The following is a 72,089-nucleotide window of genomic DNA, read 5'->3' as shown; positions in this document are numbered from 1 at the left end:
TACGCTTCTGCACATGGAATAAAAAGCGATGAAATGCCATTCACTGATGCCATTAGTGCACTGCGCCAATTATCATAGCATGGAAAGGCGGTTGACAGCAAAGCGTAAACATTTAGCACGACAATGGAGTAGCGCGCCAAAGTTCATCACTTGTAACGTCATAAAGATCACGCTTGAATTCCAAAATCGAACGTTTGAAATATTAATAAAAAAATAATTGTCGAGAAAACAAAAGTTTTTTCCTGGTTCCACGTTATTTCTTTTGCTTATTCTATCAATTTCAGTGACTAAAAGTAGTACTTTTGACTGAAAAAAACAGTCCCATTGAGAAATTGGAGTGGTCGTCAAATTCTTGGCTTGATTAATTTTATTTTGGATACCATGTTGCTTTGTGCTAACCCTATGCAAATAGATACTTCCTTACTCTTTGTTTAGGTATGCAAAGGAAAAATATTTTTTGCGCTGGCATTGGAAACAAAAGAATTGACGCCAATGGATAAAAATCGTCAATAATACAATTTTCGAAATATTCCCGTATGAAATGAAGCATCAAAACTCAGTTTATACAAAAAACTTCTATATGAACAATATTACTTATAAAACGTCTACTATTACTGAGTAAGTAGCTTCTTCGTCATTAGAAATATAAATTTCTAAGTATCAAATGAACGAACTCTACTTGTGGCAACATACAACTGTCCATTCGAAAATACTCGAAGTCGCAATAATAGTATAATTTTAAAAAAGGTCATCTTTGAGATTTGTTATGTTGGCGGTGCATAACTGATGTCACACTTTTCAACACTTTCGACCCTCTCCCCTCTTTGTCAAAGTTTCACAGTTCACCATACCCCTCTTCCTTTTGTCACATGTCACGCTGTTTTTCATAAACGTTCCTATTAAAAAAAGGCTTGTTGCCACATTTTCCTCATTATATGTCCCTCTTGTCATTTCTTTCCTCTCCCTAGTCACAAACTTTTACTATTTCGTGAACCCCATCTTAAAGCGGGACTTCATTCGTGGACTGCCTCTGTTTTGTGGTAACAGTATGGAAATATATATTTCCCTACTCTTTGTTTACGTATGCAAAGAAAACTTTCTCGAACTGCAAAAAGGGTCAAAAATTTGACGCCAATAGATGAAGAGCTCTCTCCCTTGTCACAAACTGTTACTACTTCGTGAACCCAACCTTAAAGCGAGACTTCATCCGTGGACAGCCCCTGTTTTGTGGTAACCATATGAAAATATATATTTCCCTACTCTTTGTTTAAGTATGCAAAGAAAAAACATTTCTCGCGCTATAACTGGTGACAAAAATTTGACGCCAATAAATGAAGAGCGCCAATTTCCCAATTATCAAAATCTTCCAGAATGAAATAATGCTGCAAAACTCAGATTATACGTAAAATTTCTTCATGAACAACATTTCTTCTAAGAAGTTTAATATTATTGAGTAAGTTGCCTTGACCTCTTCCATTAGAAATATAAAATTTCAAACAGACAAATGAACGAATGGTACTTGCTACATTAAAAATTGTCCATTCAAAAACACTGGACATCGTAATATTTGTGCAATTTTATTTAAAAAAAATCGTTTTTGTGATATGTTTACGGTTTAGGAAATAACTGACTAATGCTCTTTTCAAAATTTGTGACGCCTCTCCCCTTTGTCATTAAGTTTCACACTTCACCATGCTCCCTGTTCCCTTTGCCACATATCACACTGTTTTTCATAAACGTTCTGATCAAAAATATAGCTCGATGTCCCATTCTCCCCGTTGTACGTTCCTCTTGTTGTTCATTTCCTCCGCCTTGTCACGAACACTTACACTTTAATGAACCTCACCTTAAAGAGGGACTTTATTCGTCGTCAGCTTCTTGCAAATACACAATTCTGTAGTCTTTTTTTAACGAATGAAAAAGAAAAATATTTCTCGCGCTGGCATTTTGGTGCCAAAAATTTTACACCAATGGATAAAGTTCGCCAATTTCACAATTATGGAAGTCTTCCTGAATGAAATGATACCGTAAAACTCCTTTAATACGTAAAACTTCTGTATGAACAATATTCTTTGTAAAAGTAGGCATGACCTTTGCCATTAAATAAAAAATTTCCAAAAGTCAAATGAGTGAACTGTACTCGCGGCAACATATAATTGTCCATGCGAAAGCACTGGACGTCGTAATAATACGCCAATTTTATCAAAAGTTTCACCTTGAGATTTGTTGCTGGCGATAGCAAATGCAGGTATTATTGTGAGAAGAAGATAATTTTATCGAAACAGGAAACCCTCCCTCACTCCGTAAAATGATTTCTTTTAATATTAAAATCACGAAAACATAATCAAAATAAAAATATTTTTAATGCCCATAGTTACCCAAAAAGCCTCAATAATAATAAAAAAAAGCAAGTATTTCATTTCTTTATGCTCAAGCGAGGAATGGCAACACCCCAATATTATCCAGCAATTTCTTCACGCAAACTAAGTCGCCTGAAAAATCAAATAAAAATGAATTTTCGCTAACTTATAATTGCTTCTAGATCCTTTTCTAGTCATCTTAGCGGGTTTTCGTTTTTTTGCCGTAAACGGGGGGTAAACGTTTTTAGAAGTAGTTTTCACGAGCTTTCCAACCATACCAAGCTCAAAGCACTAAAATACATTTTTCATGTAGAAAAAGCGGTTTAAAAATTAATTAAAACTTAATGTTTCACGCTTCCAACAATGAATTTCAACAATATAAAAGAGATAAAATTAAAATTTTTGAGTTTCGCTAACTAAAAAACGCTTATAACTTTTTTTCTAGTGGATTTAGGTTATTGGACCTTGGGCGTCCTGACAATTTTTTCGTTAGGAGTATTTTTTAAGGACCTTTTCAACCATATCAAATTCGAAAAAATTGGACCATCTGTTCGCGCAGAAAGAGCCATTTAGGACGAAAATGTGTTTTTTATTAATATCTCCGTTAATTAGCGTTCGATTTCAAAAATTTTTATTGATGACACTAAAACTCGGCAATAGCTACTGAACAAAAAAAGAATGAAGGAAATCGGTTCACAAACAGAGGAGGAATCGGTACCGAAAGAAAACAGCTTGCCTATTAATATATAAAGATATCAAAATAATACAGTGGCTCCCAAAAGTGTTCGTAAACTTTGAAATTTTTTAGTAAAACCGAAATAACGCGAAACTGAATTCGAATATGAAGTCCAATATTTTTTTACATCATTCCTATGTCATTCTAAATAAAACCCTGCAGTTTTTTCAAAATATTAATGGATCTTCTTTTTGAAATGGGTCAAAAAATGAAGAGACAAAGAAATACCGCGCCACAAAAGTCATCGTACACTCAAATATTTTCGAATAAATTCATGATTAAAATTATCATATACCGTTTATTTAATATTTTTGCATTGAGTTTACCCTTAAAAGTCATTTGGCTTTAATTTTTTCTTTATTTATTCCTTAATATTGTGCTAATTACTTTAAAATGGCTGGTATTCGTAAAAAACAACAAACACCATTCGAAATTTGATTCTTTTCCTCACGGTAGCGGTAAATTGGTTTAAAATGTCTCAAAATTAGATAATTTACACCATCCCATAGTAAAGTGCTAGATAAAATGCTTTAAAGAAAAGAATCGGACCGAAAACAAGGTAAAAAAAATGTAAACTGGCAAAGTTTACAAAGTGTGATCGGAGATTTAAAGTTAAAAAAATTATGAAAAATACAGATTTGAGTGCTGTAAATGTTTCTGCAGAGTTAAATGAAAAATTTTACATTTAATTTTCACCTAAAATTGTTCACCAAATTCTTTGATTAGCTGGATTAAATAGGACCTATTCCCGCAGAAATTTTCTTGGTCGTGCGAAAAACAGAAAGCTTACGCTTTTCATCGCAAAATCAATGATAAATACCCAGGTAGCATCAACTCATCGGATTTTGCTCGGCCGATCATCGACTCCTCCTAAACTCATCGCGTAATGCACGCTGATATCGTTGCGATCAGAATCCGAGAACGGTTTTCGATGAGCTGTTTTTTATCGGAAAACTATATCCTTACGATCAAATTTCCCGATGAAAATTTGCCGAGCTGCATTTCATCGGAAAAAGAGATCGTAACGATCAAATTTTCCGATGAAAATTTGCCTAGCGGCATTTCATCGGAAAAAGAGATCGTAACGATCAAATTTTCCGATGAAAGTTTGCCTAGCTACATTTCATCGGAAAAAGAGATCGTAACGATCAATTTTTCCGATGAAAATTTGCCGAGCGAAATTTCATCGGAAAAAGAGATCGTAACGATCAAATTTTCCGATGAAAATTTGCCGAGCGAAATTTCATCCGAAAAAGAGATCGTAACGATCAAATTTTCCGATGAAAATTTGCTGAGCTACCTTTCATCGGAAAAAGAGATCTTAATGATCAAATTTTCCGATGAAAATTTGCCGAGCTACATTTCATCGGAAAAAGAGATCGTAACGATCAAATTTTCCGATGAAAATTTGCCGAGTTACATTTCATCTTAAAAAAAGTACGTCGTTTAAATTTTCCGATAAAAGTTTTCCCAATCTAAAATTTTTGGAAATCTCCCAACTGTTAAAATAGGATAAGTTTTATTATTCGAATATCCGACTATTGATCAAACGTAAGGCTATACGGATCAACATTCAGGGTTGAGAATCGGAGGAAAAATGACTGAGACTTTGACTCCGAATCCGACTCCTGGATTTTGGAAGGGTTTACTCCGATTTGCTGCAAAATCAATTTAACTTTAACTCCACGATTCCAACCCCGATTACCTCACTGGCATTGCGAGCAAAATGAGACTCCGACTCTTGAATGATTTCTCTCTATCTCCAAAACAATTCCATTCTGTTCAATTTGACTCCCAAAATTACCGACTCCGACTCGGTTTGCGAGCAAAATGATCGACTCCGACTCTTCACTAGCTCTGGCGCCACAAGTATATTCACTGAATAAAATTCTCACTTTCCGTTCAGAAATCTGTCATGGCCTTACCCCCCGATAGATGGCGCCACAAATGATTTTCCATTTAATACATTATTTTCCTCCTCGGAGCGAGCATTGCTTGTCTAGTGGTTAGCGTATGAATATCGTATTCCAGGGGTCTAGGGTTCGATTCCCGGCTAAAGCAACTTAGATTGAGCTCATGAATCACGTTCATCAAAAGTTGTTAAATTAGATGTTAACTAAACAAGTTATTAAAAGAAATTAACGTATATTAAATAATTGCTCCAAATGACGTCATCCGAAAATACCCCTTCTGAAAGTTTTAAAGATGGCGGAAGTGTCACGTGATCATCCAAGATGGCGGACCCATCTTCCCACTGTTAATTTTTTTTCCTCCTGCTTGTCCCTATATCGCGGTTGTTATTACTTCTCATCGTATTTTCATCCTAAATTTATCGCCTCGGAACAGCACTGCTCGTATATTGGTCCAAATCTCATCGTATTTTCATCCAAAATTCATCGCCTCGGAACAGCACTGCTCGTATATTGCTCCAAATCTCATCGTATTTTCATCCAAAATTCATCGCCTCGGAAAAACACTGCTCGTATATTGCTCCAAATCTCATCGGTATAGGGAGCAAAATTCATCGGATACCGATGATCGGATTCTACTATTGCCGATGAGACATATTGGAGCAATTTCCGATGAAAACTCATCGGAATCCGATCATCGGCCGATCATCGACCGATCAAAGTTTGATCGGATTTCGATGAACAGCCGATGATCGGCCGATGAGTTGATGCTACTCGGGTACGCTCAAAAAGTTTTGGAACAACGTCTTACTTATAGATGAAAATAAATTCAACATTTTTGGTTAAATTGTTGTATAATTGTAAGTAGAAGAAAAAAATTTGGAACGTAATCTTAAGAACTTAGTTGGATCAGTTAATCAGGACGGTGGAGGTGTTCTAGTGTGAGGGTGCATATCAGCATCAGGACTTGGTAGTTTGGAATTTTTTGAGGAAATAATGAATCATGCCGTTCCTTCAAATATTTTAAAAACCAATTTTGAACTCTTAGCCAAAAATTTGGTTATCGGAAACAACTTTGTTTTTTTATCAAGATAACGATAAGAAGCACACGGCTTTCAACGTTTGCGTCTAGTGACTCGAAAATTGTCCTAAAGTTTAGAAAATACCCCCTCAATTCCAAATTTGAACTTAATGCAACATATTTAGAGATATCTGGTGGCTAGATTACGAAAATACGGCTTTGAAACGAAAATAGAGCTAGAAACAGTAAGACACAAAGTGTGGTTGAACACTTACTCAGAAATTACGCCGAAAAAAGAAAGAAAAAAGAATGAAATTTATTCCCAGGCGTTTAAAAGGTGTTGTTGATACTGCATGATACTCTACTAAATAATAACTTAATAAAAAATTAGATTATTCAATAACATATAGACATTTTTCAAAGTGTACGAAGACTTTTGTGAGATAAAATTTCCGGCACTTTTTGGTTTTCTATTTTTAAAAAATTAAGTTTTAGCATTTTTTAAAAACTTTTCATGTACTTTTGTTAAAAACTGATCATAGATCTTATAGTTAAATACTTATTCCGAAATATTAATTCTAAATGATGGATAGGGGCCAATTTCGTTGGAGGTCGTAGGTGTACGAACACTTTTGGGAGACACTGTACATATTGTCTTGTTTTTGAGGCTACAAGAAAAAATAATTCACCTTTTACAGCTATGTAACTTACCGAGGTTTTTTCAGCGTTTAAAAAATACGCATTTCGAAAGTGTAAGGTGCAGTATTTTAATAAATTCACATAACAATATTTACATGATTAATGCTACTTGTTACAGTTTGCGTTTTTTTTTTCTATATATAGACTATCATAAAAAACATATCTCCAAAGTAATTCCTTTATTGAAGAACTAGTTTTATACGTAAATGGTGTTTTGAGAATTTTTGTAAAACATTACAGCAAAACACTTTCGAAATGTGTAACATTGCTTTTTAAGAGTGCAAAAAAGCTGTTAATAAGTTACATAGGTGATACAGACAAATTTATTCTTCTTTTATTCTCAAAAGATATAACATAAGAACCTATTCTTAATTATTTGATAAATAATTTCTATAAATAATATTATTAATGTTGTTGTTGTTGTTACAATAATAATAGCAACAGCAACATGATTAAAATACTGAAAATACTAATAATAATGAAAATGTACAATGATTATAATCAGTAAAAAGTAATAAATTGGGAAAGTTAAAAATCATGATTATACTTTGTGATACTCTGATTTGAAGAGAAAATCTTCTCTGCGGCATTTATCATGTGTGAATAATATCTACAATGATTGGTAATTAATTTCAGGAACGTAAACATTGCTTTATCTGAAAGCAAACTTTCCTTTTGTAATAACAATAGGAGAACCCACTGCTACTGATCCACACGCAGGTTGCAAGTTTTCACAATAATGCACCCCGAAGCAACCCAAGAACTTACAAACTACATCGATTGATAGAGCATATATTTCTTTGCTGCACGAAAGTGATTGATCGAACTTAAGAGATCTTGTAAGTTGCTAGCGAAACAATTAATAAACAACATTTTAGAAGGTTCATCGTTTCCGATTGACAGTTCTTCATTCTGATGAATAACATTCGTGTATTTCTGGGTCCAATCGTGAACCCTTGACATTCTTTGAATTGAAGAACAATAGCTGACAAGATAAATGAATAAATATTTCTATTCAAGCTAAACACGCGTAATTTGTAACCTTAGTAAAAAAAAATAGTGCTTCACAAACGAGTTATATATTCTACTTAGTAAAAAAATGACACCAAAGATTAAAACATATGATAGTACAGGCAATTTTCAAAAAATGATACTGATTTTGTAATATTTTATTGCAAGTCAAAAATTATTTTTATTATAAAATTATAAAGTTCCTGTTATTAACATTTTAAACATTAAGTGAGATCTTCGAATACTCTGCGAACTATTGTTTTAGTTAATATTAAGCTTATATGTATTTAAAAATTTTCTACAATCAGTCAAGTACATGCGAGGCAAAGTAGATGGGGCAAAGTGAAATAGTTTATATTGTTTTTTGCTCATTCATTTACTAAATCACTTTCGTATTCATTTATTAATTCATTCATTTACATTCCTTCATTTATAAAGTCACTGTTTCTTTCATTCATTCATTTATTTTCTTATACACTTGCTCTTTTTCTTGTTCATTTATTTTTCATCATATATTAATTAATTAACTAATTTAATTTTCAGTTTCTTGTTTCAGTACCTTTTCATTTACTTATTAAACCTTTTATTTACTGATTCATTTGATCAAATATGTTTTCTATAATTGAATAGAAAATATTTCATTAGAAAAATATTTTATTTTTCACTTTGCCCCATAGGAAAAAAGGGACAATTTCCCACTTTTTTTGAAGGCTCAAATTTACTGCCAAAAATAAAAAATACTGTTTAAATGTAAGTTTTATTATAAAAAAGAATTTTGTATCTTTATATACTGTAGTTTTAAAAATGAATTTCCAATTTGTTCATTTTGAAAGAGCTCAGTCAGATTTTAAGCGTTGAAATACAGCACCAATGATATTAATAGTCTCCACAAAGTTTCTGAAAAAGTCTAATTGAATATAAAGGCCTAGCAGAGCAAAAAGCCATTTGCTTTCTTTTTTTTTTTTACTTTGAATTTGTTTTACCATCGCAGTCCCGTTAACGGAGCAGCCCACAGCATTGTGTAAAGCCTAAGCAATTTATTGAGCAATCACGATTGCTTATTGTTCTCATTTGACTGTTTTTGAGGTCCTTTGATTTTTCCCACCGCCACCCTCCGCACCATCACCGTCGACGGGCTCCTCACGATGCTGCTCCTATAGCGAAAGCCGTCTCCAGGTTGCATCCATGTCCTACACACACGCGCATACCATACACAGCTACACACACGCACGCACGCACACACAAACACACATACACATACATACAGACACCTACACATACACACACAAAAACATACACACACACATACACACAACTACCCACACACTTATGCGAGCACACAGACACAAACACATATACACATAATCCGTACACACAAACACACACGCCTACATACACACACTCGTGATTGCGAAAAGCATAATTTGAATTCAAGATGTCAAAATTCCAATTAATTAATTATTTTTTTTATAATTTTATCTCATCTTAGGCCAGAAATAATTGTCCCGTGGTATGTGCTGTACTAAAGTTTTATTTGTTATCTATATCTATACTAATATTATAAAGAGAGGGCGGATTTTTGTGTGTTTATATGTTCGAGGTAATCTCCGGAACCACTGCACCTATTTGAAAAATTCCTTCACTATATGAAAGGTGCTTTCTTACTGAGTAACATAGGCTATACTTTGAAAAAAAAATCTGAAAAATAGTTCTTTTTTTATTCCAACTTAGGCCCAAATTTCCCATAAATTGCCTATTATTGGCTATTAAAGGGGAGAAAAATTACTTTTTTAGTTTACATTTTTTATGTATCGTTGAAAAGGGTAGAATTTTCCGCGTTCTAAACAATTTGCTTCAATGCTATAACTTAATTACGGCGGGAGTAACTTGCGTTTTTTGATCGAACTTTTTTAGGCTTAGCTGAAATTTAGGCACTACTTTCTTCATTAAATCAATCAATAAAAATTGATGGAATTGTCCCACAGTTTTCCTTTTGACACCATTGGAAAAGGTGACATTTTTTACTCCAGATCTCTCTCGATCTGTGGTCGAAAAAATTAGCTTCTATCTTCAAAGGAAAAAAGTTACAAGCGTTTGTAAATCAATTTCAAAATATGTCATTTTGATTCAAGTTGTCAAACATTTTATTTTCGCGTTTCTACGGTTACGCTTTTTGAATCCATTGTTTGTTTCCTCATTTTGCATTTAATTTCTCAAACTTATTATATTTCATGTTCCATGGTTACGCTAATAAAATCCATCTTTCGCATTTTAATTTCTTAAAAGTACAGTGAAACCTGTGTAAGTTGACCACTGGCGGTGCAGTACTTTGGCGGTCAACTTAGACAGGTGGTCAACTTATAAAGGGCGGTATTTTTTTTTTTTTTCCTTTTTTTGTCATTTCTTGCACCATGTATTCATTTTTTTGAGGAGTTCACCCTTACTCTTTCTGTTCAACTCCACTTTCATTGTTTAACATTACTGAAAGTGAAACAATAATTAAAAATACTGTTCAAATACTTTTGTTATTTTCCCCTTGTTTTTAACTATATTAGACACTGTAGTTTTAGAAATTCCATTATTTTCTGACTTTCTCCATTTTCAATTATTTTTAATATTTCATACTTTTTATTAATCTCAAGTTCCACTAACTTTCTTTTTGAAGCTTTTTTATATAAAACTTATAGCACAAAAAGCAACAAGCTCGACTCTCACAGTTCATAAAGGCAAAATTAAAATGTCTTATCTCTTAATCCCTTGCGCCAGAAGCATGTAACTTTACTCATTACCAGGCCCAGATCTGCTTACCCGCAGTGTAAGGAGCCCGCGTCCTTAAAGGAGCTAACGGCCCTAGAAATTGAAGAAAAATAGAAAAAAAAACGTAGCACTAAGGCTTATTCGCTTTATAAATAGACACTGCTGGCCACTAGGGAGGAGCCCTACATATTTTGTTGCAGGGGACCCGAAATGTCCGGGCCTGCTCTTTTTAGCAGAATTCCTGTGTTGCCATAACATATTGCAACTGAGAGAAAAGACTGAACTTTTCTACTGACACCTATTTTCATTGAACAGAGTACAAAAAGCTATCTCGAATAGAACAACAAATGAAAAACAAGTTTGGAGAATAAAGAGTAGAATAAGCCTTATGCTGCTGTTTAGTTAGTAAAATGCTAGTCTGTCATCAAAGCATTAAAAACATTCTTTGAAAGCTATCAAAAAATATATATATTATTTTATTATTATTATAAATAAATAAATAATAATATAAAATAATATGCTGAAGAAAGTTTGAAAAAATAAACCAAGTGGTCAACTTACAAAGGGTTTTTTACAATATTCCTAACCAAATTTGGCGTACATTAGTGGTCAAGATAGAGAGGTGGTCAAGTTACAGAGGTTTTCCTTCATTATATGAGATAGGGCTAATTCCGTTCCTGACAAAAGCGGTCAACATAGACAGGTGGTCAACTTACAAGGGTAGTCAACTTTACAGGTTTTACTGTATTTTAATATCTGTCGTCATTGTTTGGAAGGATAATTTTGCATGGTGTTTTTTTTTTCTTTTATTTAAGCCTGATTGTTGAATATATGTCACTTGACACAATTTTTTATTCTCAAGGTAGACCGGGCCAAGCCGGGCACCGCAGCTGTTAATATATAAAGATTTGAAAGCTACTGTTAATGTGATTTTATACCTTTTCGTTTGTTAGGCGAAACATTTATTATTGCCAATGAAAAAACATCCGCTTCACTCTCAAAAGGGCTGGGTCCCGGTAACGTGGTGGCTTGGCGCGTTAGGCGCTGAGCAGTTCAGTCTAGGATTATTCCCGAGTAGCATCAACTCATCGGCCGTTCATCGAAATCCGATCAAACTTTGATCGGCCGATGATCGGTCGATGATCGGATTCCGATGAGTTTTCATCGGAAATTGCTATAATATGTCTCATCGGCAATAGTAGAATCCGATCATCGGAATTCGATGAATTTTGCTCCCTATACCGATGAGATTTGGAGCAATATACGAGCAGTGCTGTTCCGAGGCGATGAATTTTTGATGAAAATACGATGAGATTTGGAGCAATATACGAGCAGTGGTGTTCCGAGGCGATGAATTTTGGATGAAAATACGATGAGATTTGGAGCAATATACGAGCAGTGCTGTTCCGAGGCGATGAATTTAGGATGAAAATATGATGAGAAGTAGTAACAACTGCGATATAGGGAGAAGCAGGAGAAAAAAAAAAATAACAGTGGGAAGGGGGGTTCGCCATCTTGGATGATCACGTGACCCTTCCGCCATCTTGAAAACTTTCAAGAGGGGTAATTTTGGATGATGTCATTTAGGACAATTATTTTATATATTTTATTTTTTTTAATAACTTGTTTATTTAATTTCTAATTTAACAACTTTTGATGAACGTGATTCATGAGCTCAAACGAAGTCGCTTTAGCCGGGAATCGAACCCTAGACCTCTAGAATACGAGATTCATATGCTAACCACTAGACAAGTAATGCTCTTTCCTAAGAGGAAAATAATGTATTAAATGGAAAATCATTTGTGGCGCCATCTATCGGGTGGCAAGGCCATGACAGATTTCTGAACGAAAAAGTGAGAACTTTATTCAGTGAATATACTTGTGGCGCCAGCTAGTGAAGAGTCGGAGTCGATCATTTTGCCCGCAAACCGAGTCGGAGTCGGTAATTTTGGGAGTCAAATTGAACGGAGTGGAATTGTTTTGGAGATAGAGAGAAATCATTCAAGAGTCGGAGTCTCATTTTGTTCGCAATTCCAGTGAGGTAATCGGGGTTGGAATCGTGGAGTTTAAGTTGAATTGATTTTGCAGCAAATCGGAGAAAACCCTTTCAAAATCCAGGAGTCGGATTCGGAGTCAAAGTCTCAGTCATTTTTCCTCCGATTTTCAACCCTGAATGTTGATCCGTATAGCCTTACGTTTGATCAATGACACTATCAATTGTCGGATATTCGAATGATAAAATTTATCCTATTTTAACAGTTGGGAGATTTCCAAAAATTTTAGATTGGGAAAATTTTTATCGGAAAATTTAAACAACCTACTTTTTTAAGATGAAATGTAACTCGGCAAATTTTCATCGGAAAATTTGATCGTTACGATCTCTTTTTCCAATAAAATGTAGCTCGGCAAATTTTCATCGGAAAATTTGATCGTTAAGATCTCTTTTTCCGATGAAATGTAGCTCATCAAATTTTCATCGGAAAATTTGATCGTTACGATCTCTTTTTCCGATAAAATGCAGCTCGGCAAATTTTCATCGGAAAATTTGATCGTTACGATTTCGTTTTTCGATGAAATGTAGCTCAGCAAATTTTCATCGGAAAATTTGATCGTTACGATCTCTTTTTCCGATGAAATGCAGCTCGGCAAATTTTCATCGGAAAATTTGATCGTTACGATCTCTTTTTCCGATGAAATGCAGCTCGGCAAATTTTCATCGGAAAATTTGATCGTTACAATCTCTTTTTCCGATGAAATGCAGCTCGGCAAATTTTCATCGGAAAATTTGCTCGTTACGATATCTTTTTCAGATGAAATGTAGCTCAGCAAATTTTCATCGGAAAATTTGATCGTAAGGATATAGTTTTCCGATAAAAAACAGCTCATCGAAAACCGTTCTCGGATTCTGATCGCAACGATATCAGTGTGCATTACGCGATGAGTTTAGGAGGAGTCGATGATCGACCGAGCAAAATCCGATGAGTTGATGCTACCTGGGTTGTTTTAAGGCAACCGTTAATGTAATTCATTGTTTTGGCGATTTGTTTTGAAAGAAAAGAAACTTGATTTGTTTTTATCCGAGTGAAATGTACGACATTTTCATTTTTTTTTTCTGACGACGATTTTTGAATGTTCCACGGGATGTTTTTTTTTTTTTTTTTGTTAGACGGTTCGATTATGATAGCGTGGTTGCTGGGCAAGTTTTGCGATAAACAATAGAGTTGCCGAATTATTTTTACATATGAAAAATATTATTTGATGTTTTTTCTTTTTTGTTTATTTGGCGAAATATTTTAAATTGCAGTAAAAACCGCTTCACTCGCTAAATAGAGTTTTAAAGCAACTGTAAATCTAATTTAATGATTTGACGAAAAGTTTTAAATTCCCAAGAAACTTAAATAGTTTTTTTTTTTTTTTTTTTTTTTTGAAAAGGTGTGTACGCATTTTATACAAAGAAAAATGATCATTTCACATTAGAGGGGGAGGTGGAGTTAATTTTTTTTTCAACGGAGTTCCATTAAATTTTTAGCACGGGCATCGCTGTGAGGGTACTGCTAGTATCTAATAAAACTTTCTAATTTTCCATATCTTTATTATTGTTTGAATGAATAAGCTTGTGGTAATCTTTGTTTATTTCGATGCGAAAGTGATTTTGCCTTGATGCAACTTACTTGCTGTAAGGAGAATATACACAAAAATCATGAACCTAAATACACTGTCACAAATCATTCCAATATCGTATTACTAAATAATACTAAAAGCTAAACTGCCTTAAAAAAAACCTCAGCAAGGGAGTAAAATATCAACAAACGAGCAAAAAACGACTTTACCATCAAACATACATGCGTTAATATTTCTTAGGTGTTGTATACCTCTTTCTTGTGTTACTGATCATTGAAGCAGTTTCAATGGTTTGAGTTACAACCAAAGAACACCAGTACGCATCAAAAACATGACAAGCAAGCTCGTTTTTAATTTGGTTAGTGATTTTTAATAATCTCACTAACTAATGTCGTCGTTTGAATAACTAACGAACTAAGTCGATAGATAGTCTAATGCATAATTACTATTGCATTTTTTATGATAATAAATAAACATGCACTGTAAAACTAGAAGGTTTTCATAAACATGCACTAAGAATACTTATTTTACTTCTAAATACCTACTTTAAAGCTCTTAGCTAAACATTTAGCAAATAAATAAATAACCAAGAATTTCTTTAACGGAAAGGTAAAAATATGTTAAATATAACAACAATACAGTATATATAGATATTTACATTGAAAGAAGTATAAACGTATACTTTTTTTGTAAATCAAAAGAAATGTTGAAATAAGTTCCCACTAAGCTTTTCAAAAAAGTTTCCAACGATGCTCCTTTCCTAAGAAGAAAACAAAATTCGAAAAAAAAAAAAAATCATACACTCTGTTTCCCGAAACAAATAACAATGTTCTTTATGCACTCGGTAAAATCAGCAACTGTTTTTAGAAGAATATTGACACATATCTCCAGAGAAACCATAAGAGCGGAAGTTAAAGCAAATGCCACTTTCGAAACATCCAGTTCAGAAAGTTAAGGGTTAAAAAAAAGTTCTATTTGTTTCTTTGTTTGAAAAACAAGTTCTTTTCCAAATCTCTTTTCGAGAATTCTACAAGAGAAAAACCTTTTTTTTTTCAATGCTCTTAGTATATTATTATATATTATGGCCATAAATAACTACAGTTATGCAGTGGATTACGTGTATGAGTAAAAATTCATTTCGGTTCAAATAAAAATATACGACTTGGAGCAGTTTAAATGGAATATTACCAATCGGTTTACATGAGTTGAAACTTAGTAAGTTGAACGGCTTATTGATGCTATGTCTTCATATTATGTTTTTGGGATTTCTTTATCGCAATATTTTGTGATATCTCGAAGAACAACAGATACTCTCATAACAGATTGCCGTTTTATTGATACAAATTTTAAAAAATTAAAGTTATAGGAGAATTTGTATCCTTGTGTTTTTTTTTTTTAACTTGAAAACAAGGGATTTATTGAAATTAATGAACGGTATTATACAAAAGGACTTTTGTTTACGTAATCCTAGACTAGCACCGGGAAAATTGTAGATCTAACGTCATATTTTACTTTTTCGAATAAAAGAACACTAAACTGAAAATTTTGGGCAATATAGTGACCTCTGAAAATGATGATGGATTGAAATAAGTTATTTCCAAACTTATTTAAATTTCGTTTTTATAATCAGCCGATAAATAGAGGTTAAAATATGACTATTGTTGGGGCAAGCCTAACCTGGCAACGTCCGAATGCTGTGGTTAGGATATGCGTAGCCGATGTGAAGATTGATCTCGGCCTTGAGACGAAGAAAGAATAACTGCTGGTGGGGCTAGAAACGCAATAATTGTCCTATTATTGTCATATTTAGGCATACACAGTAAAAGGAAATAGGTTTTATTGCGTGTTAACGTTAAACATGACGAGATGCGTGCGCATTACAATTTTCATTATTCTAAAGCATAAACACAGAAAACGAAACGAGTTGAGTTGTCTCGTTTCTAGCCCCACCAGCAGTTATTATTTCTTCGTCTGAAGGCCGAGATCAATCTTCACAGCCTTCACAATGCTGCCAGGCTAGGTTTGCTTCAACTTTGAGTTTTGCTTTATGGATAAATGCATACAAGGACATACTTTTGAACATAACTCAAAACAAACATAAATTTAACTACATTTATCGCTTCATGAGCGTTGATGCTTTAGAGAATTTAAGCATATTATTATTCTTTTAATGTACAAAATATCAATCATAATATTAATATGTTTGTGCAAATACTCATTTCAAAATATGTATTTAAAGTCATTATTTATGCATACTGTAATAATTCAAAACGGAAGTATTTACATTTGGTAGTCAACGATTTCTGTAGCAGGAAAATGTCCATCACCCATATTGGCTTTCATTAATGGAAGTTTATCTTTGGGAACGAAAATGGAACTTTATCAATTGTTAATTATTTAGCTGTTAACAGAGCAATTTAAATTGGCTCGAATAAACATACATTACTTTCGAACAAAATAATGCTTGTTCTAAAATTGAAGCACTAAACATAAATATTGTAAACGGAAGATAATAATAGGATTTTCTCAACATATGATTAATCTCACATTTACATTCATTTGCATCATATTAATTATGTAGAACGAATTCATTTTAATAAAAGCGAATAAATTAAAGATTCGAGGTAAAACAAACGTGTGCTATGCAATGAAATAGTTTTACGTACTGCAAAACATGTTTTCAGTTACAAATGGTAGGGTAGATCGGGGCACGTTTCCGCGGATTTTTTTCAATAAATTTTCTAAATTTTATGCTTTAACTGAGAAAATTTTAGACATTGTCTTTTTATGAAGCAGTTAATGGAGTCAAAATTGGTATGATCAGTTGTTGCTCAATTTGTGTTTTTAACCATTTAAAAAAAAAAAAAAAAAACATTTTTGAGTCCAAGTCGGTTGCGTAAACTTGCCCCGGACACGGGGAATGTTTACGCATATTTATTTTAACACCTCACGTGGTTCTGTTAGTGTTTTGATAATAATGTCTTACCATCGTTAAAATAAAGCAAATTTCTTAGACTGACTAGTGTATAAAGTAGAAGCTGAACAGGCATCAAGACAGAACTGCATGAATGTAAGATGTAAGATACGTATTTGTAACTCAATTAAAATTTAAATGGAGATTTTGAAAACTAATTAACCTGAAAAAAATTAAAATTTTTGAAACAGTTTGGAGCGAAAGAAGCGTCAGGGCGCGTTTAGCAGTAAGACACAGAAAGAACGTGTGAAAAGGTATCTAAACGCCAACGCGTAAACTTGCCCCGTCCCCAAATTTGGATTTATTTTTAACGTGCAGAAAATGTAATTACGTTTCAGTTCATACAAATACAATTCTCAATAAAAGATAAAACTCTGCTAATTTTTATATAACGTTCTTTCTTAACTAAGTATTATTTATTCAAAATCAACTTCAAAACGTTCAACTCAAAATTTACTCGACTTGGTAAAAAACATATTATTCTTTCTTCATGCAAGACCAAAGCTCGACTGATGCTCAAAAACTTGTGAGGATATTTGCTAGGAAGTAGCATCAATCTGTTATGACTGTTGACTCTCCAGTTGTAATTCGTTTTGAAAAAAAAAAAAATGACGTGTCCCGGTCTACCCTATATAAATAAGACGAAGATTTATGTATCAATATCAATCTACCTAGACATCCTTAGTAAACAATGTAATGGAGTTGTGAATATTTTTATTGGAATGATAGTAGATAGTTTCACCCTTTTTTTGCTTTGATATTTTGACGAATTATAGTGCAAAACATATTTAAGTTATGATTAAGTCTCTGTAACTACGGTGTGGGTTAAACTGCGGATCAGGGTTCAGTAATTAGAGGCAGAAAGTCCAACACATCGAAAAGGAAAAGTTGAGGCGAAGATTCCAAGTCTCGTGACTCTGCTACGAATGATGGTTGGTGCTTTTTGCATGAAATCAATGAAGGAAACCCGGTTTCTTCCAATAGTTTATTTTAATTGCTAACATTTGACTTTGGATCCTTGCTTCAAATATAGAGAGCTTCACTCTCTTTACTTTTCTCCTTAACAAAAATTTAAAACGACTCGGATTCTTCAACACTCTCTATTTACGTATTTGAAATGCGTTTGTAAATGCGAAGATGTTTAAATGAAGAAGGGTAATGACTGTGTTTAAGCAATTAAAATTATTTCATTTTTTTTTCAATGGCTGGGGACGTACATCATACAGAAAAAAAAACATGAAATATAAAAAAAGAGAACAGCAATAAAAGCACCAAAAGGGTAAAAACATCAAAAAGTTCAAATGAGGCATTGAGAAGCAAAGGGATGTAAGTGGCAAAATTAAAAATTTGGAGATAACCTGTACGCATGGTAGGTGAACCTCTTCTCTGTCTTGGGCAAGAGATGGTACTAGTAGCCCTGTTAGTTGCTGTTATACAGAATGATTTAGAAAAAAATTCAATGAAAGCCTACCTAGGATGTTATCTTTAAACGCATTTTACTCAAAACTTGAAAATGTCCCCTTACATACCATTTTTTCTCACTGCCTCAACTGATAATCTGAGGTAATTGCCCCAAAATGCTCCTCGCCTCCCAATATCTAGATGCATCAGTATCTTCTTGGAGGGCACTGCAGAAGCGCAGATGATCTCTATCCAAATTTTAATTTCTGTTATACATTGTGCGCGTAGCCACATCAAGAAAGCCTAGGTAATTAAGATGAACGGCTAGGCAGCCCTGTCCTGTTGTTAGATGGAACAAAGCTACTTCTTGCCGCCAAGATTTATCGGGAATATTCTGAAGCAAATCTTTTTGGTATTTGTGGTCCATTTTACTGAGAAGTTCCTGCTGCTGTGTTGATCTCATAAGCAGTTTCATAGGCTGCTTTGCAGTGTGGTATTATTTCAAAAATAACATTAGGAAAAATTGTGTTTGTGTTTACTTCAAGGGATGAATTCTGATTAAAAAGTAGTTTTTCTTGTATTTAAATAATTTTGTCTAACACTAAATTCTCGTAAAAATAATATTTTTTCTTACCTCAATAAGTTCCTACAGTAGCTCAGTGAAAGGGGGATGAGGCCCTCGAGAAAAACATTCCCAAGGGCCTTGATTCCCACAATCGCTGATTGTAATACATAAGTTTATACCCATGACTGTTTTGAATTTTAGAAAAAAATTCCATTTAGAAGATAAATTTACTGCTTTAGTAAGTTGATACTTAAGATCACCTGCTTTTTAATGTCACTCTAGGGCAAGCAAACGCACTCCAAACGCACGAAAATTTTTTAGTATCTAAAAGTTTCAAACGAAAATACCAAAAAAAAAAGGGGGGGGGGGGAGGAGGGAGATATTAGGCGAAGATGGAAAATAAAAGAGAGAAAGAAATAACTTGTAACTTTAAACGAAAATAAACCTAAGAAATATTCCTACCGTCTACATGTAAAGCAAATAGTTGTTAAAAACTCATTTGGAGTCGATTTGTCAGTGCAGAAGCGACTGACGCACACCAATGTCCGTTATCAATCAGTAACTGAACGTAACAACAATCAAAAGGTAACGGGTTTCATGTCGGATCAGAGTACAAAATACTAACCAACACAAATTATAGAAAGTAAGGAATAAATAAAGACAAAATGAAAATATCACTTCTGAAAAATAATTTTAAATTGTTTTTAGGTCCTTAGGAAAAAGTGAAGTAATTAAAAAAAACCTCTGACCAAAATGTGTTAATAGTTTTCCACCGCGATTCCCAAAAATGCAGTAAAAAAAAAATGTTCAAGATTCATAAATATATTTTAATTTATTTTAATTTCATTCTTATTACAGCAAGTTTTTTTTTACTATTGGTAAAATATAAGCTTAAATAATGTAGGCGACACTAATATCGAAAACAGAACATGACATTTTTGAAAGAATAAACTCAGTGAATTCTTTTACGCGTAGGGTTTTGTCAATGACAAAGTGTAGCACACTGGGTCCCTAATACACATAAATGGAATCATCCTAAAAACACAATCCTAAATACAAAATGAGCATCAGCATAAAATTCTTAAGCAGAAAACGTTATTTTTTCAAAAAGTCTAGCCTCAAAATAGCTCGCTTAAACAAAACTTAAAACTGGGATTAAATAATTAACTCTTACTAAGCCTCAAATAGTGCGAAAAAAAGGAATCACAAAACATTAAAGTATTTCTCTCCAGAAAACACTATCAAATCGCAAAAGCTCTTCAACCCCAAACTAGAACGAGAAATTTACGAACCTGAACTTAGAATAGTGAATTTTTCTTCAACCGGCACATCGGCAAAAATAGAGGCAAAATAAGTCAGGGTTAAGCCCCGCAATTTAAGATCAAATAACGTACTATTAAATATACACCGTCTAGGCAAATCATACCTTACTGTCTCTTCCTACATATTATCTTTTTTTTTTCACTATGCAACCTTATTTACGTTTCTCAATATTAGGGGAAACTTGGGAGGTTTTACCACAGAGGAGGTTTAATCCTTTCTCTTTAGATATATTTTAAAGGTATCTGACTGAGTTTAAAATCGACATTTTCAACGAAATATTTGTATTTTTTTTATAATTACGTTTTTTTAGTAAGATTTATTACTTTACAAAACTCTAACTTTTTACTCTGCATGAATTGCAACTGGAGTTTTAGCTGTATTATTAGAGTCGTAAACCAAACACCGGACCGGAAGTTGTATTTAAATGCGTTTTCTGAAGAATGATATTTTTGAAGATAGCTGTCTACTGTAACAATGATATCTGAAAACATTATTGAAGTATTGATGTGAGATTTTCCGTGATAGTTTTCTCTAATATGCTTGCTGTTTTCGTCTAAAAACCAAGCTAAACTTTAGAAATAAGTAATACATGTGCTGTGCATAGTTTAAAAAAAAAACAGCATTTTGCTTTAACAAAATCCAGTATAGAAACTTTATTCAGCAAGAAGTTATGCGTGATTCGAACAAAATTTTGTCAATAGCTGTTAGAGTAAAACACTTTTTTTCGCTATTTTTCTTCAAATTTGTCGAGGTTTATTATTTTTTAATAATATTTTGAAAGCTTGTTTTTAAATTTTTGTCATAGTTTTGAAACATATGTAGTTAAAAAATAACATTTAGGAAAATATCCTAGTTATTTTTTAAAAAACTGTCTTCGGACACAGTCGGATACTCTAACTAATGAGAATAATATTCTTACATAGCATCAAGCAGATCCAAAAGTGATTTCTATTTTCTAGCCATTTTGAATTACAAAAATGACGCAATCAATGGGATGTTTTTTTTTTCTTTCTCTTAGGCAAAAAAGTTTTTTTTTTTTTTTTTTTTTTTTTGTAGGGTTCATCTCTGTTGTACTATTCTTTATTAACATACACAAAGGTAAATTAAATTACATCTATTTATGTACTCAGATAAATATACTACAAGAGTGCAACTTATTTTTTACTTTCACTTCATATATGTGTTTTTGCTAAAATAACTACAAAGAGAGAAATGGCCCACATCATTTTGTTAAAGATCTTTTCTATGTATGATTGTTTTGTAATTTTCGCAATATCCTGAGTTTTTTTTTTCTTTTTTTTCGGCTGATTTTATGCTGGAAACGTGTTTAATTAGAATAATGATGATGCATAACAAAAAATTGTGATTTCTTTTTAGTCGATTGGTTTTGTATTGGTGGATAGACTGCTATATTCGAGAGAAGTTTCTATGAATCTACGTCTGATTCAACCTAAAACGTTGCCTATAATATAAGTAAGTACGTTGCCTATAATATAATAATAGCTAAAGTTTCGGAAATGTAATAGTGCTTCAATCTTGGAAATTTACTAAATAGTGCCACATCTGTAAAGTACCTACAATTTAAGAGAACATCTGGTTCACTTCCGCAGTGGAAATTTACTAAATAGTGCCACATCTGTAGAGTACCTACAATTTAAGAGAACATCTGGTTCACTTCCGCAGTGGAAATTTACTAAATAGTGCCACATCTGTAGAGTACCTACAATTTAAGAGAACATCTGGTTCACTTCCGCAGTGTCTTTGTGATAACTAAGAATATAAGAGTGCTTCAATATCGTTAAAAAACCGATCAAGAAATATGATATTTAGTGTCATTCTTCGGCTGCTTCATCTACAATGAACCTTTCTAAAATTAGAATTGCGCAATCCAAAGGTCACTATTGGATATAAACCAATCTGTTACCGATTTATAAGTCCCTTAAAAATTTAATTGCACATAATTGTCAAAAAGATGAAGTGTATGTATTTTTAAGTTGAAATTGAAATAATATGTGTAACGATTAGTTTGCTGAGCTAAGTCTAACAGTAGTCTATTAATCCTTCATAAAATTGATATAAACTAGAAGATACTAATGCCTTTTAACTCATTATCATTTTAATAGTGGGGTCATTCCATAGAAATGTCAACCTCAACCTCAGAAATTTTTTTCCCACAAAGCCTTAACTGTGACCTATCTTTTCATTCAGCACACTTTCTAGTACATAAATCCAGTAACAGTTTGCAAAAATTTCGTTCGGTGTTTTTCTTCTGGCTCTAAACGTGCGAGGTTGTAGAAAAGGCTTAGCATGTGCAAAAAACATTCGTCTACGTTTTCTTGTGTAACGTAAAATTTTTTGCAAATTTTGAAAAGAACTATGTTTATTCTAAATGATTAGATGTTGGGCCAATAAAATTGACTGTTTTTTTTGCATACATTATAAGAGAAGTATTTTAATTAGTTTGGTTATTTCACCGAAAATATTTACGTTACGTTAGTCACAAAAATGTACTATTTTCTGCTTAAAAACTAAACCAGATGATTGAACCAAACAGCATTTTTTATTTTCTTACATGTGTGTCATATCTACTTAAAAAGTGCAAAATATTTATTTTAGTATCAGTAGATATAAAATAATTAGTGTGACTAACGTAACATTTGAGCTGTGACTAACGTAACAGTTTGCATGTTACTAATGTAACATTTTAAAAATACTGCTAATATTTAAAACTTATTGAATTTAATGTACATTTTCATGAACAATTTTGAATATGTAGGCATTCTATATTGATTAAAAATGTAAAGGGTGAAAAATACCAGTAATATTACATTGTAGACCTTCTGTTTACTCAGTAAAATACCTTTTTAAAGGTCTTTATAAAGATACTTCCAATTTAAAGAATTATTTAAAAAGAAAAAAGGTGAGTAAAGCAAAATGAGTACTCTGCTGAATGTGCATTCAACACAAGAATCTAAGATTAAGAATTAAATAGAAATGCACTCTTAACAAATTAGAACGTCTCTATTCTTTAGAAAATACATCTCCATCTATTATTAAAATGAAGTAATGGTTGCTCGTTGGAAAACATTTGAAGATGTTACATGATACAGTGACAATAACGATGCTGCCATATATTTCAGAAAATGCAAGAATGATCATTAAGAAATTCAAACATTTGCGGTGATATCTGAAATTAAAATGCATTTTGCAAAAACGTTCGAATATTTTTTTTTCAATATTACATTTTAATTCAAAAGCATGCACAATTTTTATTCGTTAGATGAATCAGTAAACCTTAAAAAACAATATGCCATTAAAAAGTACTACGGACTTACTTATGACGATAAGTAGTATATCGGCAGAGTACTAGAATTCGATGAAACTATCAACTTGCATAAAGTTAATGTTTTAAAAGAGAGATATTTAGGATTCAATTAGCCCAAGAATGATGTTATTCAGTTTGTAAAAGCAGTTCTTTTACTTGTTTATTTTTTTCCGCACAATCAATTTGAGTTAATTGAACTGAATCCTTCCATTCAATTTCTTACACTAATATAGAAAAAAAGTAAAGAAAGAATCACAACGCAACACAAAGAAGGTTCCTAAAACGTGTAAAGTAATATAAGAGCAAGAAATTAATTATAAAAAGTTTTTTTATATGCATTCATTGCTTGTTATTCGATGGTTACGTTAGTCACGTTACGTTAGTCACACACAGTTTTTCGTAAAAGTACCATTAAGGGCCAAAAAAGATTCATCTGTAACAAATCTGTAGCACATTTTTGAAAATAGATTGTTTACTTCTTACAAATATATCGGCCAATTTTAAATGCCTGCGTAAGTTTCAGAAAAATTTGCCTCGTAACATAAGCATTGTTTCTCAGGGTTGCAAAAATGTTACGTTAGTCACGATGCCGTTTTTGGTGAAAAAACACTTGCCAGCGCTTACTTTGCTTCAAATTCTTGGTAGAAATGAAAAATAGTCACCTTGTACATTTTAAATCTGCATATTAAACCAAAATACATTTATTTTTACTTCCGGTATAAGTAAAAAGAGTTTGAAAATCAGCTGCGAATGTTACGTTAGTCACTATGGAATGACCCAGTGCTGAATTTCATTTCGTTAAATGTTAAATTAACATGATATAATCAGCTATCACATATTAACATTTAATACGTTTATATTCACAATAAGTGTTATATCGAGTTATACATTTTTTTACAATAAATAAACACTGAAATATTTAAAATAAATAAATTTTCCTCCCCATTCTTTTATCTTTCTTTACCTTATTGATTTTCATTGAAGTAAACGGAAATAAATTAGAAACGGTTAAACTAAAAAATTATGTTTCAAATATAGTCATAAACATATTCAAGAACGTAAGTTAAAAATCCATAAAATACGTTAAAATTACAAGAGATTTTTTTTTTATTCTTAAATTTCTTATCATAGATATTCTATACATAGCTGTTTAATGCGTGCTATCAATATGTAGTTGTAAGCATTAAACAGCTTAATTGTAAACGTGTACTATAAACAATAATCGTAATCAATACATGTTGCTTGAAAATGCAATTTGAAGTCGCACTTTAACCATGATTTAAGCACATTTTATATCACTAAGAATTTGATGCATAATTGCGTGAAATCGAGTGGAATTTGGTATAATTTTTGGAAATAGGGTATTTAAATCGATGAAATCGTCAAATTATATTAAAACGTAAGTTAAAGAGAAGGAAAAAAATGGTATATATAATTGCCCCCCCCCCTTTTTTTTTTTGCAGATGCCTCCTCAAATAATATATTTTTCTAAGTCTTCAAGCACTGAAAACTTTTCCGAAAATAAAACAAGATAAATATAAACAGTTTGGAATTTTACGAAAGGATATAAACATTTTACTGTTGGTGTGACAACGGAACACTTTGTTGACGTTAAACCACAAATCAAAGAAGAAAATCTTTACTATTCCTTTGGATATAGTTTTCTCAACTGCGTCAAATACATTCAAAAAAAAAAAAAAGATTTACTTTAGAATATTTAGGAAAAATATTTTAAGAAGAATGTCTCCAAGCGTACATTTAGTAGACATATTTTAAAAACAAAATTTTCGGTAAGTCATAATGTGCAAAATCTGCTTATTCAATGATGAAATAAAATTTAAAATTGATAATTAATTGTGTTTATTGTTCTGTATAAAAACTTATTATTTTATTTCCTTTACCTAATTCTTCAAAAATAAGCATGCAACATCACTATTGATGTGTGGATATCTTGCCTCAGGTTAAAATTTTGAGAAATTAACTCGAGCTTCAAAAAAAAAAAAAAACTTGCAGCTTATTAAGTCTAGAATTCAATTTTATCGAAGGTAACACTCGTACTTTAACTTATGTTCATTAATTTATTTAATTGGAAAATTCAACCAAAAACTTTTACAATATTTGCTTTTCGAATGAAAATAATTAAGGAAAAGCTATATTCAAATTTGCTAATTAAAAAACCAGAAGTCTAATTTCCATTTTTTAATTTGTTACGTATTTCTGCAGTGCAGTTTTTGTTTTCAGCTCTGTGACAAATACTATATTTTACTACTGTTATTTAAAGTGCGATAATTATTTGCAGTAATAAAACAGATTATTAGTTGAAAAGATTTATACTAAAATTTTACTCATTTTTACTTTCTTCTATATCTAATATATAGAAGAAAGTATTGGATTCGTGCAAATTTTCGAATTTCGAATTTTGACGGATTCGAACGTTTTGAGGTGTGCTGAGTCCATTTCGACCATTTTTAGAAAATGTCTGTCTGTGTGTGTGTGTGTATGTATGTATGTGTGTGTGTATGTATGTGTGTGTGTATGTATGCATGTGTGTCACGTCTGTGTGTGACCAGTTTTTTGTGGCCGCTCTACAACAAAAACTACCGCATGAAATCGAACGAAATTTGGTACACATATGTGCCCCTATGTGAACTTGTGCCCATTAGTTTTTGGCGCGAATTCCTCCAAGGGGGGTGGAGCAATGGGACGTTTTTCGAGTTACGCGTGCTTGCTATTCCTCAGGAAGTAACTGGCGGAATCAAACAAAATTTGGTCCATATGTTGGTATTAACAGGAACAGGTGCTGATTCAATTTTGGTGTCAATAACTCAAACGGGGGTTGAGCTATAGAACGTTTTTTGTCGTCAATTGTGACTGCTGTATCTCAAGAAATAATGAACGGAATGAAAGAAAAATTTATCGGCAAGTAGCCCTTAGTGGGTATAAGAACTGATTTTATTTTTGTGTCAACAGCTAAAAAGGGGGGTAGCGCAATCACCCGTTCTTTTTTCCATTTTGAGTGCCCTATCTCAAGAAGTAATGCTACGTTCTGGTTGAAATTTGGAATATATGTGAATCCATATGTAAACAGGCTTTGGTTCAATTTTGACGCCGATCGCTCCAAGAGGTGTTGATTTTTTTTTTTTTTTTTTTTTTTGCGAATAAAAATATTTTTATTAATGCAACAATAGAAAGATAAATCGTAATCGATTGTCGTCTGCGTATTTCTCGTGATTTTAATTGTATGGAAATGATAGGAAATATTATCCCAATGATTTAAAATTTTTAACTGTTGCCATCTTATGTTTGTTAACAAATAAAATATTTGTGATTCATTCAAGCAAGGCTTTTAAAATAACTTTCAATTTTCGCTCTTTGCTTTGCTTTTGCAATAATTCAGACATTGGGATAGTCGTCAAGTTTTTGCATGTGTCATTTTGTTTTTGTTGGGAATATTGCTTCCTCGTCAAGCATGGGGAGGGATCAGAAAAAAAAAAAAAGAAAAATATAGAAGAAAGTTTCGTGATGGCCACAACATACTAGTTCATAGTTGTTAAGTGCATCTCTCCGTTTCCATCACTATTTTACTTTTTTCTGTATTTTAATACATACAGAAATAAGTGTTATATTCATAAAAATGTTCGAACTTTGAATTGTTACAGCTTTGATGGAATGTTGAGTCCATTTTGACTATTTTTGGAAATCTGTCTGTTTTCTGTATATTTGTGACTGGTTTTTTGTGGCTGCTCTAGAGCAAAACCTACTGGATGAAATCGAACGGAATTCGGTTCAGATATGAACCCCCAAGGTTTTTATTGCCCATCACTTTTTGTCGCCAATGCCTACAAGAGGATGGAAAATTTGAACTTTTTCTCCGTTGTGCGTGCCAGCTATATCTCTTAAAGTAACGGGCGAAATCAAACAAAACTGGGTCCATATGTTGACCCTAGAGGCTACAAATGCAAATCCAATTTTTGTACCTATAGCTCAAAAGAAGATGTTGCAATCTGACGCTCTTTTTTGTTCACTGTAAAAACGATTCAGAAACGTCCCTGGAAAATAATGGGCAGCTGATGTGCCCAATTTCTTCCAGTAACATATCTTGGAAAAACCAGGAACGCTTTCCGCTAAAAGTCAGTAACCTTTATGAAATTAACCTCGAAACTTTATAAAGACGTGCGAAATCTGCCCTGTTAAAGCCAGTCATGTCTCTAGAACCTTCTAGAAAAATTAAGTGTAATTGATTAGAACCTTCCTAATTTACCAAGAAGGCCCCATAAAAATCAGAGCGACCACGGCCAAAGCTATGCAAGAAGGAACCAAGCATATATCTCATGCCTGCAATTTCTGCCTTGCAAAGCTGTAGCTGTCCATTGACATTTTCGCCCTCATTGAGAGCTTATTCAATCTGGACAGGCCGTAAGCAACCTTAGGCCGATACACTTAATAAACACGCTCATTCAATCTTTAAACTGGTAGCTAAAAATAATTTCCACAACAGTGAAAAGTCTGCACGCGTGCAACTTGTAGCGATTCAGGAAAATTTTTTGTGATGATACTTGTTTTTACGGGGAAATAGGTGAAAACGTGTGAAATCCCGAGACGGTCCACGGAAGTAACCAGTAACGTTTCGGAATTTTTTTCAGTGTTCATTGCAAATGCTACATCTCAAAAATAATGCTATGTTTTAGATAAAATTTCTAATAAATGTGAATCTACATGGAAACAGATGTTAATTCAATTTCAGCGTTAATCGATCGACGGGGGGGGGGGGGGGGGGGGGTCTGATTTTTTAATCAGTTTCTCGAATAACAATGTCTAAATTAATACAACAGTGAAAGATAAACCACATTAAAATGTCGTCTGCCCGATTAAGCTTTTCTCGCCATTAAATTGTTGAAAAATGATCTGAAAAATCGCAATGATTAAAAGTTTTCGCCTGTTGCATCTTCTATTAGCATGTATGCTAATAAATGTTGTTTTTGATTTTAACAAGGCTTTTAAAATAATTTCAATTTTTGCTCCTAGAATTTTGCTAGATATTTCGATGATTTGCAAACTAACATGGTCATCAAATTTTTGCGTGAGTAATCTTTTTTCGGTGATCCTGTTGTTTTATGGTAATCCTATGGAAAAAGGTAATTACCTATTCTTTGCTAACGTATGTAAGGAAAAGCATTCTACGCACAGGCACGGGTGCCAAGAATTTAACCTCTATGAATAAAGATCGACAATTATTGAAATCTTCTCACTTTTGCGAATATCATAATTCTGTAGTAGATATAATATGAGAGATTATACATTGGATCCAAGAATTCACAAGATATATATAGGAGAAAGTTTCGTGGTGGTCACAAGGTACTAGTTTCGTATCATATTTGTTGCGCATCAATTGAGATATTGCACAATAAAAAAAGAAGTAAAATGGTGCCTCAAATTAACACTAGAACGACTGACATTTTCTGTATACCTAGAAAGACTGAAGGGGCCAGTGTGGCCCCTACCCATTTTTGGGGTGAATTATTTTAAAAATACTTCCTGAGTGTGTCCACATGCCCAATTCACCTTCTTTCATGACTAAATAAAAACTTAGTATGCAATTATTTGTAGTGTTGCTCTCTATACTGGCCAAAAGCTTGGATCAGTTTTTCTTTTCAAGAGCAATGGCTACCATTAGGCTGGTAAGCAGTCAGTACTGTTTATAGCATTTGGATATCCAACTGGCTGTATAAAGCGGAAGTTACAGGTCAAACTAGAGAGAATGGCCTTTTTTTATGCTAGAACAATTAGGAGAAAGGAAAAAAAAATTTTTTTTTTAATTGTAAAAAGTTTAGGGGCCACTGTGGCCCCTCCCGTCTTTCTAGGTATAAGGATCAATATTTACAGTACTATGAGGCGTATGATAAAATGATTAAACAAGCATTCAAATAGTGTCATATAATGAAAAGTCAGGAAGTTACATTACGTTCCGTTAGACATTATCCGAGTTATTAAACAACAAACTATGCGAGGGGCCACACAGGCCCCTCCGTCTTTCTAGTGTTAATGTGGTATACGCCCAAATGTCGCGGGCCGAAATGTCGTTGGCGACATTCTGCGCCGGTGACATTTCGATGGCGACATTTTGACCCCAAACCGTTTGACGTAAATCTCGTTAAAGCTATGAAATTCTTTTAAAGAAAATTTAATTCCCTGTGTATCAAAGCATGCTTTTTTTAATCACTAAAACTGTAAATGTATGCAAAGAGGACAGAAGTATATCAATAACATCAATTACTGAAAGTGTTTCAGCTAAGTTTTAACATATATTTCTTTTGTGTGCATACATGTGTGTGTGCAGCACAACCCTATGTAAATGCATGTTATAACTTAACATTGGAAAAAGAAAAACAACTCAAAATTTAAAAAACTAGTATGTTGTGGCCATTACGAAACTTTCTTCTATATTTTTCCTTTTTCTGATCCCTCCCCATGCTTGACGAGGAAGCAATATTCCTAACAAAAACAAAATGACACATGCAAAAACTTGACGACCATCCCAATGTCTGAATTATTGTAAAAGCAAAGCAAAGAGCGAAAATTGAAAGTTACTTTAAAAGCCTTACTTGAATTAATTACAAATATTTTATTTATTAAAAAACATAAGATGGCAACAGTTAAAAATTTTAATTCATTGAGATAATATTTCCGATCATTTCCATACAATTAAAATCACGAGAAATACGCAGACGACAATCTATTACGATTTATCTTTCTTATTGTTGCAGTAATAAAACTATTTTTATTCGCAAAAAAAAAAAAAAAAAAAAAAAAAAAAATCAACACCTCTTGGAGCGATTGGAGTCAAAATTGAACCAAAGCCTGTTTACGTATGGATTCACATATATTCCAAATTTCAAACAGAACGTAGCATTACTTCTTGAACCACCCCTTTTATTTGACTATATTTACATAATACGACGAAAAAGGTAAAATGACGGTTTTTCAAAGAGTGGACCAAATACGGGCTACTTTAGATAAAAATATTTCATCTCTAAAAAAAGTATGAATTTTAACTTCTAAATCTTTATTAAATATCATCTTAGACATTTCAGGAAAAACTAAAATCATTTACTTCATTTTTTACTTGCAGAAGTAACAAATGTAGTATCTATATTTTTCCATCTCATACATCCAGATTATGTCTAGCCTTGTAGCAGGGAATCTACAATTCTCCTCTAATATCATCCGAAAAGAATGTCACAGAAAACGCATACTGCATTGTTATCACCAGATTTATCTCCAAAAGGAAGCACCAAATCTTCATACCCGTCGTTGCCATCTATAGAAAGTTCAGTATGAGTGTTGGGATGGCTTGACTGAACGATTTGAATGTTTTCACTTTGAGCTGGCACCTGACTCTAGGTTCAGAGATTTCTTCCAGTTCAATACACGCTTCACACATTTCGCAAGTTCTTCTTTACAAGGCGATCCAGTAATGATAAAAGTTTTGGCACTCTAGCGACCACAATTGCTATTTTACTTTGCAAACTAGGGATTGGAGGCATTTCCTATGGAATAACTTGTTTGGTCGTTGAAGCTTGACCACTTAGTAGTTGACTTGGAGAACTGAAATCTTCCGAATTCAAAAGAGGACGAGCCTGTTTTCGGACTACCATTGGCAACGCGTTTTTAGACTACCTAGTGCTTCCTGTTTATGGTATAAACCATTACTAAGCAAACAAATATTTCATAACAAGTGCATGGGAAAATTTCCCATATAAATTACTTTATTTTGAGCTACAAACTACTTACACTACTTCGTAAGTTAGAAGAATGGTAGAAAATAGAAACTAGGCTTTGAAGAACTCACAAACTTCGGAAAACTCCAAGTTCTTAAAAAGCAAGTTTTTCGTATAAAACAAATCTCAACAAAGCACACGTGTGTGTTTCAGCAAACAATATCTTTCCCTCACTACTATTTTGCCATTTTCTGTTGATCCATTCGATTCTATTCTTGCGACTGCTCACAACCCTCTCCCCCCTTTTCAGACGGTAGCCCGTACTTAGATCCTAACCTCTTTTTGCACCACTTTCTCTACGCAAATTACTTTAGTTACAAACAGATATTTCGGGGTAATATCTATATTTTCTAACTAGTGAGTTTGCATAGAACGTCTTACCCGAAAAACTACTCATATTAGCTTCTCGAAATAATTTTATGTACAACTGATTTTGCATACAATTTTAAAGCTAAATAAATATATTTCATATCACTTGATATTTACTTTAGCATGGCATGAAAAAATAAAATTGTTGGCAATGGGAATCTAAGAACAAATTCGTGAATTGAAATTGTCGTTAGCCGAAAAAATGTGTACATATTACAAAAACTGAAAAAAAAAAGCTTACATTTTTACTACAATTTTAACTGACACAGGTAAAAGGATAAAATACAGGTTAAAATGCATGCGTTGATAAACGTAAAATTCGGTTAGAACATATTACTTAAAGTTTCAGTCTTAATTCTGCTTAAATTAAATTTCTCATGGTTCTCTTTGAATTACAAGAACCAATCAAAAGAGCATTTTAAGAGAACTGATTACTTCCAACGGTTGAAAATGGATTTATATTAACATTAGCAGTCAGCACTCAAGTAATACTTTTCAGCAACGACTGTAAGCATTTCTTTTAAACTCATCAGAACAAAATGTAGGATATTTAATTGCACAGTTTTAAAATTAAATGAAATGGCATTTAAAATATCAATTCACTTCAAATTTCTCAACATTTGATTAGTTTTATGTATTGCTTATTTCGCTAAAATCATCACATATCGAGACTGAAGAAAAGTAATCATAGAACTTCCAATTATTGCAACAAAATGAACTGCGCAAATTTTGGTATTTGATTCATTGAAAAAGAAAAAAAAAGCATGCAATTTTGTTAGAACAAAGCATGTGTTTAGTTGAAAAGTACCTTTGATCTTTGATCTTCAATATAATATTTTAATGTTTATGTTAATTTTATGAACAATTAAAAATAAATAAATAAATAAAATAAAATAAATATAGCAAAAGAATTTAACTGGGACAAACATTAAGCAATTGTAGTATTTTTAAAATCTTATGGTTTGAATGCTTTGGAAAATTCGAATTTCGTCCTTTAACTAAATGTTTTCCGTCTGTATATTTGACATATTCAATGACATCTTTTTCCCCAATGTGAGTAAGAAATAATAGTCATTTGTCACTTCTGCTCCTTTTAAGAATTAAAATCTTCAATTCCGTGCTTGCAGAAGAATCGGAAATTTTAAATACTTATGACATTACAGAAAAAGAAATGACGATATACTGATACTCAATTAATAAAGAATGCTTTGTGCTGCCCTGAAAAAAAAATCTGAAATAATGGAAATAAATAAAGCCTATTATTTAAAAAAATAGACTCAATACACTGTCGTAGACAATAATAGTTCTAAAATAAATATAGGGGAATCGGTATGTACTATCGGTGTCGCAACACTTATGTTACGACTTGTTGCGTGTTTTCTTACAAGTCCAATAACTTCAACCAATTTCATTTTTTCCATTTTATTCACAATCACAACACTACTATTATATACCACAACAAACAATACTACTAACACATATATACAACTATTTACAAATGCTGGGTTTAGTTTCCATAATTCCACTCGGATCCTTATTTGATCCGAGCAACACATACGCGTCTTAACTACACGCAGTGTCCGTTTCATCTGATTGGAATTCCCCTTCGGATAGGGAAGATGCCCTTCAAATCCCCTGCGTAGGGATTATCCCTTTTCCTGTGGCTTAAGTTGCCACATCCTCCCGCCCCGAAATGAGGACTCCAGCCATTAACCAATACATGACGTATTTAAAATTTCAAAACCTTGAACATAAATTTCACAAATTAAATTACTTAATATATATTACCATTTTGAAAATACAACACTAACTATTAAACATTAAACTATCATTTACTAAACAACAGCAATATTAAATTTAACACAAACACACAACCATTTATTCACAATGTATTCATTCATTGGCTTCGATTTCCAAATTATACAACAGTTGAATTGGGCGTTTGATTATCCCAGAAGATGTTTTTAAAGTCACTGATCTTACCTTCTTGTCACGCCCCTTGTGAACTTCAATGACTCTTCCAAGCTTCCATAACTGCCTGGGTGTTTTCTCTTCCCCTATTAACACTACATCATCAATATTAAATTCAGTTTTAACATTTATTGGTTTACAAACATTTGCACCCCTTAACTGAAGAAGATATTCCCTTTGAAATCTTTTCCAAAAGTTATTTAGTATTTTTTCTCTATATAGAAATCTTTTGATTAGCTCTTTTTTACCTTTAACTAATTCAAATTTTGCATTACCGGACCAATCTGGCAATGCAGTCAATCTTCTTCCAGTTAAGAAGTTAGCAGGAACGAGAGGGAATGGTTCATGAGGTTCGTTATAAACATATGTTAATGGTCTCGAATTAATTATAGATTCGATTTCTTCTAAAATAGTTTGCAATTCCTCGAATGAAACCAACGCTCTTCCCAAAATTTTTCTCAACGTGATCTTAGTGATACGAACCATTCTCTCCCAGTATCCTCCCCACCATGCAGCCCGTTCAACTATATATTGCCATGCGATTCCCTTTTTTCCAAAATAATTTTGCACCATAGGATCAGTAATGTTCGAATACAGTTTTTTCAGCTCTATTTCTGCACTCTTGAAAGTTAGTGCATGGTCCGAGTTCACAATTCTACATACACCTCTTCGGGATATGAACCGTCTGAATGCGAGTAGAAAATGTTCCGTGCTTAAGCTAGACACTACTTCTAGGTGTATTGCTCGCGTAACAGCGCACGTGAATAAGGCAATGTAATTTTTATCATGGTCCTTTGTATACAGCGGTCCCGCGAAATCTATTCCCACGATTTCGAAGGCATTTGAGGCAATTGTTCGATTAAGTGGCAATGGAGCTGTTACCTGGTTACCTGGTTTGACTTTAAACCGTTTACACTTCATGCATTTATTCAAGGTAGATTTCACAGCTTGCCTTCCACGTAAAATCCAGAATCGCTCTCTTATCTGTGTGAGCGTATCTGAAACACCAGAGTGAAACACGTTTTTGTGCTCATTAAATATCAAAAGTTCCGTAAATTTGGTTTTGTTGGGAATAATTATGGGATGTCTTGACTGAAAATCAATGTCCGAGTTCTGAAGCCTACCTCTGACAGCGATTAAATCATCTGACGTCAAAATCGGATTAAAACTATATAGCTTGGAACTAGGACTAATCGGTTCTTTATTCTTCAACTGAGAATATTCTTTCTCAAATTCACTTTGCTGAACAGTTCGAATCCAATACCTTTCTGCGTCCGTCATTTCGTTGGCCGTAATACTACCCGTTTTCATTTCGTTAGTAGCTCTACAGTTTTTGATGAATCTCATGACGTAACTTGTTATTCTTAATACTTTATTTAAGTCACTAATTTTCCAGATTCAGCAAAGGTTGAGAGGATTCAATGTTCGTTTGTAAGGTTACAACGCTTCGCTTCCTCTCTTCAGCACAATGAACATCAATGTCAACATTAGCACTTTCCATGTTACATGACATGTCTAGCTCACTGAGCCAAGCCGGTCCATAGAACCACACTTTATCATTGACTAAGGCTTGAACTCTGATTCCTCTCGTAAGTTTGTCAGATGGATTATCTTTTCCGTTGCAAAAAAACCAATTCGATGGATTTGTTTTCGTTTGAATCTCCTTTACACGGTTTCTAACAAACTGCTTCCACTCATCAGCATTTCCCTTGATCCAATGGAGACATATCTGCGAATCAGTCCAATAGAAAATCTTCTGCTTCTCTAGCTTGTGGAATGTATCTTGCAAGTAAGATCCCAACCTTGAAGAAATTAATGCACCCATTAATTCCAATTGTGGGAGAGTCAACCCTTTTAATGGGGCTACTCGAGATTTCGCTATCATAAATTTTGTTAAATATCCATCCCCGTGTTTCATTTGAAAGTAAGCCACGCATCCGTAGCCCTTTGGGCTTGCGTCTGAAAATATATGAACTTCTGATGCTCCCCACTCAAAATCAGTGAAATATAACCTAGGAATTTTTATGTTTTCTATTTCGTCTATTTCACTTAGCCATTCCATAAACGTACACTTTATCTCAAAAGGAACGCTTTCATCCCATGATATACCATTTTCCCATATCGCTTGCAATAACAGTTTTATTCGTACTGTAAACGGATTCAACATGCCTATAGGATCAAAAAGCATACCACATGCTGCTAAAATGACTCGTTTTGTTATCCGTTTAGTGTCTTTAAATTTCTCAAATTGATGAATGTCTAATTTCAAATTATCTTCTATGTTGTCCCATATTAGACCCAGAATTTTAAGAGGTACTCCTCGTTCTTCGGAAGTATTTCGAAAGTCTATGTGGTCGTTTTTCCACGCTTCATTGAGAATTGACGAATTGGAAACCCATCTTCGTAAGTTCATGCTAGCTTGGCTTAGTATAAATATCATATCTTTACTTAATATCAAAGCATCCTCTGGGTCTGAAGATCCGTTGATGAGATCGTCTACGTAAAGATTGCGGAGCATCTCACACGCGCGTGGGTACTTTTCTTCATATTTACGCAAGTGCAGCCGCAAAATTCCTGCCAACAAAAATGAACTGCACTTTACGCCAAAGGTTACTCTTGCATATTTCAGAATCTCGATATTACTAGGGCTGAGATCGAGGATAGGACCATTTTTCTTTACCCATAAAAACTTTAAGAACTCCCTATCTTCCTCAGCTATTCCTATCTCTAAAAATGCGCGCTGAATGTCCGCACAAAATGCTATCTTGTGTAATCTAAATCTTAATATAATACTAAGCAAATCGGGATTTAAATCCGGCCCGCTTTCTAGACAATCATTCAACGATAATTCTCCCTTGCGTTTAGACGAAGCGTCAAATACTATCCTAACCTTCGAAGTATCCTTCTGTTCGTGTACTACTGCGTGATGCGGAAGAAAATATCCTGTGCTTGTACTTTGATCTAAGTTCTTTTCTACGCGTTCAACGATACCGTCCCTTATGTGTTCTTCAATAATTTCATTGTACATGGAACACAGTTCCTTATTTTTTCTTAATGTGTTTCCTAAACTAAACAAACGACGTTTAGCAATTTCAAAATTACTGCTTAATTGTGTACAGTTCCCTTTCCGTAACAGCCGAGTTTCATATATTTTGTTTGTATAAGTCGTGTTTCGCTCAAATGATTCTAAAACGTCTTTATCCGACAAACTTGCCTCCTTTTCCATATTTATCCCAATTGCTTCCATTGACCATAATTTTTCAATTCTATCACTATCCAACTCCTCATTTTTCGCGAATAAATGATTCACCATTGATATCTGACGATTTGATTCCTCATCTTTTCCCTGAAGCAAAAATCCAAAAATGCTATCAACCGCAATCAACCTCCTACTAATTCTTATGTTCCTTTCCCCCAAAATTTCAGCGATGTAATCCGAACCGATCAAAACATGAATTTTGTCATTTGGATAACTACTAATATCCGCTAACTCAATGCCTTTTGTCAAAGCGGTGTTCGTTGCCCATTGAGAAGGAATTTTAATATGTGCTAATGTAATGCAATCAATCACTACTGCTCTGATTTTTATTTTCCGATTATTATCCTTCGCGTTTCTCAAAGTTACTTCCACAATATCATAAATGCGCGTTTTCGAGTTTTCATTTCCAAATGTGTGAATGCTTAACGATTCTTTATTTACCGCCTTTAAACCCAATGCCCTCGTAACTTCACTCAAGATGAAGGACATATTAGCACCCGAGTCCGCCATACATCGTAATAAATGACTATTAGTTCCTGGTTCTGTTTTAACCAGAGCCGAAAAGGTCTGCAACAAGATCGAATTGCTAGTCTTTTTTATTTCGTTTTTACTAGACGAGAATGATACCATTGAGGCAATGTGGTTTTCCCCCTGTCCCTCTTGATGCGGCGGTACTTCTCCCGTTGACTGGGGTGATCTATCTATTATTCCATTTTGCTTCTCGCAGATGAGAGAGTTATGGTAAAAGGAATTACAGTGCTTACACTTCAGAAATTTACGATCGCAGAATCTTCTCAAGTGATTTTGAAAACAGATAAAACATAGACCCTTAGTCATTAATGCCTTTTTCTTCTCACTAACACCCAATGCGCAATCATGATTCATATGATTTTGAAGGCAGAATATACATTTCTGACTACACAAGTACCCATTAAACGATGATGAATTAAAGTTCCGTCTCTGATTGAAACTACCCCTGGTATCATGTTCGAATTTCCGAGGCCAAGGCTGATTATCATTAACATGAGTAGCTAAAACTTCAGCAGTAGATTTATGGGTAGAATATTCATTTCGTTTCGAATTCGAATAAAATGTCTTATTCGGAGAGCCTGTGTCGTTAATTTTGTTCTGTGATGGATATTCCTTCATATTGGCATTTTTTGGATTAGCTAATATTAGCGTAGTTTCCCTACATTCTACTTCCATTCTTATAAATTCCACTAAATCCGTAATGTCAAATAATTCGTTTGTTTTGCGATTCCTATTGTAACTTAAATTTAATTCTTCTGGCAATTTCTGCAGAATTACTGGACATAATAAATTCCCGTAGGTTCCTGTAGCAACGCCTAACGATTTTAGTGATCTTATTTGCACTTCTATTGCGTCATACATTTTTCGCAACCCTATTACATTAGCACATGATTTAACTGAATCTACAAGCAAAAGCTTATACATATGAGATGACATTATTATGTCTGAGCGCCCAAACCGTTCCTTTAACAAGTTTATTGATTCATCGTAGTTTTGATCTGTCAGAGAAAAACCTGATACCGCACTACGCGCAACACCTCCCAAATACGATTTAAGATACGTAAATTTTTCCACCTTTGACAATGCGTCGTTATTATGAACCGCGACTTCAAAAGAATTCCAAAAATCTAGGAAATAACTACAATCTCCATAAAATGTTCGGATATTTAATTTCGGAAGTTTAACTACGTTTCTGGTTTCACTTCTGAACGACACATTATTAAGTGCCGCAGCCGCCGTTTGAACATTTTCCTCCGCATCAACAGTTACCTGTTCAATCCTCCTATTCATCTGAATTCCCACTCCCGCTCGTGGTCTATCACATAAAATGTCCAAGTGCCTTTCAATTTTAGATTTCATTTCGTTTACTTTATCTTTATATTCTTCACTCGTCTCTATATCTGCTAGCATATCCTCAATTTCAATTTTTGATTGTATTTCTTCATCACGAGTAATTACAGCTTTTAATTTTTCTAACAGCTGAGATTTTAGGCTCAAAAGCTCATCAATCTTATCTTCCTTCGAATAATCATCCGAAGTGATTTCTAATTCTAATGTGGTCTCTATTTTTGACAAATGTTTTGTTAAGGAAATTCTTAGCCCTTTACGGAGCTCTTTTAATCTAGCAAGATCCATGATAAATTTAAACAATATTAGCAATTTAAATTGGGAAAAAATGGGCCTACCTCAATCTCAGCGTATTCGTGTATCCAACTCGAATTTGTGGGAATCCAATTCTAAGTTTTGTCCTTTTATGTCCAAAATTACTTATATGATCACGTCCGGGTCACCATAATTTTGTCGCAACACTTATGTTACGACTTGTTGCGTGTTTTCTTACAAGTCCAATAACTTCAACCAATTTCATTTTTTCCATTTTATTCACAATCACAACACTACTATTATATACCACAACAAACAATACTACTAACACATATATACAACTATTTACAAATGCTGGGTTTAGTTTCCATAATTCCACTCGGATCCTTATTTGATCCGAGCCAACACATACGCGTCTTAACTACACGCAGTGTCCGTTTCATCTGATTGGAATTCCCCTTCGGATAGGGAAGATGCCCTTCAAATCCCCTGCGTAGGGATTATCCCTTTTCCTGTGGCTTAAGTTGGCACATCACAAAGCATGTGTTTAGTTAAAAAGTACCTTTGATCTTTGATCTTCAATATAATATTTTAATGTTTATGTTAATTTTATGAACAATTAAAAATAAATAAATAAATAAAATAAAATAAATATAGCAAAAGAATGTAACTGGGACAAACATTAAGCAATTGTAGTATTTTTAAAATCTTATGGTTTGAATGCTTTGGAAAATTCGAATTTCGTCCTTTAACTAAATGTTTTCCGTCTGTATATTTGACATATTCAATGACATCTTTTTCCCCTATGTGAGTAAGAAATAATAGTCATTTGTCACTTCTGCTCCTTTTAAGAATTAAAATCTTCAATTCCGTGCTTGCAGAAGAATCGGAAATTTTAAATACTTATGACATTACAGAAAAAGAAATGACGATATACTGATACTCAATTAATAAAGAATGCTTTGTGCTGCCCTGAAAAAAAATTCTGAAATAATGGAAATAAATAAAGCCTATTATTTAAAAAAATAGACTCAATACACTGTCGTAGACAATAATAGTTCTAAAATAAATATAGGGGAATCGGTATGTACTATCGGTATGATTGACTCCATTACTGTAAAATAAATAGAAGTTTCCCAGCACTATCATGTTTCATTACTCCACCTTGTTTTTTTCACAGCAATAAATATTATGTTTTATTCCCCCCCCCTCTTGTTCTTTTAAGCACTTTTTACACACGTGTTCTAAATAAATTTAACACTAGAATACAAATGTCCAATCCGGAGTAAATGGCCACTTTTTACACACGTTTTCTAAACAAATTTAACACTAGAATACAAATGGCCGATCCGGAGTATATGACCACTTTTTTACAGTTTTTGGGCCTGAGATCCTACAGTTATTGAACAGATCAAACAATATGTAGTAAAATAAACTTGAACAAAATAATGCTCCTTTATAGAAGTCTCTTTTAGTTTTTTTTTTTTTTTTTGTCATAGGTACCTTAAAAAGTACGCACTGCCGCAAATTTCCATTTTGACCTTCCCCGAGTTAATCATCACAAGTGTTCTCGTGACGTCTGTATGCACGTATATACGTATATATAGGACATGCTTACTCGCACTATACCTACGAGTAAGCATGTTCTATGCAAGTCGCATAACTCAAAACGGTATGCTGTAGGATGTTGAAATATCTTATGTAGGGTCTTTACGATGTTCAGTTGTGCACCCCGTCCACCCATTTTAATTGCATTGCGATTTCCCAGAATAGGTGCTGACGCACTTTTTGAAAATTTTGTTCACTCCAATCTAGACTTGGCACATTAGAGATCCCCGAGCATACTAATTCAATTGGTTTATCGGGTTTAAATATTACGGCAACGGTGGTAGGTGACTTAGACCTCCGGAATTTCGGTATAGTAGTGAAAAAGGGGTGGAAAAGTCTTCAATGCCGTGTTCCAGAGTTAACTGCTAGAGACCGAGCCTGGAACTTTCTGCCATACGGATTTTACGAGCATGTACTCAGCGCGCACTCGGAAGGTATTTGACGACATCATGTTCGGAGCCCAGAACACTCCAATTCTTAGTTTTCTATTGAACTGGACGACTTACGGCCCTCTAAACTTAGACAGGCCGTGTGTTGCTAGGACTATGCCAGAACATGCGCAATGACCAACTGGTGGTCTGTCGAAAAACTTTTGACTCCTAAATTTGTTTCGACATTTAGGGACAAATTTGGCAACAAAAATGGCCTGTCGAATAGAGTAGCACTTTGGAGACATTTAGAGAAATTCCCGTACAAGCAACGTTTAAATTTAAAGGGATCAACTGTTACGAATTTTCGAAGTTATTTTGAGTTACTGGCGGCATTAAAATCTGTTAGTTAAGACGAAGATATTATAGTGAACCTTAAATTAGCTTATCGGGTATCCCATTAGTATATTTTATACGAATTTCGTAGCTGTACAAAATTGCATTCATTTCGGAAAATCGTGAGAAAATCTGCAATCTTCGATTTTATTAAGAGGTTTTGTTCCGGCCCAAGAAATTACAAATCAATCTGACCAAATTTCCCAGCAAAAATTCGTTGAAATACTTTTAACACTTATTAAACATACTACCCTTGCATATTTCTTTTGCCTTTCCTTTTACCAGAGGATTGATGGTTTTTTAACATCAAGCTAAAAATGGCCATTAACTGTACTGGACCCAATAATTATATCATTTAATCTAGGCTTAAAACACGTTACATACTACGTTGTATTTACCTTTTAAAGAAACGAGCTGATGAGTGCAACACATGACTTACTCCAATTTAATGTAATTTCCCCACTACTGGCAATTTTAATGTGATTCAATAGTTTACTCTCTAAATATCACCAACAGTGGCCAAATTAAAACAGATTTAAAAAAATTGCCAAATTTGTCGCCAAGTTGGTGACAAAACTTGGCGACCAAAAGACTGGCGATATATCGCCAACTGTCCGAGAAATTAAAACACCGGTTGAGTTTGCATCGAAGTAAACAAGGATTTTCCCCAAAAAGATGCAAAAAAACACCTTAGAAACACTTGAATGCAACCAAAAGGGGAGGTGCACAACAAGACCCCACTAGCAGTCTACATACCAAATTTCAACTTTCTAAGACATACCGTTCTTGAGTTATGCGACATACATACGCACATACGCACATACGAACACACGCATATCCGCACATACATACGTACATACAGACGTCACGAGAAAATTCGTTGTAATTAACTCGGGAATCGTCATTACGGATATTTCGCGTGTCTATACGTTCTAAGGCTTTTATCCACGTCTGGTCGAGTCGAAAAAAAAAACCTCAATATTCATTCAGGGGTGAGTAAAATGGAAATTAAGGTTGATTTTTGAATGAAAATTTTTTCGCGAATACAATACTTCCTTTTTTGTAAAAGGAAGTAAAAATTATATTGTATAACTCTCAAACATTTACATTAGCTCTTTCACGTTACAATATGCTTAAATATGCGTTCTCATTACGAAATTTACCCTGTACCCATAGGTTACAACAACCAAGTTTAAGTAAACGCTTAAGATAGCTCTTCTACATAGCTAATAATTAATGCTCTTAACTGCATCAAAAATAATACTTATTGACACATAACAAATTACTCCCAGTTCTTAAATGAAAGCAGATTTATCTAATTACGTACACAAATTCATTTGTCAAAGACTGTATTTTAACAACATTGATGAAGTTGTTGAAATACAGTCCTTGACAAATAACTAATCTCATATTCGTGAACATTTAAGACACAAGATGGGACAATCTCTGTGCAGCGAGAATAAGTATTATAAGTCAATTAATTAAAATATTTACGTACTGATTACGTCTTGAGCTTGCTTTCTCAGTGCCAAGAAATTTTAGAAGAGGGTCAACAGCACTAACAACTCTAATATTTCAGTGTTCCTAAAAGTCAGTAAGATTTTGATTTAGATTCATTAAGTTAGTAGAAGTAATGAGTAATACCACACTGTTTAAGGAATCTGTTTTTAGCGCCACCTGCGTAGTAATGTTTTAACTATATTTAGAAGTCAGAAGACTATATTTAGAAGTCAGTCAAGAACAATTTATCTCTGAAAATTAAAGAATATGATAACTAAGCAATTTTGAAGAATTTATACTCATATTGCAATATTTTTTTGTAATTAAAAAATCATTTTTGTTATTTTTAGACCTAAAGACCGGTAAAACTTTTCGAAAAAAATCGTGACAAAAACAATATTTATTGACAGATAACAATTTACTCCCAGTTCTTAAATTAAAGCAGATTTTACACAAATGCATTAGATGTTGATAAAATTTTTAAAATACAGTCTTTGACAAATAATTAATCTCATATTAGTGAATATTTAATATGGGTCATTCTCCAGAAAACGTAACTTTTGAAAGTAAATATTTTTCAATTTCGAAACCTTTTGTTTTCTATTTTTTTCATTCTTACATGAAAGTGTTACCTACTAGAAGTAACCATAAACAATGTCCCAGCTAAGTTCCTAATATTTTGCTCACAAATAAAAAAAATAATAAAAAATGCCTTGTTCAAGGACATAAAAAAAAGAAAAAAACTTTTAATGTTTAAAAATCGAGGCCAGTTTAATATTAAAGTAGAATTTTGTTAATTGTGCAAACATTGAGCTATTTTAATGATTAGTAGGAAGCTAATATTAAGCTCTCTTAATTAAATTACGGCCTTATTATTAGTTATCCTTTTAGTTGAAATGTGTGTTAATAAATATTATTTAGTAAATTTGAAAATATACGGGTCATTCCATGTCAAATCAACCAAAAAGAAATTATTTTCAAATTTACCATCTCAGATTTTCATGAAAATTTCAGAGATTATACTGTTTGACATTCTAAATTCAGATCTACTCTTTAAAAAAATTAATCTCTTTTGGTTAATGAGTTATTAATCTTTTAAATCTGCAAAAAAAGCACGTTTTTTTACTCATCTGTTGCGTTTAAAAATGCTACAATTTTAGTTGTATGGGGTCAATACAGTTGGTTAATAGCTCATTGTAAAGAGAATTGCATAAGCTTTAATTTGACATGCAACTTGCATATTTTTCTTGCATTTTTATTTATTTTTTTTTTAATTTTTTAAATTTTAAATTTAAATTTTGTTTAAGTTAGTGTCCTTTAAAAATTTGGAAAAAAAATATATGTTTTTTAATGTGTTTTAGTTGATTTATAATAAAAATTTCAGGGGACATGATGGAATCCGCAGTTACAGCAAATAATGCAATTGTGCTACTTAGCATTTTTGTTTAAAAATTAAAAAAACAATAAATAAATAAAAAATACTTTTTTAATCCACGAAACTATTTTTAACAATTTAAATTTATTTCAAAATATACATGTTTTAGTTTTTTTTTGTAATAATATTATAAACATTTTGTAGTAAAACTATGAATAGTTCAATTAATTAAAAAAGCTTTAAATTAAAAAAAAATCTTAAATTTTGGTTATCTTTTATTCCTTTGAAGTTTAGTAAACCGAACTAGCACAGAAACTTCGAAGATGTAATTTTGAAATGTATAAACACAAAGTAGAATTCGATACATAAAAATACCTTGTTGCAGATAAGTCTTTCATCTCCTCAGTTTGGAAAGTAGCTTTTTACTCCCGTTTGAACTTTCAGATTCTGAGAGATTATAAACCCTTCCAGTTTGTGTTGTAGGGTCAACTTTGGTTAGTATTTCCGTTTTATTTACAATGAATACATCAGGAATATGAGGGTACTTAAAGGATGGAGAAGGTCCATGAAGTTGTAAAAAACTTACTTTAACCTCCTCATTTTCAATTCCTAAAACACAACCTAGCCACAATTCATTATTATATACACATGTTACAAAACCAACTATATCATTCAAGTCCAAATCATCAGCATCATCATGTTTGCTTACTATATCTTCTTTTGTGTGGTGTGAAAAGGAGTAATATTTAACGAAAACTGTGCTTTTGTTTATTGGTCTGTAATTGTGGAACTGTTGAGTTCCTTTCACTGTTATGGCTTCTTCAAACCTTGTTTTCAGAAATGCTAATTCTTTTTCGTAATCTTTTTCTGTTGAATAAATGAAATCGATATTTTTAATATTGTCTTTAGACCATTCATATAATTGACGGGGGGTCATAATCTGTTCATTATAGACCATACGATGACTTGCTTGTGCAGCTAATCGGTTAACTGTGCCGCCTATACCATCACAAGCATTTTTCCCATGGTATGATGCAAAAAAATTACATTCTGCTTCAATAGAAAAATCTGCAGTATGGTGACAGAGGTTTACAAAATTCGATTTATTTTTGTACTGGGATGTAGCTCCATCTGAGAAATAATGAATTTTGTCTACTCTTTGCAGCAATTTTTGCTTTAAGTATGCTATCATAAGCCTCCGGAACAAATGTACAACAACTGTATCATGGGACATGCAATCAGAGATAATAGCTAAATTCAGGTGCTGTAACATGGCATTTTCCATGTAGTATACAACAAAAGAATGTATCGTTGCTTGTGCATTGTTCCAGTGGAATCCTTGTGCAGCATCTTGTAGAATGAAAGAGTAGTTCTCAGCAAAATAACATAATACAATACATTGATTTACAACCAGATTTTTTTTCATATATCTAAGATAAGCAGATTGTTTGCTAGCAATAAAAGAATGTTTCAGCAGTTTGGGTAAGCTATCAAACAAACAATTTAAGAAATCATCAGTTTGTTTTGTTATTGCTTCAAGCGCAGTCCTATTATCAATTTGCATCCACTGCTTGTATGTTACAGTATCAATGCTGTTTTGCTCAAACGAATCTTCAAAAAGATATTTCAAATTATTAGTATCTGGACAGTTGTTACATTAACGGAAATAACACTTGTCTGTAGGAATTTCGCAAATCATTAAACTAAGTAAGTCTTTATAAGTTTTGATTGGTTTGTCCCTGTTAATCAATTCTGGTAACTTACACTGAGCCATCATCAATTTTGCATTCTGGTGAATAGCACATACACAAACTGAATTAGTTCCAGCTGATCCAGCAAGAACACAATTTTTCGGACGAAGTTCACAAAATTTGGAGAAGCTTATTTTTTTTATCAGGATAATGTTCTTTGAATAGCACATAAGATTCTCTTAAGGTATTTAAAATTAAAAACTTTTGGAGATGAATTGCTCTTCCATCCACTTTAATAGAAACAAAGTCTTTCTTACCAGGCATCTGACGACTGATTTCATCACATTCATAAAATTGTTTCACTAGATTCGCTGTCTCTGGACTTAATGCCTTTCCGGGTTTTAGATCAGGAGCAGACATTATTCCTTTGTCCTTCATGAGTTTTTTAGCTTTTCTAGCAATGAAATTTGTCACTTTAAATTCGCTTTCTATTTGCTTTAAGGTCCAACTTTCTGGAAGTGTTGTTAAAATTCGCAGTTTTAAGCTTTTGTCAGTTGTACTGGAGAATTTCTCTTTAAGTCGGCTAATTATTTCACTATCATAATCGAACTTTATGAGATCATCTGATTTTTTGAGCTTAAATCAAATAGTTGAGTTCCTAAAACTTCAGTGATGTTAGTTAAGTTTGTCTAGGGGTACTTCTTTTCACTAAGACGATTTTTTTATGGGAGTTTCATCAATTACTCCAAGACTTTCATTTAAAATTTCAATAGCTTTAGACTTTTCTGGAGTTGAAATTTCAGTCTCATGATATGTTTCACTCAGAGCTTCATCTGAACTTTCTTTATAATCTGAGGTAACTAAAGGTATTTTTTGTACGGCTTTGCGGCAAGTATCACATATTTCATAGCCTTCAATTACTTCCTTATGATGCTTTGATACATTATTACTCACAGTTCTTAAATTTTTCTTGTAATAGTCATGTCCAGGCTTCTTAAATGGATTGCAGCAGTTCAAAGAAATAATTTTTGAAGTCCCTGCTTCAGTCATGTTTTTTTTTTTTTTTTCTTTAAAGCTTGGTTAAAAAGTCATTATTAAATTCCAATAAGCACTCTTGAAAATTTGCACAAAAATATTAAAAATAATCAACTTTTATAACTATTAAAATATGAGAACATCTATTGAAAAACAAACAATTAAGCAAAATTTAAAAAAGCACAATTATCAATACATCAAACACAACCTACATTACTATTTGAAAGCCAGAATAAGAATGAACAGCTTCCTTCAACTGTTGGACTTAATGCGTCACACACCTGTTTGAACATGTCAGGGAGTGTTTCAACACGTGTGTAAACAAGCTGCTGCATGATCTGCCTGTTCTTTAAATGGTTTTAATGCATTTCATTTTCAATTATATTATACATTTTTAATTATATTTTAATTTATATCATAATTTTGAAATAAAATGTTGCCAAATTAGAAATTGCGTAGTTAAAAATAAAATTAAAAAATAATTTTAAAGAAAATTTAAAATAAAAGTAATTTTAAAAAGTAAGAGATTAATTTAAAAAAATATGATTTTAAAAAGTAAAAGAAAATAGTCTAAAAAAATGTCTAATAAAAAACATATATATATATATATATATATATATATATATATATATATATTTACGAAAAAAGTGTCATTGCATTATTTGCTATAACTGCTGATCCCATCATGTCCCCACTCTGAAATTTTTAGGATGTATTTATTAAAACATATTAAAAAACATATATTTTTTTCAAAATTTTTAAAGGACACAAACTTTAAAAAATTTTAAATTTTAAATTTTAAAATTTAAAAAAAATATTAAAAATTCAAGAGAAATATGCAAATTGCATGTCAAATTAAAGCTCATGCAATTGTCTTTAAAATGAGCTGTTAACCAACTGTATTGACCCCTTAGAACTAAAATTGTAGCATTTTTAAGCACAACAGATGAGTAAAAAAAACGTGAGTTTTTACACATTTAAAAAAATTATAACTCATTAACCAAAAAAGATAGATTTTTTTTAAAGTGGATCTGAATTTAGAATGTCAAACAGTATAATCCCTGCAAGTTTCATGAAAATCTGAGATGGTCATTTTGAGTGATTGGTTGATTTGACATGGAATGATCCATACTGGCAATTTATAATTTTGTTAGAATGCCTAAAATTGATGTATTTTCCCTCCATCATTTAATTTCACCTCAGAAATAATGACATTATAAGGTCTGTCACGGGGGTGAGGGATTTTCTATTAATATAGGCCTAATGGATACATTTTTTAAGGAAATTTTTATTTCTCCGTTGCTATAATCTGCACATGTTAAACATATAAAAACTTGTTCACTTCTTTTTTTACATTAATTTACATCCCTGAAATTCAAGTTCACGGAGGTGAGAAGTCACAATAACTACACGTACTTTTTAAAACAAAATATATATTTTTGTTTTTCTACAAAAATCTCACAACTTCTTTATGGCTAAAAATAAACAAGGAGGCTCCCTTGTATCAAGGAAAATAAAATTTGGTGTCATTACTGCCACGTGTTAATGAGGAATAGCATTTTGTGTTTAGGTAACGGAGGTGAGAATTTATTGTGGGACATGACTCCTTATCCTACTAAAACGAATTAAAACAAAATATTAAAATATATATATATGCTGAAACAATTAGTATTTGAGACACTTGTGAAAATAATTATAAATAAATAAGCATATACTTTTAACTAAACAAGTTATTAAGCAACATAAACAGTAACACAAGGTGCATGCCACGGAGGTGAGGATTCACATGTCGTGAACCAAAGATATACTAAAACAAAAAGTATTATTAAAATTTTTTTGGCAAGTTTAAACAGATATATTTTTGATGAAATTAAAATTGCATTGTTTAATTAATTGTTCCTTAAAGTATTTGTTGTAAAAGGCGTGTGACTGAGAAGTTACACTTTCTGAAGAATGACCCGTATGAAAGATGCAGCAATCATTGTGCAACGAGAGTAAGTATAATAAGTCAATTAAATTAAAATATTTACATACTGATTACATCTTGAGCTCGCTTTCTCAGCGCCTAGAAATTTTAGAAGAGTGTCCACAGCACTGACAACTTTAATATTTCAGTGTTCCTGAAAATCAGTAAGATTTTGATTTAGATTCATTAAGTTAGTAAGAGTAATGAGTCAGACCACTGTTTAAGGAGTAACAAATCTCATAGTGTTCAGCTACAAAGTTATTAAGAAAACGATATGATCGGCGAGGTTTTTTAACTTTTATTTTATTAAAAAACGGACTCTTTGAGCATCAAAAACCTATGCCCCTTTCTCTTTCCCCCCTTTTTTTTCTCATTGCGTTTTTTTTTTCTTTTCTTTTCATTTCCTTTTTTTCATCCTCTTTTTTCTCGAAAAAACGTAAATAACAAAATTAAAAAACTTTTGACTCACGGACCGCTGTGAAAAATTTTTTACGACCGGTGAGTTTTTTTTTTTTTTTTCACAAAGTATTGAGTAAAAATCGAGGTTTTTATCCACGGATATTTAAGATTATAATCAAGTATTCTATCCCTGAGCCTAAATGAACTCAAGGCTGAAGGGCAAAGTTACATTGTAGGTAAGCATTCGATCGTAAAGTACTATGAGCATTACTAGCTATCATTTTATCAAGAATAGTGTTACGGAGAATGTGTTAAATATATTTTTTTTCTTTAAAAGCATTTCTTATAGATGATGCAAAGTAAAAAGCCAGAACACGATTAAGGCAAGATTATGTGATTTAGATACATTGTGTGATAATAAAACAACTTTTTAGTTTTTGTATCGTATCACTCGATCGTAAAGTACTATGAGCATTACTAGCTATCATTTTATCAAGAATAGTGTTACGGAGAATGTGTTAAATATATTTTTTTTCTTTAAAAGCATTTCTTATAGATGATGCAAAGTAAAAAGCCAGAACACGATTAAGGCAAGATTATGTGATTTAGATACATTGTGTGATAATAAAACAACTTTTTAGTTTTTGTATCGTATCACTCGATCGTAAAGTACTATGAGCATTACTAGCTATCATTGTATCAAGAATAGTGTTACGGAGAATGTGTTAAATATATATTTTTTTTTCTTTAAAAGCATTTCTTATAGATGATGCAATGTAAAAAGCCAGAACACGATTAAGGCAAAATTATGTGATTTAGATACATTGTGTGATAATAAGAAAAACAACTTTTTAGTTTTTGAAGTGGAATAAATACATCTGTTCTTGAAAAGTAAAAAAGAGGAAATAACATCTCTTAATTGTGCAAAATTGCAGATTACTTCTCACCGATATCTATAATCCGATATTTTCTATTCATCCATAAGCTCACTTATTTTACTTTGAAAAGGGGGTTCTTTGTAACCTCGAAACATGTATATGCAGTAATCTGCAATTTTGTTCAATAAAACATTCCTATTTTTTTTTTTTTATTTGAGTAAGCACGACTGCTTATTGCTTTTATTTCACCATCCTTGATGTTGTGGTTCCTTTTTCAGCTTGGACCAGGGACACCAGCACCACCGCCCACTGGCCTCTGCAGGCGCGGTTCCGACCACTGCCTCCTGGAATCCGTTTCTCCTGGTCGGGGGCGTCCATGTCCTACCGCACACACACACGCTCATACACACAAGCCTTTACACACATACACACAAGCCTTTACACACATACACACACGCCTACGTGCATACACACAGGTCTACGCACAGACACAAGTTTACACATTCATGCACGCACGCGCGCCCACACATACACACACGCCTGCACACACGCACACACAACTATATACACGTAACCGCCCAGGAGGAGGGGTAGGCTTGGAGGACAGGAGCTGTTTCTAGAAACAATAGCCCTCAATGAGTAGGGCCCTGTCGCAACTCGTGATTGCGAAAAACATAATTTTAATTCAAAACTTCAAAATTCAAGTTAATTTTTTTTTTATCTTGGTTCTCTTATAGAATTCCTCGACGATTAAACAGTGTACATTAGAATTACCGTCGCTATTATTTTACTTTTATTTATACTTCCTCAAATGTATGCATTGAAATGCTTGATACAAAGCATTAAATCCCAATAACGAGTAAGTATGGACAAAGTACGGTAACAGAAAATGAAAAGTATGTAGCATGCCTGCAATGAAACTGTAGTAGGGTTAGGTGTAAGTACAAAGCTGTTTAATGCTGAAAAGTATGTAGGATGCCTGCAATGAAACTGTAGTAGGGTTAGGTGTAAGTACAAAGCTGTTTAATGCTAAGTTTTCTTGACATTAAAAAATACCACATAGTCAAACAAGTATACTGACTACCCAACTGACGTACAGCTTTTTCGCGTAATTTGTTACAAAAGTTACGAAACTAACCTAAATGAATGATTAATTACAATAGCTCTGACCATATTTTGTGTAAATTACACATTCATTCATTTGTAAAATTGACTCTGAAACTCCAGGGGAAATCCTTCATGTGTGCAAGCTCCTCCATAGAAGCTTCCTCTATCGTACCTTATATGGGCGTTAGCATATATTTTCTCTCTTCGATGTGTCTCGCCCGTACCAATGTTCAAAATGAATGTCTTTCTGTAATTAGTAGACATCGCATATGATTTATTATCTGTTTTAAGGTTCATTTATTTCATTGAGTTGTTTTTGTTCGGTAAAAGTCAGTTGCATATCCTTTTGTGTTAAGTAGAGCATATAGAAATGAAACGCAAACTGTATCGAGTCTTTAGTGCGCCAGAAGCCTTCAAATACAATATGCAACTGTCCTATTAGGACATTAAACGATATTATTGATAATTGGGGCCATTTCCACGAAAAATTCAACCCTTTGTTCCGCACGTGACGGTTCATATATTTCATTAAAAAGTAATAATTTTAAAGGGTAATGGCGATTTTTTTTTTTTTTTTTTGCTTAAGAAATAGCACATAAGTTTGTAATTTTTTAAGCAGCAAAAATTTGTTCATTAATATTTTTAAGCATTATTTTTAATGAAATATATAAGGCGTCACGTGCCAGACAAAATGATTTCGTGGAATGGCCCAGTGGCGAGACATTTTCCTGATAAGAAAGAAATTCCTGCTGTGCTGAGATGTGTTTGTAGCTCAACGTTTCAAATACTTTTATGTAAAATAGTACCATATATGTTAAGTCAGACCGACACGTTTTACGTGAGTTACAAGTGATCAAAAAAAAAAATAGTTTGAATTTTGAGATCTTGAATTCAAATTATGTTTTTCGAAATCACGATAGGACCCTACTCGTTTTATTTCTTGTTTCTTTAATGGTTTTTATCGAAACCATAATTTGAATTTAAGACATCAAAATTCAATGAATAGTTCGATTCCTAGCACATGGACGCCTTCATTATAATCATCGAAAAATACAAATCAAAGGACGCGGGCGTCTTTCCATGGTTAAGTGAAATCAATAAGCAATTCGTGATTGCTTAAAAAAATCGAAAATATCGTTACGTTATTTCTATTTCTTTCAATGTTTATTATTAGCATTTGTTCAACTCATCTTAACGTTTTCGCTTTTCTAAGCAGTGCCTTTTGGTCTTGAACTGTTTCTGTTCAAATAATTTCAAAAACAACACAATGTTAATTTAACGAATAAATACCTTTGTGCTGAAAATTCAAAAAATCAGTAATCCAACGTCAGAAAGCACAAATATTGCAAAATATTGCAGACACGTGTTTTGGTGTTACAAGGAACACCTTTTTCAATGCAAAGAAATGTGAGCTTCTGGATGAAAAGTCATCCGAGAAAAGCAACACGGTGGAACAGGAGATAGTATAAATATCAAAAACTAGAAATTAAACAAAACAAAAAAGATAAAATGACACCTGGAGGCAAAATTTATTATATAATTCTATCAGGAAAAAAAAAAGCTTTACCTAAGGTACATAAAGCTGGCATTCCTTTCAGGCCGATTGTTTCCAATATTGGTACGGCTTCTTATAAACTTGCAAAATATTTAGTCTCTGTGTTTTCTCCTCTTATGAGTCATAATGTATTCACTGTAAAAAACTCTATCGATTTTGTCAAAAAAATTCAGAATTGCGTTCCAAATAATTCTTTTATGACTTCTTTTGATGTGAACTCATTATTTACGAACGTTCCGGTCGAGGGTTCAATGTTATGCCTTCAGAGTAGACTGTCTGAATTTCATTTTACTTCTAAGGAAATTGAGGATTTAGTTTTCCTTACTCATACTTGTCTAAAGCAATGTTCCTTTGTTTTTAATGCTAAATTTTATACAATGTCGGATGGTTTGGCAATGGGAAACCCACTTAGCCCCATCCTTAGTGATATTTACATGCATTACTTTGAGCTCAAGTTGTTTCAGAAACTACAGTTTCAATTCTATGTTCGCTATGTTGATGACTGTTTTGTTCTTATGAATCACGATCAACTAAGCATTGATGATGCTTTATCTATTTTAAATTCCATTGATCCTCATATTCAATTCTCTTGTGAAAAAGAACAGAATAATTGCCTTCCATTTCTGGATGTTCTCGTTCCTCGAACTGAGTCCGGTTTTGAAACTACAGTTTACCGCAAACCTTTTGCTGTTTCATTACCCCCACATAGATTATCGTCTCACCCTCCTAATCAAAAATATTCAGCTTTCAACGCATTTGTTTATCGTGCAATGAATATTTGTTCTTCACCTGAGCTTCTTAATGCGGAACTCAACTATTTAAGAGCTGTGGCTGTTGATAAAGACTATCCGCCCACCTTAGTTGATTCCATTTATAAAAAACTTTGCAAAAAATCTCAAAATATTGCTCTTAATAGAACTTTTAACACTAAGAATTTAGTTGTTCTGCCTTTCTTCCCTGGTATTAGTTTTCAGGTTGCTAAGATTCTGAAGCGATTCCAATTCCAAGTGGTATTTTCTCCTATTAATAAACTTTCTTTCTCTTCTCTTAAAGATCCTATTCATCCTCTTAATTGTTGTGGGATCTATAAAATTGTTTGCAATTGCGGACTCGGATACATCGGACAGACCCGCCGTTCTTTGAAATTTCGGTTAAAAGAACATCAAAACTATGTGAGGAAACAACAGCTGAATAAATCCAGTATTGCCCAACACTGTTGGGAATCAAGTCATTCTTTTGATTTTAACTCTTATCAAATTATCCAAAAATGCCCCAATTCGTTGGATCTTGATTTTTGGGAATCTTTCCACATCCTGAGGAACCGTTCTAATTTAGTCAATGATCTTACTGCAATTCCCTATTTTTCTTCTGTGTGGACTCCTTTGTTAAAATTGGTTTAGTTTTTATATTATTTTTTATGTAAACGTCGTACATTTCTTACTTTTATTTTTTTCATTTTTTGCTTTCTTATTTCGTTTTGTGATTAACTAATTCCAATATGTTTATCCTTCACTTTGTTCTTAAATGCATTTCTCCATTTGATACATTGCTTTCATACATAGTTTTTCCCGCTGGTTAATTTATTGCTAATTTATTCAGAGTGGTTTCATTTTTGGACTTTTTGCATTGTTTATGGGTTTTCTTGGAAAATTTATTACTTAACGGTTTTTTTCCTGATGAAATTATATAATAAATTTTGCCTCCAGGTGTCATTTTATCTTTTTTGTTTTGTTTAATTTCTAGTTTTTGATATTTATACTATCTCCTGTTCCACCGTGTTGCTTTTCTCGGATGACTTTTCATCCAGAAGCTCACATTTCTTTGCATTTAAAAAGGTGTTCCTTGTAACACCGAAACACGTGTCTGCAATATTTTGCAATATTTGTGCTTTCTGACGTTGGATTACTGATTTTTTGAACAATGTTAATTTGTTTTTGTCTTACAGACAAACCATAACAAAATTCGTCTCACAGAGACTTAAGTTCACTTTCAGTGTCATTTTTAAATCCTATATAAATCATAATTTCATCACAACCGACTGTTTGCAACTTTTAGGTTTCCCCCCCTCCCCCAACAATTTTCTAGTAGTTCTAGTACATTAGTACTAAACATCAACATTTAACAGAGAAATGCTCAGAACTACCCGTTATAATTTACAATTCCTGCACTTTCCCTGAATATGAAATAACCAATTTCTTGAAAAACTTTACAGTCAAAAGATCACACTTCTTTGCAGTGTAAAAAGGTTTTCCTGTAACCTCGAAGCAAGTGTCTGCAGTCAGTTGCTAATTTGTGCATTATAAACGCTGTTTACTCGTTACTATATAAAGTTTTAATGTGTTCATATATTTTTAAATTTATTTTTAGCAGTAGCACTTCCACATAGGAATTCATTGACTAGAGTGCAGATAGATAGTGCACTCAGCACAAATGAAGAGAGTAAAATATAAAAATGCAACAAGGTAAACTATAAAAATATAAACTATAACAAGTAAAAAATGGCAAGGTAGAATCTGCAAATGTAAAATGTAAAATTGAAAATTTGTAAAAATATAAAAATTAAAAAGAGAAAATGTACAAATTTAAAATGTAACATCTAAAATTGAAAAATTGTAAAAATATAAAAACACAAAGGGATAAAATGTTCAAATATAAACTGTAACAGTCGAAAAGGATAAAATTTAATACAAATAAGAAGTTAATAGGGTCAATCAGTCTGTAACTGGAGTTTTTCTTTGGCATTCCAGTGTCTTTCATGTATGTTTCCGGACACTTCCGTGAATTCCCTGAGAGGCACCGCATCCATAACAGTGTCACTGCCGCGCAATGTACAGTTTGGGAAAGAAAATATATTGAACCTATATAAAAAGATGTCTCGCAAGGCAATCATGTCCTGTCTCTATACGAAAAGCGTGTGTTTTAATATTTAAATCTGTAACTAATGATTTGGATTTAAACTCAGTTAATTTAACTCAGTAATATTGTTTCTTGTAATGAGATTGATAAATCAATCTCTTTCCATAGAGTGCTGAAATTAGCAATGTGCCAAAACCCAACCTCCCATTCCAAGAATCTAAACATGATTGGGACATTTTTAAATTATGTATTATAGGGTTCTTGATTGAAACATACTCTACTTTTATCTAAAAGTTTGATGCTGATTTTTTTTATGTACTACATATCTGCTTTGTCTTTAAAATTTATTTATATTTTTTTCCAACAGTGTCAGCTCTAACGAAACTATTTTTATCTTCTAAAAAAAAATTCTTTTTTTTACTAAGTCTGTCAACTTTTCGTAAGACAAATTACGCACAAAACATTTCATTAAATTGAATTACGCAGTTTCTTGCAGAAAATTCATCTCATTTCTCCTCTTCCGAAGAAATCTGACATAAAGCAAGCTAATTAAATATGATGTTCATCTTTTCAAGAAAATTTCCCGCTAATTAAATTATAAGCATGATGGGGGAAAAAAACAAAAAGCTATCAAATCATTCCCATGATATTTTGTGCCCTTTACGTCAGTCATAACCAAGAATTACATCTCCCAGCAATTAATTCTCATAAAGTGACAATCAATTTAATATTAGTTTAGCACACAAAAAAATCTTGGAAGAGGAAAGGTATTGAATACATTTTCCTAATGAATTAATAAGAAATAAATTAGTTGAGAGCATATGGCAAAATGAAATTAAACTACTAATAGGAGAACAAATAAGTAAAATTTACACACACACAAATATGTATTATTAGTCATTACTATTTTGTAAACAGATGTTATTTTTATGTTTTTATGATATTAGCTTTTTGTAATTATGCTAAATTTTGTATTTATACAAAAAAATTTCATTGAAAAAATTTATTTTTATGAGGCTTTACTTGTAAAATGTTCTTCCTGCTAAGCACCAGTTAATATTGAGATTCATGGGCCTGGTGAGAAATAGCTAACCTGACTTGATTTTCGTCGGCTAACTTTTGGCTCAAAATTCGTCTTCAAATGTCACCAAAGGGCAACATTTTGAACCTTATAGGTAAATTACAGAGTTTTGTCACTATCAACCATATGTTGCTTTCATTTTAAGTACATTGTTTTATATAACGTTTCCTTTATGGAATACTAGCTTTTACCCGCGGCTTCGCTCACGTTGATGTAGTTTTTTTCAATCGATTCAAGTTAACGGTCAACACAGGCAGAGGTCAAATAGTTACCAAAAAAAAAGTTTGTCTCCAGTTTCGCTGACATTTCAAATTGCCTGTCCCTTTAAATGTATCAAAAGGTGTGATTAAAATTGAAAATCAGGGGGAAGAGGTGTAAATGAAATGTCGGCGAAACTGGGAGGACACCCAAAAAATTACACAAAATAAATCACGAAAACGTTTAGGAGTTCTAAAGAAATTACTTTGGGTAATTCTCAAAAAATCCAATTCGAGTGAGGTCAACTATTCTTAAATAAAGTGAAACAGTTCTCTTCCCAATCTTCGTCAAATAATATCAAGCGCTACACCGGCTCATGATTATTTTCAAAAATCTTCATCAGTACAGGTCCGATAGGATAAAAAACAAAAACAAAATAAAAGAAAGGAAGAAAGAACAATATTCTCTATTGTCACCATTAAAATAGGGACATTAATTCCACAAAATCCTAATTAGCATCATTAACTCTTAAAGATACACACACAAAAAAGAAAATGAAAAGTTTCATAAAAATTTTAAATAAATTCGCCAATGCACTATCGTAGTCGCTTGGTGAGACTGGAGATAAAAAATTAATTTGCTGGATTAATTTACATTTTATTAGTAGTTTTAATGTTATTTAAGAATGTTGTTTCACTAATTTGGCGGATTAATTTTAACTTCAATACCTCATAGTACTTAATGATCATTTTACCAAAATTAACTTGGTGGAATTTTTACACATGGTGAAAACCGAGAAACAGTATTGCGTACTCTTTAGCTTCACAAACAGCGACAGTTGAAAAAATTGCCAAATGCCTTAGCTATTGAAATGATTCCACAAAAAAAAAAGTTTGGCTAGATTCCTGCTGATCTAGTAAATACCCAGTCAACACAAATAAATTAAAAAAAAAACGCATTAATTGCCTCAATGTTGCATTAAAATGGAAAATAATCAGCCAAATCCATGTAGTATTTGCCAATATTGTGCAGAAACCTTACTTCAACATTTGACTTGAGAAAAGCCTTGAACAGTCCCGAAAAGCAAAGATAGTCAACGATACAACAATTGACGCTATCGACAGGGAGTTGAGATGATACACTAAATACTGTATTGAGTTGAGGAAAGCCTTCGAACATGGAACTAAAAAGCTCATAACTCGTTTTTTATTCCACTTAGAAATTTCGAACAGGTGCCATCTTCAGCAGAAAAATCAGAGCTTTCGATGGACATATAATGTAAATATGTGCATGTATTTTTTCATCCCCATATTAGAGAATTTATACGAAAATTATGTTTTATTGCCCCCTAAGGGGGTTTCGCCCCCCATAACGGGAAGAAAACTACCCTATGTGTTATTCTGATGCATAAGCTATATTATTGTCAAGTTTCATCAAAATCCGTTCAGTAGTTTTTGCGTGAAAGAGTAACAAACATCCATCCATCCATACAGACAAACTTTCGCATATATAATAGTAGTAAGATATTTATTGGATATGTTTTGCGTAACAAATAAAAAATCGTATTAAAGTGTTGCAACTCAGAAAAGTTTCATCAAAAAACATAAACACAATAAATAAATAAATTGTATAAAAAGATAAGCACAATAATATAATTGGCATACTTTTTTACTAAGAACTTAAAAATGCTTTTAAAGCAAACGAAACATTTTTTAAACTAAAATGTTTGCTTCTGAGGAAAGAATTTTGACATTGATAAACATATGAATTCAAAAAAAAAAAAAAAAAAACACTGTGCGACAAAAATTAAATAAATAAGTAAAAAATAAATAAAACTAAAAGTAAAAAGTCTGAAAATTCTTCTAACTCTATTGGTGATAAATGTAAATGATTGGTGATCTTATGTAAAATGATACCCTGAATCCAAACACGACAACCGTTGTCCCCCATCACCCACCACGCTTTGGAGATAGTACTCAGCCCCCTTATTTTTGAGCAATCACGATTGCTTATTGTTCTCACTTGACCGTTTTTGGCGTTACGGTTCCTTTTTCAGCTTGGACCAGGCCTGCAGCACCACCGTCCACCGGCGGCGGCGCGGCTGGTCCTGAGCACTGTCCCCCGAAATCCACTTTTGCTGGGCGGTGGCGTCCATGTCCCACACACACGAACGCCTACATACACACACACACGAACGCCTACACACACACACACACGAACGCCTACACACACACACACGAACGCCTACACACACACACGAACGCCTACACACACGCACGAACGCCTACACAGACACACACACGAACGCCTACACACACACACACACACACACGAACACCTACACGCACACGCACGTACACAACACTCACTCACACACATGCATACATACACTTACGCACCCACGCACCCACACACATGCGCCTACACAAACACACACGCTCGTGATGGCGAAAAACATAATTTGAATTCAAGACGCCAAAAATTCAAATTAATTTTTTTTAAGTTTTCGACAGTTTTATTGCCATTATTTCGATTTGAAAGGAAGGAAGTATTATATCAACCGATGAGACTTTCTTCAGCAGTGCTAGATAAGTTGAAAAGCTCAGAAACATGAAGAATTGAAGCGCTCGAGGCAGAAATGTTACAAGCGACAAAAAGCGACTTTTTGATCAAAATTTGTGTTTCTCATAGCTAAAGTTGAAATAAACATGACAATGGATTATGTCATTTGGAGAAAAAAATATATGGTTTTAGTATTTGCAGAATAGATAATGTATAATACCTTTGAAAAACTCTGCAAGTATTTTTTATAAGTTGAAGTTGGCCTACTGGAAAATTCTTATCATGCGGCACATCACATTCTTGCCTCGAGCCCTTCAATTGTATCATGAAGGGAAACTTGCGGAAGGGGGGGGGGAGGTTGAATATTTCCTTGTAAAATATCTGAAAAAATTTCGAAAACGATATTTTTACAGGGTTTGTTTTCACTTATTTTTCGGTCTAAAACCAGAGTATCGATCTTATTCATGAGCCCATGCCGAAAAGATTTTCACATTGTAACGGTAATAATAATAATAAAAAGGTTGGATGCACCGCACGTTCCGTACGAGTCCCAATACAGATCCTTAGTAAAGAAACTTCTCGTAGTATTAATATTTTTTCAAGTTACATTCCCAAATATAATTAAGATTGAAAATTAAATTATGTTTATAATACATCATTAATGTGTATATAAATTTCTGGGGACACAGTGCCATCATTGTTTGCCCCTATATATCAAGAAGTTGTATACAATAGGAGTGATGTATCCCCAGAAATGTAATTATGCATTAATAATATATTATAAACGTTTTTTACATTATAATATCTTCTATTGTGTAATAGTCTTTTTCTCAGGAAAAAATAACTTGATAGCCTATTATGCAAATTAAATTTGGAATAAAAACTTCACGAAATTTAATGGTAGAATAAATGGGAAAAAGATTTTTTTTAAATCTCTTATACCTACATGAAAGTATGAAAATTTGTACGCCTATCTAACTTTTAATGCATGTTGCTTGTAACAATAAGCAATAATTATATATATATAACACATTAGAAATCTAATTAAAAACATTTTTGCTGTGGGACATAAAATGCTATAAGATTACCAAAGATTTCTATAAATGTATCGTGGGTTATGATAAATTGTATCTAGTAAGCCATGAAAAACGTAAAACATTTTAAGAGTTAATACAATGAAAACTTTTTTCCTAAAATGATAAGTTTTAAAAAAGTGGGAAAGAAAAAAGAACATTTCGGAAGACACCCGTTTCAATGTCTGCAGTACAAATTTCATCAGCCATTAGAATTAAATCTGAAATGCAGAAGAATGTGGCGATTGAGCTTTTTTCTACATTTATTACTGAGTCGCAAAAAAAAAAAAAATGGTGAAAACGTTGAATTATTTCTTTAATCACATTTTTTCAGCAATGGAAACTTTTTTGGCACGAAATAAGTGACGTTTTTTTATTTTTTTATTTTTGAGTAATAATTGGGACGCATACTTGTCGGTTTTTCTACGGTCAATTTTCAATCAGCAGCTACGTAGTTTTCTCATAACCAAATAAATTTAAGTAATCGTTTGAAAATGCTTAGAAATTCATTAAATAAAAAATAGTCAATGATATTTTCACAAAAAATTGTATTATCAACAATTCAGTAATAAAAATAAGTGCAAAATGTCCCCCCACCCCCCCCAAAAAAAAATTAATTATGTATTTTCTTTCAAACTAAACTATTAATAAACTAGTTGCGACATTTAAAACTAAAAAATGTAGATATCACTTTTAAAAAAAGATTTATGTTGTAACAAATATTTCAATCTTAGAGTTTAATGTTTAATCCCGAGAAAATCATTGCTACCTTTCAAACTGTCTTCCATTTACCATTACTTATCCTTCATAATGCTTCTCCGGTTTATTTACGTTCAAATGAATGATATCACTCTCGTTGAAGCTTCAATTTCAAGTGCTAATGATTTTACATTGATGTTTTCCGATCTGAGACTTCCTCACTAATGAAGCACATTGATCACTTCCTACTGAGCAAAATTGTGACGTTGAATAATAACCTAAAGGGAAGACATTAAGGAAAATATCTACGAAATTGGCTGGATATTATGTGGAGAAAACATATTGCTTTTCAAACAAAATATTTCATTTAGACTGTCAAACGCAAAAGGTAAAATTATGAGCTCCACATGTATTTGCATTGAATTACAATTTATTTAAATAAATAATTCATTTTTTAAATGTTTAACATGTGTGTGTGTGTGTGTGTGTGTGTGTGTGTGTGTGTGCCGGATAGAATATATACAAGGGGCGAATAACATTTTTACAAAAAATAGTGTTATCATTTGGCACAGGGTTTCTGTTCAATTTAAAATGAAAATATTTGGAAAGCAAAAAGCAATTAAATTCTTTCCGCATGTTATATCAATTATTATTTTAATGTAAAGCACCGATTATAATCGAATTCCACTGCTTTTGCAGTGCATTTAAACGAGAATAATGACTTCGCGGCTTATTTATAAATAATTAAAATCTTTGGTATTTTAAAAACTTATTTCAATGCTGACGTTCTTGCAATAATGATGGTAACTTTTACTTTTTAAAAACTTTAGAACTCTTAATATATCATTACATAAATGTTTATTCCAGTTTTCTAAGCATGTCATGCAATCTATAATTTTGAATCCATTTCTCTGAAAAAATACCGCGCCCTTAATCTTTATTTTTATTTAAAAAAATATGATTCTGAATAAAATGTATTTTTCTGTTTCAAAATGCTGAATACTTAATAGCACATTTATTTTAATATTTAACACAAAATGATCTTGAAAACACATAAAAAAAAACATGTATACTGTATCTACAGTATATTTTTTTCAGTAAACTTCTCACATTTGAAGTTTACAGTATAACTAATTAAAAAAATATGTAATAGTTTCTGAATAAGAAATTTTCTTTTAATACCTCCACTCTTACAACAAATTTCACCTTCTTTTCAACAATAAATTCCTTACGTCATTCATAGTCAATTACGTCGCATTTATTAGATCGCCTTAGTTTTCTGCTACAAAGACACCATGCAGCTACTTTATCCTTATTTATTATTACTGAGACGCAGAAAGCAATCTTAATAATGACTTTGCGACCTGCATAATCTATTTCTTATCTCTGGGTGGAAAATAATGCAGAGAGGATGATAGTTTTTTGTATTTATTACACAATTACGTTTACGTTTAGGGATATGCTATAAGAAGCATATAAGTTATTTTATTATGCATTATTTTCTTGATACCTCAGTGATGTGAATAGAGCATTTTGACTATGAGTAGACAAATGCATTGAGGGAATTCTATTTCAATATATTAATGAATTGTATTACATCTTACGAAACTGAAAATATATTAAATCCTTTTTCAATGCATAAACTTCATTAAGAATATGGGCTCTATTTAATGCAATAACGTTTTTAAGCTATCTAGAAACAATATTTAAATAACGTTTTTGAGCAATCACGATTGCTTAATGTTCTCATTTGACTGTTTTGAATTCCTATCATTTTATTTTCCCCCTCTGCCAGCACCACTGTCGCGTCGACCGGCCTCATGATGCTGCTCCTCTAGCGAAAACCGTCTCCAGGTTGCGTACATATCCAACACACACACGCATACACACACTCTTGCCTGCGCACAGACACAAACACACACACACATACACACACTCATGCCTGCACACAGACACAAACACATATGCCTACATACACACACGAACGCCTACACACACACGCGCCTACACACACAGCACTGCATACACAACACGCACACACATGCATACATACGCACACACGCACCCACACGCGCCTACACAAACACACACTCGCATTCATACACACACACGCTCGTGATTGCGAAAAACATAATTTGAATTCAAGATGCCAAAAATTCAAATTAATATATATATATATATATATATATATATATATTGCTTAGTAACGGACATATCTAATGAAATAACTGAGCAAAACATAAAGGGGGTCCGAAAACTCCTTGATACATTTTTAAAATGCATCGAAAAACAACAAACTGTCGTATAAATATGCGGTTTGCTCAATGATACTTCACAGGTTCGTGAATACTTTATGACATCGTAAAAAAAGGGGAAAAGGAAACGAAAAAAAAAGAAAAATAAGTAATTATAGGTTACTAGCAGTACTCGCACGGCGATGCCCGTGTTAAGAATTTAAAGGGAGTCCGTTGAATACCCCCCCCTCCCCCCACTCCTCTTCTGATACGAAATAATCATTTTTCTTCAACTTGAAATGTGTACACACCTTTTCAAAAAACCTATTATAGTCTCTATATAGTCTCGATAGTATGGAATGTAAAACTTTTCGGCAAAATCATAAAAATATTAACAGTAGCTTTCAAACCCAAAAATATTTTTCAGCTGTATAGTTCATCGCTTATCGCGCCAAGCAACCATGCTGCCGTAACCCTGCCCTTTAACGAGTGAAGTGGGTTTTTTTCTGCAATTTCAAATGTTTCGCCAAATAAACAATACTATAATAAAAACGTCATAAAGAACAATCACAATTGAATATTACGACAAATCAAATTATGTATTTATATAAGTAATTATCTTTAACTATAAGAACCAAAGCAAACGTTGAAAGAATAAGGAAAACAAACCCCAATAGAAATATCCTACAAAATTAAAATATGTACCTGAATTATTGGAAAAAAAACCGCATTCAAAAATCAGTTCGCTGACCACAAAAGTCCCACAATAGCAAAGCGTCTGAGCCGCGCGGCTATTAGCACTGTCGGGTAGCCCCCTCTTGATGAGCTTACTTACCCCGTCATTTTTAGGAATACATCGAACTAAACCTATCCCGCCGTCTACTAGAAACTCATAGAACTAAACAATTAATTTAACATTTAATTTTTTGATTTTCAATTACACAAATTTCGGTTAGTCTGATTTTTTTATAAAAAAATAGCTTATAGAATTTATCAATAAATCGATTATTCAACACAAAAAGAATTTTTCAACCAGTAGTTTCTTAGATTAGCGCGTTCAAACAAACAAACAAACTCTTGAGCTTAATATTACTGGTATATATTGCTGTATCGTCACAGTTAACAAACCAACGTTATGTGATGTGTTTGATTATTTTATTAAGCATAAAACAGTTATACCTTTCATTACTAGAGTCTAAGGTGTTTAATACCTTTTATGGACAAGGAATGAACTTGAGCACCGATCAAATGCATTTCGAGCAACATACGGTGCACATATTGAACTTTGGTAATGAAAAATATTACATTCTGTTTACTAAACACCTCATATGACGTTTGCTTTTCTTACTATGACGGTACAGCGATTACCTATAATTATTCTTTTCTTTTTTCATATTTTTTTTTATGCTGTCATAACAATTTCTGAAGCTGTGAAGTATTATGGCGCAAACCGCACATTCATACGACAATTTTTTGCTTTTTATGAATGTGTCAAGGACTTTTCGAACACCCTGTGTTAGTTCAATATTGTTTTCTGGGAATCTTCAAAATTAATTGCATTACATAGAAGTAGCGTTCATGTTCTTATAGAGTTCCTGCAACAAACGAAATAATTTTTGTAGGAGCTTTTGAGCAACAAATGGCATGTTTCTTAACGTGGAATTATCCATAGATGCAAAATCCTACTAATAAGTAATAAATAAATAAATCGCGAAAAAACAAGTTTTTAAAATAACCACCATAACACCAAATTATAAGAAAGTGTTTACCTTCTTTGTGCAGCAATGTATGCTGCGTATGTAAAGAAAGACGACTTTAAAACGAAACATGAAAAAAGTGGTAAAATAATGACTAAAAAGGGGAAAATATAGAAAGCTAAAAGTCATTCCTTTCACCTTAATGTAAAAGACGATTACGAATTATTGTAAAACAATCCCTAGGTTTGCTTTAATTAAAAAAACAAAGGAATTTATATTTGAAAAAAAAATCGTTTTCAATCCTTCTGATAATTCTGAGCCATGCAGCTAATCGAAAAATAGATGCTACATACCGCGAACAATGAATGCAATTATTGTCATTCTAAAATCAGAATATCCGTCACAGTAATTTTCATACATATCATTAGTATGCAAAACTCAGCTAACAGCCACTAAAAGTCATTGCAGCTTACTTCCCCAAATTGAATTACTTTGCACAAAATGTCAGAAAAAGTAAGGTAAGTGATATGAATAAATTATGTCGTTCCAGTTGAGCAGTCTATTAATGTTAAAGTATTGCTCTCTTCTGAAATGATTTACAACGATTTTGTGCTATATAATAACACCGTCTTTCTTTCGCGAGCTTTTATTTAGAACTGAATATCGATGAAAAAAAATTATTTTTTCAGAGATTTTTTGAAACGTGAAATCTGAATTTGCTCAAGAATTTTAATAATCTTTATGTGAAAACAACATCGATTATTCCTTTTATAGTGTGGTGAGTGAACTTTTGTTCAGCTCACCAGTAAACCATAGGAAAATGTAATTATGAAGCAATTTGTTTTTTGGGTTATAAATAATCTTGCAGTTTCCTCATGTCCCTGTTATTGAAATATAAACTTAAGTCTACAGAAATGTTAAGAAAATTCTCTAAATTTACTACGTTTCGGTAAGAGTTGGAGACATCTTTCACCGCTTTGCGAGAAATTGGTATTTTCACATTCTCACTAAGTCTTAAAATTTGGCACTTGCGGTAACATTTCTACAGACTTTAAGATCTCATATTGGATGACGTTGGCACGAGGGCAAATACTCTCTCGTCAAGAAGTGTCTCAATATCCGCAAAAGATTACCACATATTTCAGCTATTTTTATTACTACAGTATTCGTGTGATTCCCGGATAAGAACTAGGTTTGATTGAAAATTAAACCGCAAGCAGTCCATTGACGCTTTCAAATTAACTACTGTTTTGTCAAAGATTGATTTCTTTAACTAATGAAACTAGTTTCAGGAACATAAACTCATGGATATTAGAAAAAAAGAGTATATATATTTTTTTATGAAAACAACTGTCACATTAAAAAAACCTTATTTATAATTCAGTATGTTATCGTCTTTAAGTTAAGGCAAAGGCAGAACCACATGTAATGTACCGACAGCCCGATGATCAGATCCACAAATTGCAGTATCTTCCTTAAGGACAAAGCTGTACACTCTGGATTGCTTGCTGATAAATACCCAAGCTTTGCCTTCAATTCACGAATCGAACCGCACCATGCTGCGGACACTCGCTGGTGAAATTAATGTTCGTTTTTCCACCAGTTTGTCGGTACTCTCAGGTTCAATGAGATGGCATCTGCATCTGTCTCGGTTACTCACTATTCTAGACTAATGAGTACATAACTAGGACGAAACTGCAGTCTCTTGATATAATAACCGGGCTATAAGCTCATTCGTTTTGCATGTAAAAATTGATTCTTTTTAACCCCAGAGCACGTTCATGCTGTTCCCTGTAACTTTCTGCGAATTAAGATTGTAATATGCATTTCCTTTTATGTATACGTTTGCGTGTCAACGTTAAAATATTTCTAAAATCGTTACTTGAGTTTTGCAGTGAAAATTAGTTTTTCTTTTTTCTTCACTAATAAACAAGCTGATGTCAAGTCATGTGCATCACATGACTTCCTTTTACTCCAATTTAATGTCAATTTCTCATTATTGGCTGTTTTAATGTGATTCAATAGTTTACTCTCTAAATATCTTCAATAGTGGCCAAATTGAAACCAGATTTAAAAAAAAAAAATTAATAAAAAAATCGTCAAATTTGTTGCCAAGTTGGCGACAAAACTTGGCGACAAAAAGACTGGCGATATATCGCCAAGTGTCAGCCAAATTATAACACCACTTGAGTTTACATAGACATTAACAATGATTTCCCCCCAATAAGGGGCAAAAGACCCCCCTTTGGAGCATCCGAATGCAACCAAAATCTGAGATGCACAACTAGACCCCACTAGGAGTCTAAGTACCGAATTTCAACTTTCTAGGACTTTCCGCTCCGCGACATACATACACACATATGCACATACGCACATACATACGTACATATAGACGTCACGAGAAAACTCGTTGTAATTAACTCGGGGATCTTCAAAATGGATACTTCGGGTGTCTGTACGTTCCTAGGCATATATCCACGTGTGGTCGGGTTGAAAAATAAACTCAACATTCATTCGGGGGTGAGCAAAATGGGTATTAAGGCGAGACCCACGTGATAACGGGCCAGACAACTCCTTTCCCCCCCGCTTCGTTACGCCACCAGTTGTCGATCTTTGAACTTGGCGCGAAACTTTGAAAGCAGTGTGTTTTACCAGTCAACAGTAGTGCTCTGGCTGAAATAGATGAAATGGGAAATATGTAACTTCGGATGCATATTTTTGAATACAATACTGTTGGATTTATCTCATCCTTTCCACGTACCGGAATGTAGAAGCAATTAATATATATATATATAATATAAGTTTGTAAGTGTGCTGAGTGAAAGTGAGTAAGCGATTTCCGCTTCTGAACAACCTGCATGCGAAGAAAAAAGTTGGACTCCTTATGGAATAAATTTTAAAGTTCGGAGGTAAGTACTTTTCTCAGATAAACAAATTGCTTTTGAGTTCATGCAGTTAAGGTTACTTAACTTTTCCTCTATTACACAAACAATTGTCAGTTTCCTTTATGATATCTTTGTCTGTAATTTGTAATTTCAGCGTACTGCTTTAATATTTGAAATGGTTGACTTGCAACTTTTTATTTCTTTATTTTTTCAACCTTGTACACGCATTTATTCGAAATGGATTTTCCAAGCTGACAATATACATATGTCAAACTTTCTGCAAATATACTTGTTGCTATCAGAAGCAACGTAACTTGGTGTTGATATTCAGTTAATATGTATGTAAACAAGTTTATTGAAACATGCTTTTAACTGAACTAATCTTATATTTTCGGTTTCGATTAAATTGTTTCATACGCTAGCATGTGTTATTTTGATCAAAAAACATTCCTTGATGGGCTTCCGTAATTCTGAGGCAGAAGATTAGCTTTAAACGCCGGAGGTCGTGGGTTCGATACTCAAACATTTTCCCCCAACTACGCCCCTGCAATGTTATTCAAACAAGCTGGTTCTGTGCGTAAATTAAAAAAATATATATGTTTTTTTCCACTGTTGTCTTTAAGTTATATGATATTTATGCACAAATTGTGGTTGAGTAATAATTTCTGGGCTTACGAAAGATTACTTTTGAGCAGTGGATACGCAACGTGTTTTTGCCAAATACTCTATGCTTGTTTGTTTATGCTTAAAAAAGGGCAAAATGTCTTGAACTACATAGTTTTTGAACTCCTTGGGTTTTCTGTTAATAAGCTTTCAGGAACTCTGAAACTGTAACATAAATTGAATTAGAGGGCTGTCCATAAAGTATGTTGCGAAATTTTGAACAAATGTCCCCCCCCCCCCTTGTTACATGTAACGCTGTTCAACATGAGCATATTGTTATACACAACGCGTGATGTCACACTTCTTGTTATCCCCTCCCTTCCCCCTGTCACAAAACTGTCACACTGAATTCCTAAAAGAGCATACTCAGCAAAATGTTGATCTAAATTTAACATATATGAGGTTTTATGTATTGAAGAAAGTTGCTAAAATGGTCATTCTATGAAAAGTTTTTTGAAAAAGGTTACTTTGTCATCAATTAATGCTTTTTAAAATAATTTTTCAAAGCCTAAAATGATGAACTATTGAAGCCCCCCCCCCACACAAGAATCATTAGCAGCAGAAAAAGCTGAAAATGGAAAAATAGCCAAATTCCAAAAAAAAAAACTGCTTAGATATTAAATACATTTTTTTGATGTACAACATACAGTATTCATGATGTTGCATAATTCCTTCTTTAATTAACGTTTTTCAAGTTGAATTCCTATGTAATTTTTCGAGAGTGCCCACCGAAGGGGGGGGGGGCGGAGGGGTCGGAATCATAGTATCATAGTAATGGTAGCTTTTCAACGGCTATAGTTAAATAACTGTGCCCTTGAAATTTTAAGGGAGATGGGGGAAATGTTTTTGGGGTATTTTTCTTGAAGTTTTCATAATTGAAGGGGGTAGGGCAGTGTTAACTTTGGGGGGTGGCACCCAAGCATTCATGTCTTTTTAAAAGCGTAAATTTGCTCAGCTAAGTTAACATTAATAATCTGGTACTAATTATATACTTTAATTTGATGTTATGTCTTTGAAACATATTGCAGTCATGTTTCCCATTTACTTAAGTAAAAATGTTTATTTATTTTTTAAAATTTCATTTAATTCTTATTCAAATACAATGGTTAAATTATTTTTTGTTTTGATGTAATTGTAAAATGAAAGTTCATTTATTTATTTGAATACTTCTTAAGAGTTAATGTTTCAATACAATATACAAGTAGTTACAATGCGATTAGTTTAAAAAAAAAAAATTCAAATGAAAAATAAAACTGTGTTTATTTATCACTTCGTTTTAACATGATTATAAAATAAAATCGTGTTTAGTTATTTGAATACTTTGTAAGACTTATAAATGTTTTTATGTAAAATACTATGAATTAAGCTCAGTGTATTTTTTAGTGTGTGATTATCGGTTCCTTTTTATGTTTTCAAATGAAAAAGTAGAACTTTTAATGCTATTAAAATAATAGAAGACAATAATAAATAAACCAAATAGTTTAATTAAACCAAAATACTAATCGAAGTGCTCATTTCCCAATATCATTGTGGATCGACGAACGATGACGTCATTTGCAAGTTGGATGGCCTTGTCTATCTCGAAGGCCTCGATTAAGGTCGATTTTTGAGTGAAAATGTTTTCGCGAATACAATACTTCCTTTTTTGTAAAATGAAGTAAAAAAAAACTATAAAAAAGAGAATGTTTTAAGAACATATCAAATTATGTTAAATTACATAGCTACGTATGCACATTACCAATGTTTGTAAACTAGACCAATGTTTGAGAGCGTAATCAATCTCATCATTATTATACTACTTCTGCACATCTGCAAGCTTTACTACCTCGACAAATCCTATAAAAATGCATATTGATGAAACCAACCATAAGTTCCCCCGGAACATTTGTTATACATTTCACTGTTCTTTTAATACAGAAGGATATTTATAGCTTTCTAGGACAGAAATGAGGCTTGAAATTACTTTCCTACACGGAAATATAAGGTATTCTAACTTCTAAACGCATAGTTTCCTCTTCACTAGTTTCTGTTTATGAAATATTGCGTTAAGAATGCTGTGATTTGTGGAGGTAAGGAAGGAAGTACAAAGTGATTCGCTCCAGAGATCATAGTTTAATAAAGATGAGGTTTTTATGTCAGTCGAGAAAGAGAACTAAAGAAGATTTATGTTTGAATTAATGAGAGGGCGAGTTAGCAATTGTTTGCAAAGTAACAAGCAATTAACTTTTAAGGGTATTTAGTATCAAAAAACCTCGAAAAAAATTATGTTTTAGTTTTCTCGTATTCAAACTATTCAATGAAAAGCTTTCAAGCTTCACCTAATTTATGCTTCTATGTAGACTAAAAATAACTCAACTAAAATACTAATGAGGCGGGAATGCATTAAATGTACAATAAACACAGGCTACTTTGGCCCACATTTTGGAACCTCTCTCATCTTTTCTCAATAATTTTGTAACTATTCATGTTTTCAAACTGTGGGTTTTTCTTTTATCTATCTAGACTTCTCTTAATTTAATTTTGAATAGCGATCATTTTATTTAGAAGTATTACTACCTCTTAGAATTTTTTTTTATTTGGGTTACTTTGACCCAAAGAAGTTTTCTCTATCGGTCAAAAACGTATGTTCTATGAAAAACTATTTATTTGAAAGAAAAATACATTTTTAAAAAGAAGCTTGAGTCACACATATTTGCTTTAAGGAAAATTAAAAAACATTTTATGTGCGTAAATACCTAGTTATTGTCTCGGAAATTGCCCACAGAGAGCAATCATCTTTTCTTTAGTTTTGGAGGTGGAATAATTTTCTTAACAGAACACAGTCGTAAAACAAAGAATCCCCTAAATTGTCGGCCCCTTCCAAAACTTGCTGGTGTGTTCGATGCTATCATTATTAGCTCCATCGTCTTTCACATCAACAGCCATCCCTTGGAAACCTGAGCTCATTCCATTCTACAACAACAAAACTTCGTAAACTTTCCAAAAAATTTAACAAAAATTGTTAAAAAGTATCTGGGTCAACTTTTTCTAAACCTGCTACACACACACTT

The sequence above is a fragment of the Uloborus diversus genome, chromosome 5 (assembly GCF_026930045.1).
Source record: "Uloborus diversus isolate 005 chromosome 5, Udiv.v.3.1, whole genome shotgun sequence".
NCBI classification, from domain to species: domain Eukaryota; kingdom Metazoa; phylum Arthropoda; class Arachnida; order Araneae; family Uloboridae; genus Uloborus; species Uloborus diversus.
This window is presented reverse-complemented; position numbering follows the sequence as displayed.